This window comes from Rhipicephalus microplus, chromosome 7, assembly GCF_043290135.1.
Source record: "Rhipicephalus microplus isolate Deutch F79 chromosome 7, USDA_Rmic, whole genome shotgun sequence".
Lineage (NCBI taxonomy): Eukaryota > Metazoa > Arthropoda > Arachnida > Ixodida > Ixodidae > Rhipicephalus > Rhipicephalus microplus.
Window position 1 is genome coordinate 78,128,374 of NC_134706.1, and position 72,089 is coordinate 78,200,462.

The window sequence follows — 72,089 nt, forward strand, 5'->3', positions numbered from 1 at the left end:
CCATTGGAGATCACCGCTGCTCGGACTCGTGCCACCAAGGAGAGTTGCGCATCCAAGGTAGAGCAGCCGAGCAGGTACTCCTCCCAAGCCTATCTGGAGGGGATGAGGAAGACGGGTGAAAAAGAGAGTCGAGTAGCAGGACACGAAGCCACAACGTTAAAGGTATCGGCTAACACTTCACAAGCTGGACACGTACCAGAGATATCCGGTACGAAGTGCTGGGCGACCGCTGGACTAAGGAAAGTGTTAGTCTGAAGTCGGCGTAGTAGTCATTCATCCATTTTCGCCAGACGGCATGCGGAGCCAGGGTAGATTCGGCGTGAACTGTGATAACAATTTAGAATATCATGGTAGCATGTAAGACTGCAGCTCCCAGGATCCAACTCAGGACATTAAAGGGCAGCGACCTAGAGAGGAGAAGGAATTTGCCGCTTCGTTGCCAGAAAACACCTGTGGGGCCGGGAGCCTATACTACTTTTACGGAGTGAGGCATAAAGCACCGGGAAGTGGCTTCAAGAAGATGAGCAACTGATAGGGTGATAAAACCCTGGATGTAACGAGAACAGGGTGAGCGTCAGCCTGTTAAGGTAATGTGAACAGTGTGATCGAAAGCAGCCAAAATGATGGCAATCTCCTCTGCGTGAGTTTCACTGTAGACTCTAAAGAAGAGGCCATCGACGTCTTGTCCCTCTGTGATCACAGCTTCCAAGTAATGAGCCAGAGTGGAAAGGGCCGAGACGTCTACATAGAATACGCCGGGGCGATTGAAGTGACGTGCCTCAAGTGCAGCAGTACGCACTTGCATGCGAGCGGAATGTTGTTCGGGGTCCATGTTAGGGTGTTGTAGCTCCGCCATTATCTTCTGGCATTATAGTTGCGGCAATGGGAATGGAGGTACTGGGTCAGCGATTGTGTTGAGACAAAGTCTGTGGAGCAGGTGGCACCCGGAAGGCGTCTTCGATAGACGATTGAGTTGGTTGACGCGATCGGCTGCCCGGAGCTCCACGAAAGAGTTGTGCACTACCAGAGCCACAAAGCGGCTATTAGAAGTGGCGATGGTAAGGTCCAACGCACGTTCATACACGAAGCGTAGAAGAGTATCAACTTGGTGTTGGTGGTGACGACGCACGCGAAGGTAGGGTGAGGAATAGAGGACTCGACTGGTCACAAACGCGTCACCCAGTGGGAGGGAGTGGGTCTCTCGGAGGCCACCACGTTTGGTAGATAGCCGCCAGATCATACGACTCACTTGCTCACTGGTGCGTTCGAGGGAGGATATGGTGTCCTTAGGGTCCAGTGAGGACGATAAGTGCAACCCAAGAATCGGAAGGCCTTGGTCTGACGGGACAGGTCTGGAGAGGAAGGAATATCTGTGGTGGTGGTTGGCATAAGACCGATAGAATGGCCAATCTGGTGGGGAATTAATCCAGGCCGCATAAGATGGCGTAAGTGTTCGCTAGAAGTCTGTTGTAGAGGCTCCTCAAATTGAACTGGAGAGCATGCGCTGGTCCATATTGTTATTTCATCGGCATAGAGACCATGGTGTACCCCTCGACCTCGTTTAAGAGGGAAGGAAGCTTCATCATCGTCAAATTAAACAGGACGGGTGACAAGACTGCAGCTTGAATTTTACCGCGCGTGCCAAGTTAGAACTGGCCCTGTTCAGCATAGTCAAGGCGAAGGAAGACCACGCGATTCGAAAGAAAAAGCGCGAACTTTGTTGAAGGTCATTCGTACACAGCCTAGAGTTGAAAGGTTAGCATGAATGCTACTATATTTAACATTATTGAACGTGCCTCGAAGATCGAGAGCTAGAACGAATTTGTCATTGTGGCGCATATTAGTGGGCTCTGTGATATCGTGTTGGAGCTGGAGCAGGACATCCTGCGCTGACAGAAGTGGGCGAAAGCAACACATCGTATGTCGATCCCAAAACATTGACACCTTTCCAAATCCCTCTCACAATGTCATACCTAGTGTAGTTTGACCGTTCCCTATTTTTGACTACAGCTGCACTCCTGTTACCTTTAGTCATTGCGTAACATTCGTGCTCCCATAGGTACTCAGCCCTGTTATTTATGCATACGCAAAAATACTTCTATTTATCCACTGTTTCTAGCCTGACTTCCTGTACCTTATGCTCACTGCTTCTGTTATAAAAACAATGACTGCCGATTTTCCCTGCTGAACTTCAAATTTACCACAGACGTCTATCCATCCCTGCAGATCTTCCTTGTTGTCAGCTTATATTGCTATGTCATGTACATACATCACTGCTGGTAATGACTGTTGAATGTGTTTTCCTTGCTTGGAAAAAGACAGGCTGAAGACTAGTCGACTTCCCTCTAATCTGGCTTCTAGTTCCTGTAGATACAGCATAAATAACAAAGGTGACAAGGGACATCTCTGTCGAAGCCCACGTTGTATATATATAGGTACAGATTCCTGTTATTCTATTTTATAACTATCTTGTCACTTTTATAGGCGTTCTTTAGAAGATTAGTTATTTCATCTACCACATCTAGTGTGTTAAGTATTCCCCAAAAATCTTCTTGAATCACACTCTCGTAAGCTGTCTTGATACCTGAAAATACCAGCCACAAAGACCCGCGTTCCTTTTCCGCTATTTCAATACACCGCATCAATGAAAACAGATTGTCCTCCAACCTCCTTTGTTTACGGAACACATCTAGCAGTTCTCTCAGCACCCCTTCATTGTTCACCCATTTCTGATGTGTTTCCTGTATTTTCAGCATCACCAGCCTGTAAACTTCTGATGTCACTGTTGTTGGACTGAAGATGTTTATATCGGCTTTGTCTCCATTTCCTTCATATATCATGCTTCTCCTGCTTAGTTTCCACTCGTCAGGGGCTTCACCATCTATAATTGCTTTGTTCGCTGCCTCTTATAATGTTTGCTAGGAGTTTCGTCCTAGTTTCTTTATTAGCAAAACTGGGAAGCCGTCAGGGCCTGTTGATGCGTTATTAGTAATCCTTTTATCTGCCCTTTCCCACTTCCGTTGTCCGAGTAAAGCCACTGCGCTAATTGGTCCATACTCATCTGCTATGATGCATGCAGCGCTTTCTTGGTGTTTAAATTTTTCTGTCATCATGGTTTTTATATATTCCATTGCCTCATCCTCTAATAGTCTGTCCCTTGAACTGTGGTTATGAACCTCTCTTTCATGTTTGTCTTATTACTCAGATAATGGAGATAGTTCTAAAACTTTGCAGCAGCCTTTCTATCCTTTTCGTTTGCTGCCGCCATTCATTGGGCCCCCTTTCTTCTGGTCTTGTCATTGATCGGATCGGCCGCTTCCCTTCTGCAGCTGAAAAGGTTATCCCATTTTCTTATACATCATATTATGATTCACCCCTATGTTTAGCATACCTTACCTGTGTTTTTTGGAGGCTTCCTGACGTCGTCCTGTGGCTCTCTAAACTTCCTCATCCCACCAGCCCTTGCGCTTGTTTCTCCTGTTCCTGGTTCATTTGACTCGTACCTTAGCAAGCTCTAACTAGATGAGTTAGATATGTGTACATCCACTCTGTTTTAGTATCCTCGATGATTACTTTCTCAATCTCTTCAGTTGCTCTTTCATTTGCATTTCTTAGTAGATATTACCATGTGGTTTCTCCTAATGTCTCCTTTTCATTTCCGTTTCCCTTTCCAAAACTCTGCTTGATACGTTTGCGATACCTACCAAAGCTTCTGGACACACATTCATCTGCGTTCATCACACTTAGCAAATCATATATCATATGTGACATCATTGTGTAATCTATCGTCGACTGCAGCCTTCCCACCTCCCCTGTTATAAGCCCTTCCATTTTCTCAGTGCTGTTGCAAATGATTAAATCATGCCTTTCACAGATACACATCAGCGTTCTGCATGTTTGGTCAGTATATATATCCACACCTTCTATGTGTGCATTCTCATCTCCGAATAATATTATCTCGCACTCTTCTCCTAGTTCGTCAATGACATTTTCTATGCCCTGCGCGATTTCTTGGTTTTCCTCTCTGACCCTTGCTTCCGTCCACAAGTATACAAAACCCAAAAGCGTAATCTGTCCTGCCGCTTCTCTTTTAGCAATAAATGTTCCCTGTACTCCTGCTTGACCCTCTGCCAGTCTTTACTTTTATGAAGGAATGCCACAATACCAACCCCTGCCCCGCCACAGTGGTATAGTGGCTAAGGTACTAAGCTGTTGACCCGCAGGCCACGGGATCAAGTCCCGACTGCGGCAGCTGTATTTTCAATGGCAGCGAGAACGTTGTAAGCCCCCGTGCTCTGACTTCGAAGCATGTTGAAGAACCCTAGATGATCGAAATTCTCGGAGCCCTCCACCACGGTGTCTCTCATAATGATGTGGTGGTTTTGGGACGTTACTCCCCACAAATCAATACATACATACCACGCCCCTTTCTACTGCCACCTGTTCTACTATGATATTCCCATTCGCGGTAAGGAATGTTAGGTGGTTGTCCGATGTCCCTAAGATGAGCTTCTACAGACCTATGTACCGTCAGCTTATCGTCCCTTAGCTGTTTTTCTATCTATCCTCACTTCATCTTATTCCTACCACCCTGCATGTTGAATACCCTATGTCTGAACTCGCTTGGTCGGCGTGGCAACGTCAATTTCTGCCCTGGAATCAACGTGTCTTCAATGTTATATTGAGTCATATCTGCCTATACCAGCTGTCTAAGCGTCCTCCTGTTTGCTTGTTTTTTGTTACTAGCTATGCTCGACCCCGTAGGGCCCGCGTGCCCCTGAAAAACTATTGCACGTCCTGCTTGTCACCAACCTTTATTATGACCAATCCTTCCATCGAAGTGAATTCAGTTTCGTTGAAAACATTCCACCTATGCACCACACCACCTAGCGGTGCGAGTGCCACAACGCCATCTAGTGAGCGCTCCGAGTACTAGCGGTGGGTACTACGACACTGGATTAGCCCACGTCTTGAGGAGCTTCGACCACGAAAGAAGTCATTCGACAGTGTAAGCACAGTTTACCTCAAGCCTAATTCAAAAAGTGCTGCGAGACTTCTTAAAAAGGAGCGCAAAAAACACCTTAAGGCAAATAAGCAGTGTGATGCGGTGGCCGCAGCAAGGTCCTTGGACCACATGGCCACTTAGGATGTTGAGTGAATGCCGTGACGTCATTCTCCGAATTTCCCGCTATTTACAACACCAGCACTGCTAAAGCGTAGGGTCCTCAGTTTCATTATGTTGTGGTTTGTCAGAATGAGGTCACAGAGGCCATGGTTGAAGATGCGATATGTGCTCGTTCACCTTGAACTCGGCGCTATGTTGTAACAGCAGATATCGACAATCAGCAGAAACAAATAGAAAAATTTATTACTACGAAAACGGTGGCTTGTAGACAATTATACCTTAAGTTGGGATGGAGTTTAATTTGGGAGTTACTGGAAACGTATCCTACCCCGAACAAAAGGGGCGACACATTGTTGAAGCCTTGAAAGGCAGAAACTAAATATTGTAAGATGGCATCCAGTACCCTCAAGACTCTTGTTTATTGTCTCGAGTATGTGCCCCACAACCTAAACAGGAGTGGTGACGATGAGTATGTACAGATGAAAAGATGGAGCGAGTAATGATGCTCACACTTATTTTCCCCGCGCACTAGATAGGCCGACCCAGCTGAGACTTAGGCGGGAAAGGTACGGTGAACAAAAGGTTTAAGGCGTGAAACGTGAACTATCTCGGATGCACGGTAACGACGGTCCGAGGAACCCTCGACGGGAGTGACAAGGTAATTGACAGGAGATGTTCGTTCACTAACAACGTAAGGTCCAAGAAAGCGTGACTGAAACTTTTCCCACCATCCGGGTATATAAACAGACGTCCAAAGTAGTACTTCATCTCCAGGACGGAAGGTGACATCTCGACGAAAGCTGTCATATCGTGGCTTGCGGTCTAGTTGACTGGCCTTCGTGTTGAGTTGAGCACGTTGCCGTGCGTCAGCGAGCTTGGAGACGAAATTTTCTGGCGTAGTCGTGGACGTTTTTGTCGTTACATTGAAGAAAGAGGCGTCAATAGTGAATGTCGGCGCACGACCATAGACGAGGAAGAAAGGTGAATACCCGGTGGTTCATTGAACAGCGGTATTGTGTGCAAACGTTACGAACGGCAAGATTTTGTCCCAGTTATCGTGGTTCTGTCCGATGTACATGGATATCATGTCGATTAGAGTCCGGTGGAATCACTCTGTCATGCCATTTGTCTGCGGGTGGTAAGCGGATGTGGTCTTATGAACTGTGCCACAAGTTTTTAGAATTTCGTCAAGAATTGTCGACATGAAGGCATTGCCCCGGTCACTCAACAACGTGCGAGGTGCACCATGACGCAACATAATGGTTTCTAAAAAGAAGGCGGCAACGTCTGAGGCGGAGCTAGTGCGTAGAGGAGTGGTCTCTGCGTATCGTGTGAGGTGGTCGACGGCTGGGACGATCCAGCGGTGGCCCGCTGGCGTTACGGGAAGTGGTCCGACGAGGTCTATTCCGACAACGACAAAAGGTGTATCGGGACATGGAATGGGTTGTAATAATCCAGCAGGAGCAGAAGTTGGTCGTTTCCGGCGTTGACACAGTGCACAAGAAGCGACATAATTAGCCACAAAGGTAGAAAGACCAGGCCAGAAGAAACGGCTGCTCACGCGGTTGTAGGTCTTCTGAAATCCCAAGTGTCCAGCTGATGGATCGTCGTGGAGTGCTTCGAGAACTTGTTTTCGCAGTGAACGGGGAAGTAATGGCACCCGCCATTGCCCATCCGCATTGTAAGTATAGCGCTGCAGGACATTGTTGTCTAGCTTGAACTGCCGTAGCTGACGACGTAGTCTGGCATTAGGTGGAGAAGGCGAGTCATTCAAGTACCCGATGATGTGGTTACTGTATGGGTCGTCACGTTGGAACGTGGCAAACTGAGCGCTGCTGTTTAAAATAGAGGCCAAGAAACTGCCAGGGGTGATAACGTGAGTGCAGAGGAAGCCGATTGACCACCTGAGGGGCATCGAGGATGCGTTGTTGTAGATGAAAGTGGCAAAGGGCAGCGATAATTTTTGGCAGCGATAATTGATAATTTTTTGCGATGTCAAAAGTGTTTGACAATGCGTCTGGCTGTCCGTGCATGTGTGTTTTCTGCATATATTTGCGGGCGAAGCCTCAAATTCAGTTAGGTAAAAGTAGCGCCATTCCTGTCTCTCTCGTTCTTCTAAGTGCTTTGTTTTTGTGCTAAAAATGTTTCATAAATGTTTTTTTCTCATTAGTTATGTCACTCATATTTTGCCTATCAAAAGGCAGCATTCTGAGACCGCGATATCGGCAATGCTGATGCAATTAGTTTTGTATAGGGGGAAATGGGAAAGGAAATAGTCTATATCACGTCCTTAGCGCCTGAAATTAATCGCCATTACTTTTTAAAAATTTCGTTCCTGTTGTTCCGAGCGAGATTCATCAGGCGCCTCACATTATTTGTATGATGTAGTCAATCTAAACGCGCGATTCTATGGGGCCGAAAGCGAACATGCCAGTACTTGATACAACAACAAACTGAAGTGTATAAAGCAAGACATACCTTAAACGTACTCTGCAACACTTTTACAAATCACATCGAATGTTTTCATGGTTGTGGCTTGTTGCCTTGTGAACAGACCACCGAACACTTTTCTGACTCCTAGAAGCACGAGCCTAATTAGAGACTTGTCGCATGCTGTAATTGCTTTCTATTTGCTCTCATTCCGATCCAAGCACTGAAAGCTAAACGGGAAGGGATGAAACGAGGTAAAGAAGCAGCCTAAAGAGCGCGTCCTGGCCTTAAGCACTTTTTACTATATTTCTTTTCCCTTCGAGTACATGAGTTTCACTGTTATCACGAATGTGCTTGCGCTCATAAAGTTGGCTTTCCACGGTGGTCCCAATTAGGGTCCCCTCGTAAAACAAGTTTTTTTTTTCATGTAGGGACATGTAGGGACAGGAGGGCATGATTTGTAGATCGCTTTGAAAAATAATTTTAAACTCCACGACATAGGCCGCGCCTTGCTGTATGGCTCGCACCTTCTCGGGAGCCTCGTTCAGCGAGCAGCAACGTTTTTTAATCATGCTGAAAAAATGCAGCCGGGCTCTTTTATGCTCCGGTGTGTATTCCCGGAGCGTTGATAAAAATAGTTGTACATTTTATTTTAACAATCGGTTAATATTACATTTGCTTTTTGTCGAAATGCCTTTCTCCTGACTGCCTCAGTCAATGCGTACAGTGTGTTAGCATTGTTCCCAACGTGCATTTTGGCTTAACCAATTACGCAACTTTGGGTTTTTATCAACTTTGAAGCTCACCAAATATTCATAGAACATACCCTATCTCTTGAAACATGCGCAAAATTTTTACCAGTGCATTTTCCGAAAGAATATTTTCTGTCATTAACGCTATTTGGTTAAAAATTCAGTAAAAAGTAGAATGATTATTGTATGCGCAAACCACTTTTTTTACCAAAACACATTCAGAAGCCGAATTCTCAGCATTATACCGTGAAAATCGTATTTATAGCCTTTGCATCAGCAATGGGGTTTTCTGTGGTGTTGTTTGAATATGCCCTGTTGGGTGAACTGACACCGCCTTATGCGCGCAGTTGGCTAAAGAATGCAGCATACAGTCCAAACAGATTTTCGCCAGTTTATGCGTTCCAATGCTAACCATAGTTAGTTAAGGATACAGAAATGCTGACCACGGCCGTCTTAAGTCCATTCGAAGTTCTCACGTATAGCCAAAAAATTTGACAGCTCCAAGTGGGCCACATCGGAGATAAGCGCGACGCAGGCTACACCTCTGAGCGATCTGAGCAGCCAAGCGGAATGCTCAGATAGCTCGGATTTTACGGGCATATTCGTCTGCGAACAAACAGAGGCTCCTTTACGAAAAAGTAAGCTATACATTTGACTTATCACAAGTTTGCGCAGTAAATACAGTCGCATGAACAGCAGTGTTGTTTGCTTTTCCCAGCTTTCTGTTGTCGACGCTAGGCCTCGTCATGTCGAAGAGACGTCATTCAGCTGTGTCACATTACAAGGTCGGCTGTGGTGCAATGCCCACTTTGAAGCTGTTAGCAAGGGTGGTCGATGATGCTGCCCAAAGTCAGCAAAGCGCCATGTTTATTGAAATGTACTAGGTGTTGGTCATCTGAGAACCAAAGCGCTCGAACTTCGACCGATTATTGCGAAACAAAGTAATCATACAGGTCATGCTGTACAGATTCAGCGAGGTCATCTTCGGTAGTCTCACAGGGTTCGTCTGCTCAGCACAAGGCTTGCATCTTCCCAGCGAGAACCATGCACTTTTTCTTTCTTAGCGTAAAGAAGCAGCGTCTCTCACAATCGTCACAAGCTACATTTTAAATTGAAGTCTTTTGGAAGTCCCATAGTTTGCCATTCTTGTAACAACCACCAGATGTTGAATAATCAATCATTGTAACAACAAAACGGACTAGCAGCGCGTTCTTGTCCATGACAAGCACGTCCTCAGTTGCCCTTTTCTACCCACAGAAAACTGAAGCCAAATACATATGTAGCCGCAAATAAAACATTTGATGGAAAGAAATTACTTCGTATTAGTTGGCATAGTGTATAGCTTACCTAAAGAATCTGGTTAAAGCTTAAAACTATGCAAACAAGATTATTTACACTTGGTATTTCTATTTTTTTCTGTATGAAGCGAACCCAACACGACGTGTGCGTCGTATTGCTAACGCAGTAAGAGTGTGTGTTGACTGTGCCTGTTGCATTATTCGTCCGAACCCGTCACTACTGCAATTACTCACACTACCGCAAGAAAACGTTACCTTGTGTGTGGTACAAATTCTGCGGCTAGAACCAGAGCTAGGTTCAAAATCATCCGTTCTTACAGGGGACCATTTTTCTCTAAACATCAGTCTCACTCTGAGATATCAGCCGGGCCTATAGGGGACCACTTTCCTCTAAACATCAGTCTCACTCTGAATGAGATATTAGCCGACAACCTAAAGAAGATACACATCAATCGATAAGATTAGGAATGTTTAATTCTAGCGAATTTCAATAAATAGGAGTAAAATCTAGGCTCTGTGATACATGATACATCTATGAAAACACATCGTCAAGTTTTAAAAAAGTGTGATTAACACATAGCTATGGTTGGGTTGGCAGCATCAAGAGCCTTGCGGACTGGGTCGAAGGTACTCTCGGAAGTGCTCGGCTGCTTTGTTCACAGGCTCTGAGCAGACACCGGCCACCAGAAGCCCCCACTTTTTCATTAACTCCACGCAATCTGCCTTATCCAATGGACAGTTGTCCGGTGCCACCGAGGCGAATCGTTTGAAGCTTTCGATGACCTTCCAGTGCGGCTTGAAGCTCATTTGCGGATCGGTAAACTTTATCAACTCCTTAAGGTATAGGAAGTGAGCATTCGTAATACGTGTAGGCTTCACCGTGAGGTATGAGGCCGGAGAAAGCCGTTGTCATCATGGCAGCTGGGTAGCTAGGCACTATGGTATTCATCCTGCTGTGGGGCACAGGAAGACTGTCTTTCCACTTGATGGCTTTGGTAACAGTCAAGCCACTGAACGTGAGGCTGACTCTCGCTAGCGTGAGCCCATTATTGGGCAAGTTGCCAGACCGCAGATCGTACATCGCTATCAGGTCGTCGAAGAGGGCCTTGCCAGTACCACACATCTTTGCACGTATCGTGCTGAGATTGGTGCCGCGAAAGAGGTACATGCTGATTATAGCACTCAGGTCATTCATAAACCCCCTTGCTTTTCGCCCATTTTGCGTCGCAATTTCGGTAGCGATCTTGCAGCACTGCTTAGTGTCAAATCCTTCGTAACCATACAAGCTCGCAGACGCAGAAATTTCTGGAGTGACTCGGTCAAAGTCAAAGTTTACTGCAGAAGTGCCAGTATACCACGCTTCGAAGGCAGTCGGAATTGATTCCATGGCTGAGATTCTGGGAGCGTGGCGGTCGAGACCTGCATAAAGGGCAAAGTTCGCTAGAGACGACGCGCAGTTTTTCTATGCCAAGATTTATGTTTGCCCTACAGCAAGATAAGGCCTAAGATAAACTTTAGAATGCGACCGACAGCAAAAATAAATATGTTGACATCCACTTTTAAAATCTGTTATTGCTTACAGCGCACTCTGAGACACGGGTGAGGATGGACACACGAAGAGAAGGGCTGACAAACCACTGATTTGTACTTGGTATTACGTGGTTTCATTGTCAAAGGACGTTACCGACAGCATACTTTCGCGCATGTGCTACTACGAATGTTTACACTCATGTGTTCCTTCGAATTAAAATTCTGTTGTTATTTAGCGCTTCTCTTGCATCTCAGGGTGCACTGCAAGCTATTTTGGATCTTCGCCAACTAGCCAGGTAAAAATACTTAGTTAGAATTCACGTTTAGGTCATCGCAGGCAAATGAATAATGATACGTGTAGCGTTTCCAGCAAGGACATATCCTTGGGATGCCTAGAATTTTATTACGTCTGATTTACACCTTTAGGACACTGAAAAAAAATGGCAGCATTTCCACGGAGTGATTAATGGAGAGTCGGGCGAAGCATTCGTCCGTCTATGCGTCCGTCTGTGTGACTGTCCATGCGTCTGTTCGTGCGCCCGTCCCTGCGTTGGTTCATGCATCCGCCCCTGCGTTTGTTTATGCGTCCATTCATGCATCTGTCTTTGCGTCCGTTCGTCCATCTATTCAACACTCCAAGTCCCACCATCTCGCATCTTTTTATCATATATTCCCCATATAGAAGCACCACCATTCAGTGGACATTCCAAGGACTAAATGAGAGGTGGCACAAGCACACTTTCTTACGGCTTGCGTTTTGGGTCTACATCCCACCTTCAACCACCTTGAGTTCATGGTATATACTAGTTCACTGTATTCATGGCACTGCGGCCCAATGCTCGCTAAATCTTTCTGAAACCAAGGAGGTTACGCCCAGCGAGTATAACGTAGCAACCTTTTCCTGTCAGATAGTGCTCAATGTACATGCCAGTGGCTGCTAATGTGAAATGAGAGACAAGAGGATTCAGCTTTTAATTTCTTACGGCTTGCGCTTCGTATCTGCTTCCCCCTTTAACCACCTCGAATTCATTCATGGTATATACTAGTTCATTGTATTCATGGTCTGCGGCTCAACGCTCACTAAACCTTTCTAAAACTAAGAAGGTTAGACCCAGCGAGTATAATGTTGCAACCCTTTCTAGTCCGATAGTGCACAAAGTACATGCCAATGGCTGCTAATGGGGATCGCAGCGAGCGCGTTGACTAAAAGCCATGTGCTCCTGTCTCTCATTCGCCATTAGCAGCCATTGGCATGTACATTGAGCACTATTTTTTATTATTAAACAACGCACAGAAGAAATCTCTCATCGATACCACCTTGGAGGTCAAATGTTATACCTATTTCGAGTATGTGCCACTGGTGGTTACGTACTACGAGGGACGCACAAGCCACGCCATAAGGAGCTTCACCCCTAAAAAGGGAAGCTATGAAGGGTGTGTAGCGAGAGAGTAAAACGGGACGGCGGCCGACGTCGTCGTGTCGTTCTCTCGCCACTTTATTATCCTGGTTGGTTTGCCGAAGCGGAGCGGCGGCGGCTGCCACGTCCTAACCATCAGGCCAGGAGCTCGTTCTCTACTCCTCGCGCAGCTCGAGCTCGCATCAGCTGCGCGAGAGGTGCGGCGCGGTGATTGAGAAATCATGATGATGATCATGCACTACAGGTGTTTGAAATATAACCGCTTATTCTATACTGGAATGAAGGAAGACAACAAAGACAAGGCCCTTGGCTTTCAGGGTGCCTGTTTAAGCTATGTACTTCAATTTTAATTATAATAAATCACCAACAGGTTTAATAAACAATTGGCTGAATTTATTGCACGGTGCGTCGGTATACGTTCTTGTCAATGTGCCCTCGATCTGTAGGTCAGCCTTTTTTTTTATATAACAGGTAATAAAAAAGACAACCACGGTACTTTCGTCATCAGAGTGCTGATTCAACTGCCATCACTGGTATGTGGGAGCAATATTTCACAAAGCCCATGGCTTGTAGTGCTAAAGTTTTCTTGTAAGCAGTTAATCTATACGACGATCTGGCTTCTCTCAACCAGGCCGGTATCAATGTAGTCGAGCGGGCGATGCTACATGTCTTCTTAAATGATGCATAGGAGCGCTCGTGCTTATTTCCAGTCGCTCACAATAAAGAGCGTCATGAATCGTTCCGCCCAGCTATGTCCTTATCGTTCTTGCGCTCGTACTCTTCACCACTTGCTTAGCCTGACGGCCATGCGTACAAGACGCGATATTTGTCCATGTGACTTCCGGTAAGAGAAACCAGTGTGGCAACTGCATACAGTCTAATTACTCTACGCACAAAATAGTGCTCACAATCACTGCGACAGTGTCTCTTTGACACAGTTCTTTTAGATTCTCGACGTACTGTTTTACGCTATAGCTGTTGTGGCAAAACTCAATTCATACTAAACTCTCTTCGGCATTCTAATTGTCAGGCATTGCCTATTATTTAGTACAACAGAAACACCCCCTGAATAAATATGGTAACAAAGAAACTTTAAAACAAATCTTTACAGAGTGATCAAGCATAGTCATCGGCATATGAGGCGCCGTCATATAGCGGTTGCGATTGAGAAACTGTTGGTTTGATCGAGTTTAAATGGCATGAATGAAGATTGAGGGAGATCTACACGAATTGGCTGAAGTACACTTTCAAAAAATCAATGCAAGCACGTAAATGCTGAAGGAAGGATGACGTAGTGATGAACAGAACGCAAAAAAGCACGCGCACGAAGACTTTACTACTTGCCTCTTACGCGAAAGAACGTTTTACAGGCACTTTACGGGCTTTGTTTCTGAGTAATAAATAAATGGTCCTATGTTTCCAGATGTACGTGGTCTCTTCTTTAGACGGTATGTGTAATTTCTCTCAACATCGCCTTTCTTCATCACTTGCAGAGCTGCTCGGTTACAACCTAGCTGCAATCTCTTTTAAAAGTCTGTAATCACGCTTGGGTTACTTCAAAAAAGGCAGAAATAAAAGGGTAAAAGTAAACAAACAAAAAAACAATGAAATAAAGAAGTATAGAACGAAAGAATGAAAGGAAAAGAAAGAGAAGCAGTGATTCAGCTGATTCAGGCTAGGTCAAGCGGACACTTCATTTCTCCAACTGTTACAATGGAACGTTCACATCTGTAGATATGACGCATCGGTATTTAAAAATTGAGTCTCTTTGCGCATTTAGGCATAATCTATTTGACTTTTGCAGACTATAGTGCGTAAGCAACATGGGCGTTACTCATAAAATATTGTTTTATCTCATGGCGGATGTATTATCTCAACACCATGAAATGCTTTTTAGAAAGTTCCAGTACAAAAAGTATGTAATTTTTGTATTCAGGGGCATGGAAAAATGCGCTCGCATAGTTCGACACTGACAATACGCCACCTCCCATGTTTCGGTATTCCTACTCACATGCATTGAGGCTGGAGTTTAATTTTTTGCTGTGCGCTGATTTGTGAACTGCATTTCATCATTGGGGAGTGTGTTGAGTAGAGTGTCCAACACGCAACAGGACGATGCGGACAACTTTTCACGCCGAGTGTTTGCCTCGGTACCCGAAACCACTTGCACGCCTCGCTAGCCACGTCTTCTCAATGAAAAACCGGGACGATGACTGGGGTAATTGTGCGCACTCGATTCTCGTGAAGGAGTATTCCTCGTGGAATATTTTACAGAGCAACGGGTTACAGAAAAAAGAAGGGACACAGTGCTGCGTCCCTTCTCTGTCTGTATCTAACCTGTTGCGCTGTAAAATATTCTACGATGAACATGCACCAACCCGCACAGCTCGCGATACTGCTTCAGAATGAGTATACCTGCGGCCTGGTTTATTTTGGAAACATGCAATGCCGTTTACTCCTTTTATCTGCGAGTCGATCGCCAAGCTCTCTATCGCACTACAATTCGCATGCCTGCATACGTTACACGTACCGCTCCATTTATCAGACCATAAGGTGAAGTTTGCGGACGTAGTATCCGCAAACGTTTTCATTTGAATACCTCACTTTTTGCTGACTATGTGCAAGGAGTAATACGCATAGCGTAATGTAATCATTGAATTATATATAAATGCCATAATTTTTACATAAATAGGTGTCATTTATTCTTGTTAGAGCTGAAGCAAACAATAAATGCGCATTTTAAAGAACATTCTGCGGGTGTGTTGAACAGATAACTAATGCTGCAAATATAGGACTTAAGAAGGTTTTACTTCAACCCATCTGCAGAAAAACGCCAGAAGTGCTAAATAAATGTTGCATGAATAAGCCTCTAACTCAAACTAAGGTAAACTAAACGGTGGTACGCTATTGTGTTTAGTCATAAGCCGATATTAGTTTATCTGGAGTTGCTTGAAGCGCACTCGTCAGAGACTCGTCGACTCACCTTAGCGCAAGTACTTAGAAGTAAGTAGCGCAAGTACAAGTAAAACTATTTTTAGATGTCTCTACTATTCATGAGGTGGTTTTCGGACTTTCAACCCCATATATCAATCGAGGCTATCGTTAGAACAAATTTCGTGCTAGTGCCAACAAATTTACGTCACGTTTTTGACGAATATTGCGTCATACCTGTATTGTTGTTTGTTCAGCCAGAAGCGTTTTCTCCTCACACAGATGGCGCTAAGCCTCATGAGCTGCCAAAGAACCACTATTCTCTGAACTTTGTAACGTCCCTGAAAACTTCGCGACCAGTTACAGTTACTTTTGAGGTAATGCATACCCCTGCATAACCCAATGCAACCACCCGTAGTAGACTAACTCGTACGCTTGAATGTTTGTACTTTCGCGGGCGCCGAGTTCTTTGCGAACGATGGCACTACCAGCATATACAGCTCATAAAGTCTCTTTTAGCAAAACAGTACGCGCCAAAATATTGAAGACGCCACCCCCGCACGTGCGCGTTTGGTGCCTTCACAATATTTAAAACGCCACTGATCAGAGAAAAGAGGTGTTTTTGCGAGTTTGAAAAAGCGTTCACAAGAATGGATTCATAACATGAACTGCTTGACATTCGAACGATAGCATGTGTGAAAACCCCCACCATTTTCATCGTGTGAACCTACACCTACCGTGAATTCAGAACACCTAAAGTTTGAACGTCAACCAGTGCTTATGCTTTCTAATAGATAACACTAGTCGCATAGCCACTTACGCATGTGGAATAACGTGAATGAAGGCAGGAATCACGTAGCCGTAGTTGACAAGCCGAGTGGTCTAGAACGAGCAACATCAGCACTGCTAGACTGGCAGCCACAACAGCTTACTTCGATGACCCCTACAGAATGTTTACTGTGATGAAGTGGGAGATTTGGAAAGGAGGCACGCTATCACACGCAATTGTTTCGCAGTGCTTTAACATAATCACCCCCCTTCCCAAGATTGTCTCTTGCAGTGGTCCTATAACCAAAGGCTCTGACTGCGCAGGTGGGCGGACTTTAGAGACAAGCTATGTGCCTGGCAGTAAATGTCGCTACAGCATAACGCGTTAGAGTTTTCCTTGAAAGTCCTGTCTTCTTTGGTGGGTTGCGCCAGTCTTCTAAGAATCGATCAAGAAACCAACCAAGGTGATGTAATCAAGGTAAATGCGCATGTGTTAACATAGTTGGTTTATCATGCGAAGTATCACACACGACTGATCGCGGAAAGGTGAAACACGCACTCACGCAAACAGCGACGATTATCAAACGAAAACGTTTATTTTCAGTTGAAATAGAGAGCTTTGTGCGTGTATGTCTGTGTGCTACTCGGTCGCGTGCTGTCACGCTGTTCAGACGTCTCTATGCTTGTAATTGACAACGCAATGGAGCTACCAACAAAACCGGCCTCAAACACCGATCTCACGTGACACACACACACGTATATGTGTGTCTCTGTGTGTGCAATTGTATAACCAAATACAGAAGAACCTGCCTGCTCATCAGAATTTATGACGATAAAGTAGTGTGACATCAAAGGGCATCCATGCGTGTTCTATACCAGCTATTCTCAGGCCCACTCCATGGGGGCCCGCTAATGTGCCTCCTGAAATCACGCGGTTCGGCGCTGAAACAATCTAAGCAATTCGCGACTATCTGAAGCGGCAGTGGTTCCAAGCACTTTGCAGTTGACGAGAAGATTGCCGCTTACTCCAGAGAAATATTTTTAGCGACTAAAACCTTGGTCACCGTCTGCTGTCCATTCATCTGGCTTCACTGATCTCTGCAAAAATGAACGCTCCTATTATGCGTGTGCTTCGTAGAATATGAACAGCGATGACTGTGCAAGTTGCGTGGTAGATGGTGTCATACGTCATCGAAAGTCAAATTTGGCGGCGTTTGCAAATGGGGGCAAAAAACAACAACAGCGAAAAAGAAGACGAAACACAAGCGAAGAAACACACAAGACGAGTGATATTCCGTGTGTTCCTTCACTTGTGCTACGTCCCTGTTCGCGCCATTTTTCCACATTTACTTATGCGTGACCAGCTATCTCGAATTACCACACTTCTGCTATTCAGTACAGATCTGTCCTCACGGTGCCTGGACAACGTATGTTTTTCTTCGAGGCGCCCTACTGAAACGTTCCGTATGAAATCTTACGGAAAATATATGGACTCCGTAACATTTCCTTATGCTACATACGGAAAAAATATAGAGTTTTATGGAAATATACGGAAGTTGTATGACATTTACGGAACGCTTCTTATGGAGTATAAGGAAGGATAAGGAAATTGTATGGCGTATACGGAAGGCTTTTTATGGAGTATACGGAAAGATAAGGAAAATGTATGGCATATATGGAACGCTTTTTATGGAGTATATGGAAGGATAACGAAAGATAAGGAAACTTATGGAGCATACGGAGAGTTCATGATGGAAGATATGGAAGGATAAGGAAAGTGTATGGAGTGTGCAGAAGCTTTCATAAGGAAAATGCAGAATGTAAGGTCTTACGGAAATATACAGATTTTGTAAGGTGCTTACGAAAATGTGCAATAGTGTATGAAAGGCATGTGGATTGTTGCAAAAATGTGGAAACTCTACAGTTGTTGTCACATTTTCAGCAGGAAATCCGAGCTCTATGAAGTTATAAATGAATGCACAGTGACATATATAGTACAAAAGAATAACGCAGGCTAGTCTGTGTTGTCAGTCACCGCTGTTCGCCCTTTTCCAGAATGAATACAACTTCTGCCGATGACCGGGTGCTAAAGTCTGTCAAACGGAAAATGTGGCATTCACAAGGAATGACAATAACTGTCATTTTACTTGCATGCTGTCACACGAAAACAAATCAAGCAAAAAAGCATAACTTCAAGGGCTCGTTTTTTGGTAGAAACAATAATAATGAGAACTAAATTCAATGTGAATGAACTTGTCAATAATAATGAAATTGTTCTCCTTAACATTGGCAAAGAGAAATGTCATTTTAAAATATCGACCATGAGCTTAGCTCTCCTGAGCACCGACAAACGAAATGAAAATCTATGAAAACTAATTGCATGTAGCCTAAAAATAATTTTTATTGATAGTATGTGCTCCTACAATATAAATACAGCCATACACAACTTGCCACAGCTTCACGACAGAAACGAGGTAGGGGCAGAGGGAGTGGTCAGAAAAATAATTAACTATGAGAGCACAACTGACATGTACAAACACAATGGTGCTTATCATTGATGCACGGATGGTCGTGCATAGAGCCGGGTCGTTTTGAGATTTTCAAAAGCATTGTTTCAGACCACCATGCAGATTACGCTTCAATTGTAGTGCTACATAAGACACAACTTATGGGCCAGCTTTAATGAATAACAAGATTATAGGTTAAACAAATGCTTTAAAATATATCATATCATGGCTGCATGGACGCATACAAGCTATGTAAATCGCAATAAAGTGAGGACGCATGAGCTTCTCTTGATGCTTCAGCTCTACATAGATGCTTCAACTGTGCTGCAAAGAAATTTAACCAATGTCTGCGTGTGCAACATTGTCCATTTTAAACTATCTATATGTATATATAAAATTCCTACTGCGAGTTAAGCTACGTAGCACTCCATAACTCTTCCTTTTATTAAGGGCAATTTTTCAAACAATCAACATTATTCATTTTCTGTCTCATGAATTCGTGCCCGCAATTCTTGGTTTGGCTCGATCACAATTGTGCAGCCCTTATTTTGGAGGAGTCAAAAAACATCAACCAAAATATATTTTGGAACTGCTTCTCGGTGATATTGCTTTCCCTCAACTGCCACAGCTTCAGATGAATCATATAGCAAGTCTCGCGCATACCTAGGGCCTACCCTTGAAGAAACTGGTCTGGCTGTGAAATGCTCAGTTTTTTTTTCAAATAAACTTTTTGGTTTGAGTTTTCTCACTTCTCGAGTCCCTTCACAATCAAGCAGACCCAATGTTCCCCTTAGTCCTTAATTTTGTTTTATTATGAAATAAATAAAAATTTAATAATGAAAATAACAATACTAATAACTGTTGCGCAAAAAACACAGTACCACATACGTACTTGAATGCAATATTGCTTTCATTTTGTTTTAGAACCTAAGGCATTAGAAAAGATAGCAGTACAATAAAAACGTTGAGAAAAAAACAAAAAAATTAAACTTGGCGGGACTCGAACCTGCGCCGCTCAGTTAAGCTCGCGTAGGTGAACTGAGTGCGTTAGCTTGCTAAGCTATTCGCGCTGAAGGTAACACGCGAGTTTAAGTTATGTATATAAATTTGCTTTTTACACGCTATGTGTTGGCATATTTATGTACGATATGCGATCATATCTATTGTTGTGTGCATATGTTTTGGGATTGTATATACGTCACATGCTTTTCGCATGTCTTTCAACTATAGATTTCTGCCCCGCCGCGGATGAAAACAAGTATTTTTGCACCCACACACAAGCTTGAACAGTTGAAGGTTGTTTCCCGGGGCTCTCTTGCGATTGAGTAGGCCACCACAGGGAATTAGAGTGATACGCCATTAATCCCTGCATCTAGCTGTATTCCACTTAGTAGCTCTATTGCTTGATGACAAACCGAGCGCGGGGCGCGACGCTATTGCGCACGACCATGCCTCGCCTAGTGGCGACATCAGCTGATTGCGCCGGCCGGCTTGCTTCGATTTGCTTCAGAGCAAAGAAATGTCATGCCTTGAAAGATTACGTACTGCACTATGTCAAAATGTTACTGCTTTGTTGCCATCCTATGATTCATTGAGAATTGATAACTCTGATATCACTACTGTGGAGCTTTGCGTCGGCGACACGCACCGAACGTGAAACCGCACTACGTCTGTCGTAGAAGCAGTAGGAGGCTGTCGTCTGCTAGAACAAAAACAAAACAAAGACCTGCGAAAATATTCGTAAGTTGTAACTTGTTTTTTGAATAACCGTTTATCACTTTTAAAGTTATTTTGCCAGATAACATACATTTTTTTTTCAGTTTCTAGCAGCGACAGATGTTTTTTTTTTTTATTTTCCTCCCACAGATATCCAAGTCAAATCCATTCACAGCTAAAGCCACATGTTGTTTGTCTTTGTTTTTGTGGGCATGCCGTTTGGGTGCGTCTCTCATGTGTTCGCGCTGCTACACACGAGAGCACGAAATGTTAAATTTACGCAAGGATGCGCCGTTCCTCGTTTGTGTGATGTGCTAAGATTGCGCCCTATTCTCGCGGTTGTTCGAGTGCGGATCAAGTGCGAGTCGTCCAAGGAATCGGCGGGTTGGGCGGGCGCTCGGAAGACTCCGAGGTGACGGCTGACGCCTGTGGTCGCTTCCCTCAGGACAGTGTGAAAGAAACTAAAAGTAAGGGGGACACTTTTTTATGTAGACCAAGTATGCCACTCAGTGCAAGTGTGTGTTGCTGCACTCGAACGAGGCGTCGTGAAACGGCAACCTCACGCGCCTTTGCGAGTGTGGTTGCCGATTCGCTTTGACAACGCTAACGCCAGCAGAGCCATGGCGCATCGGCGTGGCCTTACTGGAGGTAATTCGAGACAACTGCGTCAACATGCATGTGTATGGTGATCGATTTTTTCATATGTTCAATGTAGTGAGGAAGACGCACACGGCGCTTGCTACGTTGTTGATTACACGAAGCCTGCAGTGCCATTTGATGCAAAGCAGCATTTTGTTTACGTTCGCGGGCGATACAATTTGTAACTTGGCTCGATTCACCTAGCCAACCGCCTAAGTGGGTTGATTAGCATACGTTCACGGTAGAGCGTTATTATGCCCCTAAACAGTGGCGTGTGCTTGTTGAAAGATATGATGTGTGTGCCTAGTGTAGAGGGAGAGAGAGAGGTGTTCGTGCAATCTGCATGTGTACCTGCAAGACGCCTTTGCTTGTAACTAATAATGTACCGGCCAGCACCTACATTGTACGCCTGACTTTGAAGAAAACTTGCATGCACAATGTGAGATTTTGTATTCTGCCAGAGTTGCTTTTTATAAAGTAATACACTGCCAGCATGTTCAAAATATGTTTCGCTGCTGTGTGGCAGGGGTGCGGTTATCACGCTGTTGTGTAGTTGCTGATGCAAGCACTTATAGTTTTGATGCGTTAATATTGTTACGTGAGTAACGAGACAAAGTATTGCGAATATATTCGAAAAATATATTTGCAAGAGCGGTTGCAGCACTGGCCAGTCTGGCTCCGAGCTCGAGCAGCCAGCGAGCCTCATCTTCTTCGTCGGGCGCACACGCGCATTCGCACTATGGTTTGTGGCAGCCTACAGGTAGCATATAACCCCCGTCGGCAAAGGCGCCGTCTCGGCGCATCTAGATGTCAAGATCATTGGGCGAGTGGTACTGCTTCAGGCGTGCGACGTGTACGATGTCGCTGGCCCTAGGGGTGGATGAAGACGGCGAGGCAGCAGGAGTGATTTCATAAGTGACGGGAGTCACCTCACGAAGCACTCTGTAGGGCCCTGTGTACCGAGAGAGCAGCTTGTCAGACAGGCCAACGTGCCTGGTCGGAGACCACAGCAGAACCAACGAACCGGGCGAAAAGTGCACATCGCGGTGTCGTTGGTCGTACCGACGCCGTTGGTTTGCTTGGGAGGTCAGAAGGCGAGCACGAGCGGTTTCGCGTGCGTGGGCGGCCCGGCTGATGGCGTCCAGAGCATATTGTGAAGTTGGAGCTGCTGGTAACGGAATCGTCGTATCGAGGGGTAATGTGGGTTCGCGGCCGAACAGCAAGAAAAAAGGGGAGTAACCAGCCGTGTCGTGGCGCGAAGAATTGTAGGCAAATGTCACGTATGGTAAAGCGATGTCCCAGTCAGAGTGATCTGAGGAAACGTACTTTGCAAGCATGTCAGTTAGGGTTCGGTTCAGGCGTTCTGTGAGGCCATTTGTTTGCGGATGGTACGACGTAGTGAGCTTGTGGCGTGTTGCACAAGAGCGTAGAATGTCCGCTATGACTTTCGATAGAAATGTGCGGCCTCGGTCCGTGAGCAGCTGGCGTGGAGCACCATGTTGCAAGATCACGTCGTGTAGAAGAAAATCGGCGACGTCAGTGGCGCAACTTGTTGGAAGGGCGCGTGTGATTGCGTAGCGTGTGGCGTAGTCTGTGGCCACAGCTATCCACCTGTTGCCAGCAGAAGACAGAGGAAAAGGGCCGAGTAAGTCCAAGCCGACGCGAAAGAAAGGTTCAGTAGAAATATCGAGTGGTTGAAGGCGCCCAGCCGGAAGCGTCGATGGTGTTTTGCGGCGCTGACATTCCTCACACGCCGCGACGTATCTTCTGACGGACCGTGCCAGACCTGGCCAATAGAAGCGACGGCGAATCCGGTCGTATGTGCGGGACACACCCAGGTGACCGGCAGTAGGAACGTCATGAAGTTCGTGGAGTACAGCCAAGCGGAGGTGTTTGGGTATGGCAAGCAGCAGAGATGGGCCGTCTGGATGGAAGTTATGCCGGTATAATGTGCCATTCTGGAGTACGAACGAGCGATAGGATCGGTTCGATGGGGAGGAGTCGAGGCGCTCAATGATAGCTCGTAGGGCTGCATCACGGCGTTGCTCGTCGGCTATGTGGTTCAGTTGAGAAACGGAGCACACGCAGGCGTCGTTGTCAGGTATGGTGGCCGATGGGTCAACTGGATAGCGAGAAAGGCAATCGGCGTCCTGGTGCAGGCGTCCAGACTTGTATATCACAGAAAAGGTGTATTCTTGCAGTCGCAGAGCCCAGCGACCAAGTCGACCTGTAGGATCTCTTAAGGATGAAAGCCAGCAGAGCGCGTGGTGGTCGGTGACGACGGAAAAGTGAGTGCCATATAAATATGGACGGAATTTTGAGACCGCCCAGACAAGAGCAAGGCATTCTCGCTCTGTGATCGAATAGTTACGCTCTGCAGGTGTAAGGAGGCGGCTAGCATACGCGATAACGCGGTCGTGTCCCTGTTGGCATTGGGCGAGAACGGCTCCGATACCGTGACCACTGGCATCAGTTCGGACCTCAGTTCGGGCAGATGGGTCAAAGTGGGCGAGGATAGGGGGCGTCGTCAAAAGTGTTATGAGGTGAGAGAAGGCGGCAGCTTGAGTGGACCCCCACGAAAATGGAACGCCTTTCTTCAAAAGATCGGTAAGTGGTTGGGCGATTGCCGCAAAATCTTTCACGAACCGCCTAAAGTAGGAGCAAAGTCCCACAAAGCTCCGGACATCTTTGGCGGATTGGGGTACTGGGAAATTCGTGACGGCACGAATTTTCTCAGGGTCCGGTCTCACACCAGAAGCATCGACAAGGTGGCCCAGTACGGTAATCTGTCGGCGGCCGAAGTGACACTTCGAGGAGTTCAACTGGAGGCCAGCTTTGCGGAAGACGTCGAGAATGGCCGACAGACGCTCAAGGTGGGTCTCAAACGTAGGTGCAAATACGAGGACGTCGTCTAGGTAACACAGGCATGTTGACCATTTGAACCCGTGTAGCAGAGAGTCCATCATACGTTCGAACGTGGCGGGGGCATTGCATAGGCCGAAGGGCATAACCTTGAATTGGTATAGGCCATCTGGAGTGATGAAGGCGGTCTTTTCTTGGTCTTTCTCGTCTACGGCAATCTGCCAATAACCAGAACGAAGGTCAATGGATGAAAAGTAGCGTGCGCCGTGGAGACAATCGAGGGCGTCATCAATACGTGGTAAAGGATACACGTCCTTTTTGGTGATTCGATTTAGATGCCGGTAATCGATGCAAAAACGCCATGTGTTGTCCTTCTTTTTAACCAGGACGACGGGTGACGCCCATGGGCTTGATGAGGGCTCAATAATGCCTTTAGTTAACATCTTATTCACTTCAGCTTGAATAATCTGGCGCTCCGACGTGGACACGCGATACGGTCGACGGTGAATGGGAGCAGCATCACCGGTGTTGATGCGGTGCTTTACAAGAGAAGTTTGGCCGAGTGGGCGGTCGTCAAGGTCGAAGATGTCACGGTAGGAAGCTAGAAGGCGTGCGAGAGCGGCTGATTGCGCTGGGGGAAGGTCAGGGTCGATCATGGGACGTATTGACATGTCGAGGCATGTGGCATCGAGTGGGCGACAAGGAAAATTGGGGCATGCGTCGGCTGCGAAAGTGGTGACGTGATCATCGGCTAAGGACCGCAACGTGGCAATTAGGATGCCTTCAGGGAGGACTTGCTTTGTGAAGCCGAAATTTATGACGGGTAGACGGGTCCGGTTGGAGGCTACAGTTACGATGCAGTGAGGGACGGTGACGTCACGTGCCAGTAGGACATCAGGAATCGGCGTGACGATGTAATTCCCATCCAATACGGGTGAGGTCGTGGCGAATTCGGTGAATGTGAGGGCTTTAGGCGGTAAGCGGAGAAAGTCTGTGGCAGAAAGGCCGTGTTGAGGTTCAGGGTGAATATCCGGCTGAAGAGGAAGGTCTAAGCAAAGAGTACCAGCGGAACAGTCGATCAGAGCAGAATGGGTCGACAGGAAGTCCATCCCTAAGATGAGGTTATGAGGACAGTTCTGGAGCACCGTGAATAGAACAGGGATGTAACGGTCGGCGATGCGTATGCGAGCCGTACACATGCCAATGACAGGAACAGTGCCGCCATCGGCCACACGTACAGCTTCGGTAGCAGGGGGCGTGAGTACTTTTCTTAAGCGGCGACAAAGATGAACGCTGATTATGGATACATGAGCGCCAGTATCGACTAGTGCCGACAGAGAAATACCGTCCACGTGTACATCGACAAGATTTTTGTTCGTATGAAGCGTCAATGGAGGGTTTGGTTCAGACAGGGATGATGCAGCACTACCTCCAGGGGCTGCACTGTCTAGTTTTCCGTCGGGTACGATGAAAAGTTAGGCGGCGAGTGATGGCGGCGTGGCTGGGGCGACGGGGAACGACGGCGTTGAGGGGACGGAGAACGAGCAGGAAGGCGGCTGTTAGACGTGTCGAAAGCAGGGGCGGTACGGCTGGACGAATACCGGCGAAGATCTTCATATGGGCTATAAGGTGCGAAAAACTGGCTCCTATGTGGCGGCGTCCAGGAGGCACGGCAGTAGCGGGAGACATGTCCAACGCGGTGGCACCGGAAGCAGATCGGTTTGTCGTCAGGAGTTCGCCATTCCGCCGGGTTGCGAGATCGTGGAGCAACAAATGGGTCACGTCGAGGTGCATTAATGGGAATTGGTCTGGAGGAGGGGCAAGAGATGGGGCAAGCATCAGGGAACCCGCGGTTGGCGAATTCTTGTCGTACGACCGCCTGAATAACGGAGATCGCGGGGGTTGTCGGTATCGTATGTTCGAAAGAAGTGGGCTGAAGCGGCGCTGGACTTGCTGCTTCAAGTTCCCGTCGAACGATACGCGTTACACTCTGCTCAAAGGGCGGTGTGACGGTAGAATCGGAGCAGGTGGACGTAGCCGCCGTGTTTGGCAACCGAGAAAAAGGAGGGCGCACCCGACGGCTTTTTGCTGTTTCGAAACGGCGGCATTCTTGAATTACACGGTCGATGGTCGAGACGTTAGTGTACACCAGCAAATTGAAGGCGTCGTCCGCGATCCCCTTCAAAACGTGTCCAACCTTTTCAGCCTCAGACATCGCCTCGTCCACTTTTCGGCAAAGAGCGAGAACTTCTTGGATGTATGACACATACGATTCAGTTGGCGACTGGACACGGGTAGCCAGCTCCTGTCGTGCAGCTGCGTGGCGACCGGTCGGGTCCCCAAAGATGTCACGTAGCTTCTCCTTGAACGTGTCCCAGCTGGTGAGTTCGGACTCATTTGTCTCGTACCAGACACGCGGGGTTCCGTCCAAGTAGAAGAGAACATTAGCGAGCATCATGGTAGGGTCCCAACGGTGAGTTTGACTGACCCGTTCATAAAGGCGAAGCCATTTGTCGACGTCGAGGCCAGGTTGCGCAGAAAATGTCCCGGGATCACGTGGTGTTTGGACGGCGACAAAGGTTGTCGGAGAAGCCGCAGATGATGAAGCGGACGCGTTGTCACTGGAAGCCATGGCGGGAAGCTGGAGGATACGGCCACTGCGGAGCTGCGTGGTGAGGACGGGGATCGTTCCACCTCCACCAAATATGTTACGTGAGTAACGAGACAAAGTATTGCGAATATATTCGAAAAATATATTTGCAAGAGCGGTTGCAGCACTGGCCAGTCTGGCTCCGAGCTCGAGCAGCCAGCGAGCCTCATCTTCTTCGTCGGGCGCACACGCGCATTCGCACTATGGTTTGTGGCAGCCTACAGGTAGCAATATTTCTCATCTAACTCATCAGGTGTTTGGCTGTTTCAGCACAAACAAGGCAAAAAGAGAAGGAAGACGGGTAATGACAGGACCAGTGCCGACTTTTGTTTGCAGGAGAATACCCATGTTGGTGTATTTATTGTGACAGCCTTTCTGTGTTGCTTTTTGCCCAATTTTCAACAACACAGTTGTCAGCAATATGAGAGAAAACACTGAAATTAGCTTTTAAAGATCATGGTGACTAAATGCCTAGTAACTCACAGCACAAAGTAACAACAAAAGACATCAGTATGATCAATGTGGATGAGTACAGTCTTGCATCTAAAAAATATATTGTGCAAAATGTTGCCTAAGTAAGAAACCTCTCTATGTTTTCAAATAGTGTGACGTCACTTCGAGCACCGTGCCAGCCATTCCCTCCCTCTGTGCAAGGGCTGGTTGGCAAGGAAGTTGTTTGTGACATTCCTGATAGACCACTGAGATGTATGCGATTCTAAACCTGTAGCCTAATATATACGTAATCTTTTGTGCAGTTACATCGCTGCATCTGACACCTACAACTTATTTGCATATTTACATTGCTCCCTTAGGACCTAACACACAAACCCCTATCGGAAAAATTGCCATGGTGGATACTGGAAAACATGGTGGGAGTAGTGGAAATAATAGTGGGCATGGTGGAAATAATACTGGGCATGGTGGAAATAATACTGGGCATGGTGGAAATTATGATGGCTATAGTGGGACGTAGTGGAAAATATGGTGATTATGCTGGGACATACTGGGTGGTATGGTGTACAGATGATGGGTAAAGTGCAAATGATGGTGGAAAGCAGAGGCTAGATAGTGGGCAATAATGGGACACTCTGCCCACCATTGCGATAATGCTGGGAAGCCCTAAGCATATGGTGGGTGGTGCTTATTATGGTGGGCTACATGGTGTACCAAGTTGAGAAACTCTTCCCAGCATTGCGATAATGCTGGGAACTAAGCAGATGATGGGTGCTGCTTGTTATGGTGGGCCACATGGTGTACCAATCTGAGAAGCTCGGCCCACCATCGCGATAATGCTGGGAAGCAGTAAGCAGATGATGGGTGGGCTTATAATGGCGTGCAATTTATACTGTGTACAAAGCTAAGATCTGTACACTACATGTTCTACTACCATGATTTCCACCAAAGGTTAGGCCTACTGACCGAGCCCGTACAATTGTGTTATCCGTGCTTCCGGGTTTCAGAATACGTGATTACGACGATTAAGTATGACAATACTGCGCAGCCATGTGGCATCAATTAACCTAAATGAAGCATTTTTCATTGTGTATGGTGTCCGCTCAAGAAGCAACAAACATCGATGCGACGCAACTAAAGCACTCCTAGAGAACGTATTTAAGTGTCTTCTCACCGACAGCCGCCGGTCACACTCGCCGGCACTTCTCTAGCTTTTGTACGAGAACTCAGACGTGACGATTCGTGTGCTTGGTGAACCAATATAATAGCGTAATGTTTCCGGCACACTGCATTCGTTTTGGCCAAGCCGTTATGTAGTTGTTGCTTTAGCGAAAGAGCTACAGCATTGCGCTGGCGCGACCGCCCTCCACATTGCGCGAAAAGCAACCCGATACTCAATCAAGTAAATTAGGCGGGCGTATCTATGGAATGAGCCTAGAAGTGTCATAAAGCGTGAGCAGATGTCGCCCTTTAGAACGAGCGCGAAACGGATATTAAACTTGGCAGACCCCGCCGGTAAACTGTCACTGCTCCCCAGTCCACTTGGTTTTTTTTTCTTGAAGTTGTGAATTGCAAAAACTAGCACTAGTGTCATTAACATAGTGGCAATCGTTACAGGCCGCCGTTGCTTGTGTTTAATAAATGTGCAATATTTAGTAGCAGGTGGAGATCTTGTCTATGTTGTGTCCACGACAAACATAACTAAGTTGAACCTTAAGTTTGTATGCCAACTAAGTATTTAACACGCATTCAACGTCATGTTGGTGTGGCGCAGTGGTTAGTGTCTTCGAATGGGAATCCGTAGGTTGCACGTTCGATCCTTCGTGGCGGCTTGTTTTTTTTTTACGAGACGGGTGTTTTTTATACCGTTTTTATAGAATTCTTTTTTATTTTTTGTGGCAGCTCGTCACGGTGATTATGACGTCATTTCGCGCTCAAGTGTTGCCGGCACTGCAGCACCCACCATACCCACCATGCGCCATGGTGGACGTTTTCCACCATTCACCCACTACATTAATCCACTATAATGGTGGGTGGTGGTTTCCACCATGCCCACCATTCGTTTTTTTCCGATAGGGACTTGTTGTTTGCATTGTCACTTCATGAATATCGAGCGGTAAAGGTACTGAGTATATGTGAAACAAGAATCTCTGCTTATTACATGAAGAAATATGAGGCCTTCGATAAAACGAGTTATACCTTTATTGAGCTTGCGTACTCATCGGGGCGATTCATACATGCAGCTTCAGCAAATGGTATCTTCCAGCCCGGTGACCTTGCAATTTTTTTCTGCACACAGCGCAAACACCGAGATGTACCCACTCGCAGATGGTCGTGTCAAGTGCATATTTACCTTGACTAAAATGTCGAATCAAGTTTTTTCATCGACCGGTCCCTGCCATGAGTGCTAACGTCTTCGCAAACAAGACACATTGTTATTGACACTGCACACACCACACACAGTATTCTCAGTTGAACCGATATTCTCAATACCTTTCAATGCACACTACATGCCGCAATCAACAGTGCACATTTTTGAAGACTATGCCGCTATTGCTCGCACAGGCCACCACGTGTGTTCACTTCTTCAAGATAAACAGACAGCGTGGCAAATATTTTACCACACAGTTTACCACACAGCTGGATGTTTGCTGACACATACTACAGCTAATATCGACATTGTAACGTGAAGTGTAAGCTTTGAAAAATTAAAACTTGCCCCAAACACCGCACGACTGTACCGGGCTAAGCCACCAGCGGGAGTGTTTTTCCAGCCACACCTTTTACATGTGCCAGTGACATCATGCTGTGACGTACCTCGGTAGGGGCCTATCGCTGCATACTTTATGTGAATGAGGGTCCTGTTAGTGAAAGCAGGCATTGTTGATTTCGTAACTTGTTCATGCCCAACTGGACCTTCATTTGCACAAGTTGTCTGACTGATACTCAGGCGAACTTTTGTGTAATAAATTATACAGTTGGCAGTCTGTGCTTGCCCCATACTGTTGTTACTTTGCACTGCTCATTACTACTCACCTACAGAAACTAGCCTATCTTGCCGCTGTTTTGGACAAGATGCAGCTGGCAAGTGCGATAGTGTTCATAACTCTAAATTCTCGAGCAAAAATTATCGTTTCATATTCAGTTAGTTGCATTCATATCAGTACATTATAGGAAATCATTGATTAAACATGAATTGTGTTCCTTTACATAATGCTCACAACTTTTATATAAAAATTAATGGTGTTTATAAAAAACATGGGTTTTAGCTAAACTTCATGTTCTTTTCTCGAAGAGCTGACAAAACGCTATTGCATGCTTACTTGCCATGAATTGGACTGTGTTCGAAGTACATTGCAATTCTTCACCGGACTGCCAGTAAACTTCACATTGGGGGAACATTTATTAACTATTGATTGATTAATTAAGAATGGAAAGAAAGAAGCGGCAGGCCGAGATACTTGATATTGGCATTCGTTTTGCTACCCAGCGCATTATCATGCAAACTTCCTATAGAGTGGTTATGCGTCTTGCATGTGTGTCTGTAAACCAAGAACTTTGGGTAGAACTATATTTATCTTACAAATGGTTGCAGGACTGTGGAGGCTGTAGGGCTGCTTAGGAATGGTGGAATCCCTGGACATGTGTTCAACCTTGCTGCATCACCTCCTTGGTGTTTTCACGGCATCTTTACAGATGTGTTGGGTGAGTAAAGCAAGCAGGTTTCAACACAAGGAAAAGTATAATATGGCAGCACCTCTTGTGCGTGCCTTACATCCCGAATATATCAAATATTTATCCTGCATTGTGGCCTGTAATTTTTAAAGAGACACTTATTTTTGCTTTATATTTGAGTCTTGATGCTTCGACAGCAATGTATTTGTGTTTGACAGCAAGTGTTCTTGAACAAATAACTGATCTCAATAATGACAAAACACCCTTCATACTTGGTCCTTAGCATAAGCTAGCACTTATCTGTAGCAGATTCAATGATTCATTTTTTGCTGGGATGATAATGGGCAAGTAGCAAAGGCAAGTTCAGATTGGAGTGGGCGGTGACGTCTGTTTAGGCTCTGCCATATTGCTTTGCAACCAGAGTTACTTGTGGCCACATACACAATGAAGCCACATGACGTGCATTCTAAATGAGATTACCATATCACATTTCACTGCATCTTAGTATGTGCCAAACAAATGCAGATATCATTACCTTGCCACTATAAAGGGATCCTAAACCAACACAAGGTTGAAATTTAGTCGTGGTGTTGCAGCTGTGTATGACTCTACAATGGATGCATAGCCGTGATAATTTGTCTATATGTTGTCGCAATAGTAATGTTACACACCTTGTACGGTACAAAAGAGGTCCTCGCTTATTTCGCTTTTTTTCGCTATGCTTCTTTCTTGTCTCTTCTTGCCATGTGCTCCTCCTCACTGTACAAGGAGCAAGAGCAGTGGGCACACAAACACGTATTTAAAAAAAAATGTTGTAAGGTGAGCACTGAGAAGCTGAACACTTCCAAAAGGCTCAAAGAGGTAAAGGTATTGTTTCTAGCTACTTTTTGGCACCCATAGCTAGTTGTGCTGCTGCAGTTAAAAAATAAGTTAAATGTTAAAAATTTGTTGGAGATGGTTTGGCACCCATAATTGCAGTTACATACAGAACTAGGTTTCAATGCGTAACCAAAATCTGTTCACTCTAAATCAATCCTTATGATATCTGAAATTCAGGAAATATTCACAGAAAAGCTCAGGAAAAGGCTAAGTAGTTGCCCCTTGAATGTGAAGGAGATACCCTTCTTCTAAAAGGTCAATATACAGTCTAGTAGTCTCGATATTACATGTACTATAAAATATTCTGGTGTGGTGCTTTCCATGCATGTTATAATGAGAGGGGTTTTTATTAGAACTGTTGTCACTTTGCCCTGCATTGCTCAAATTGTTCACATAGTTATAATACATGAATCACTTTATGCCTTTTGATTTTATGCAAATGGTTTGCTTACCCAGTCGGTTTAACTTGATTTAGATAAAATAATAAATGCTCTAAATTTTTTTTACTATACAGCAGGTTTATTTTTAAAATACGCGACCATTGATGTGAACGCAGTTGGTGGCGTGCTTGATTAATCCTTCACTATCACCACTCTAACTACACCTGCTACAGTGCATAGTGTGACAAAAGTAATGGTACTTAACAATACTGGCAGCATACACTTTTATGTCTCGAAATAGGTTAAAAAGCCTGGTAAAAATGTGTGTACGTTTTTTTTCGCTCCAACTAAATATTCTGGTCTACTCAAAGTAGCTCCCGCTCTTTTAAGTTCCTCAAACTTTTAGGTGTTCAAAAGAAGTATCAATGCCATATACTTTCTTTGTCCGCCTACTCACCACTCTAATAAAGGGAATTACCCGACAAGATTACCCAGTAAAATAAAGGGATGTTATAAAAAGTAATGTCAATTCCATTGTCAAAAAACGTTGCCAATTTACGTTTTTGTTCACTTTTCTTTTCACAATTTATTAAAGTTACTCTTGATAACATCCCCTATAGTTTGTTTGGCAACATTTTCTGCTAGTTCTCATTATAATGTGTTCAACAAAGACAAAAAACCCTTAAATTTATAGTTCTTTCCTATACTCATGAATCTGAAACAGTCAATCTCAGTAATCTTAGCGGTGTGTGACTTGTTTTTTTTTTTATCAGTTGTGCATGTGTTCAAGTACATGCATTTAGGTGGGAGGGCGAACTATTGCCTCCTCCTGTGACTAGCAGATTTTCTGAGAACTGACAGATGCATAATGCTGCCAAAGAAGTATAGGAATATTGGAAGTAATCGAAACGTAATTGCAATCGTAATGTAATTGCCGGTAGGCAAAAAAAAGGTGTCCCACACTCGCCATAATGGTAACAGGCAGCGCTGACTGACTCTTCCATGTGTAAATGCACATATATACCGTACAAAATGGAGGAGGGATAGCCTACATGGTAGCTCAGTTGATAGAGCATCGCACATGTTATTCGAAGTTCGCAGGCTCGGTCCCTGTACAGGGCAGGTTATCTTTTTTTCCTTCTACTTTTCTTTCTTCACAATTACAACACTTCTATTCTTCTTGAAGATTTTCTGGTGTAAAAAAGGTACCTTATAATCTGAAGAGGCAAACAGAATGTGCCAGTGTACGAGTTAGCTCTTGTAGTGGTTAAAAGTAAGATATGTTTTGAAGAATCAATCATTCTGCCACTTGCCTAAAGAATGGCTACAGGACATGGCGCTGGAGGCACTTTGTTATTGTTGAATCAAACTATCTTGTATTCTATTTTTATAAATACATGGAATACACATGACGGTATCACACACTTTAGCGCCACAAAGATTATGCAGCGAACAATGTTATAAATGCGATATTGCATAAGGATAAGGTGAAAACTGCACCCTCAACGAGAATGTACAGAAAGCACAGGGTGCAGGCGTCATTTCTTCTGCCCGTGCTTTTCAAGTGCGAGCTGTTTTCACCTTGTTCTGACCAACTAACTAGATTGATATGTGTTGTTATAGTGCAAGAGGATGCTCCACGGGAAACTAGGTTTGTCTCAAAGTCTGTGTGTGTCTTTCAACCTATATGGTGCCCGGTTCAAGAGTTCATGCAGACCGTATCGTGTAAAACAGGACCGTGTAAAATGGACCGTGTAAATAAATTAAAATGGACCATGTAAATAAACAGGATCGTGTAAAATGTCGTTTTCATGTGCAGCTGTAGTTGTGGTTGTGCTGAATGACCTTTCTTTATATACACTACATAACAAACTTGCTCCTTTAGAGTCGAGTGCATCTTCGGATCGATTGTAAATATTTGCATATGCGAGGCCTTAAGTTTTATAAAAAATTCCTCAGTGTGCCACGAGGAAATGTGTGTTCAGCGAAAATTTGTATATCATTATATACAACTCTTAAAGCCACGTCTACAACTTTATGCAGGTTGACCTTTAGCAGAAAACGAGGAGCGGCAGCAGCCCCCAGAAAAGAGCAAGTACCCTCCAAGCTCCCGAAGCTCTCTTCGACAGGAACAGCAAGGTCACTGTGTGGCATTGAAAACCATTGCAAGGAGTGCCTTATCAGTACACTGTCCTGCTCTTTCATCGCAGAAGACGAAGTTGACCACTCCAGAGGAACTTCACGCTGTGTATTGTGACTGCTTCAGTGATTTTGTTTTTGTCCAGCCAGCAGTTAAGAAATCATGTGTCAGATTCAGCCAGGATGGCTAGAGGGAGTCGGGCAGGCATGTTTGGACATTTGTCTAGCCAAGTAGTGCCAATTTTTGCACTGTTCCTGTTGGAGTTACTGCCACAATCACAAAAGCTACGTCACCTCTCTAAATGTACAGATGTGTCGGGGAAGATTAGCTGCATTAGGTTTTTCTATAACTGATAGCTGCCAACATTCTTCATTATACAGGAGTTTTGTTCCTCACTTATTGGTGTAAAGCCCTCTACAGAAAAAATGCAACACGTCTACTTCCAGAAGACTCCAAGACCCTACTTGTAGGTTTTTTCGGCTTGTATCATAAGCACCTCGTTTTGGGTACATGAACATTTTATAAACATGTACAGCGAAAATTTTGGGTGGCTGGTCGTTTTGTCGTTATCTTGTTCCTCGCCGTATTCTTAAGCATGTTGTGCATTACGTTGTCAATCTGGTTCATGTGCATAGAAGACATTACTAAGTTTCAGGCTACAGTATAAAAGCCTGGAAGCAAGCTATCAATACTTTTTAACAGAGTTGCTTAATCTGATACATGATACATTACTAAACTTTCGTGCGTATTCGTCAATGTAAGCTCGTCTTAGTGTTATCCAAAATGAAGATGTAAGTCGACAGATGGAAACATCTAGTGGGGTAATCAAGGCGAACAGTAGAAGTGCTTCAGACAGGCTGGCCGATGTTGCGATAGGAGGACCTATTTTTTAGAAGTCACCTTGTCATCCTTGGCGTGTTAGTTTAAATGGGGTCAGCAATGACATCATCTTTTGGTGTAGGCGTGTGTGCCTGTTGGAAATGTTTGTCTGAAAAAAAAAACCTATAACGCAGAAGAGTGCAGCCCTTGCTTCTTTTCAAGTTAGGTTGCGCTGATACAAAGTGTTCTCCTGTCGGAGGTTGGGGGTAAGGGAAGCAAAAAAAAGATAAATGATAGAAAAGAAGAAAAAAGAAGAAAGAAAAGGGGAATGCAAAGTAAAATAGTGCTACACTGCTCCTACTTTGCATCCCCCCTTTTCTTCTTTTTTACCCTTGTTTTCTTTTTTCACCTTTTTGTTACATTTGCATTGTCCCATCTAGTTCATGAATCAATGACACATGGCTTTGCTATAGCAAAGATGCCTATGTGGTGTTGGATTGAACAGTGCATTGTACTTCATTTAGTTAATTACAGACTGATCAGTCTTGCAATAAGTGCTTCCTGTCTATCACCACACATGTTCAAATGAAAAGTTTGTGCTTGGCTCTTAGTATGCTGGTATATAGCTTGTGTCTTGGACTACTCAAAATGAATGTTATTTTGCTGCTGTTTATGGTAATGAATTTATTCAACATGAAAATATCTTGCCTTGTGAACTTTGTCGGACCTGCCTTTCTTTTTCTTTCCTATGCAGGCATTGTATGTGAGGGAGGCAGTAACAGAGAGGTGATAGCTTGAGCTTCGGAAGAATAAATGCTCGCAGTGAGGCAATTACGCATCAAACATCCCAGCCGTTTCGCCAACCGTCCTAAATGTGTTTTGAAAAAAAATATTGTGCTCGTTTACTGTATTTTTCTGAAAACAGCAAAATGCTAAAATATATCGCAGAGAACAAAATATTAGGCCACGTTGGTGCCTTCTGGACTTCACAGGATGTCGTCTGGGTGTTGTTTGTAAAAAGTAAAAAGTGTTTTGAAAATACTGCCTCTTCTACACAAAATTCGGTCTAGGTAATAAGTAAAGGTGATTGTGTGTAGTGCATGAAGCTCAGTAATATTAGTGCAATTTTTTCGCCACATCAAAAGCAAGGAAGCAGTTCTCTTTATATGGCAAGTTATATGATTACACTTTGTCTTAAAGTAGAAATGAATTTTCGAAGTTTTCTTATGATGGCTGTTTTCTGCATTTGATATACGACAGCTTCCGTTCCGAAGTTCCCCATGGCCCTCAATAGGAGACTTCAAAAATCATTTTTCTCATTTAAACAAAAATTGTAATGATAACGCTTGACATGTAACAAGAACTGTTTATTTGCTTTCAACTTACACATAAAAGTAATTTTCAATTAGACAAACACACAGCTCAAATTGCATCTAAATGTGGACAAAAACGATTATATAGTGATATTTGTAATCTGGACCTAACCTTATTTTTTTTCGTGAAATAGAACTTCTGTGCAGTGAGTATTTGTGGCTCAAAGATTCATACAAAATGCAATATTGCCATACAAGAAATGCAAACGATAAACAGTTTGGCTGAATTCTTCAAAGCCTATGAAGCGGAAAAATTGCACTAATGTTACTTGGCTTTAAATACTTTAAGAAGCATCTTTACCTAATATGTAGATCAAATTTGATATGGCAAGAAAAAGCGGTACTTTGAAATTTTTCTCACAAATAACACCCGCACGACATTCTGCGAAATTCTGAAAGTACCCACGTGACCACTACTTTTTTCTCTTTAGAACATTTCTGCAAATAACTATTTTCAGAAGAGTAAATTACCATCATTTTTTAAACTATACATCTGTGATGGTCGCCAGGCAGTATGGTTTGTATGTTTGGTGTAGAATAGCCCAGTGCGAAAAACAAAAAATGGCTGAGCATCCTTTGACGCTCGGGCAATTTCGAAAGCATTTGTTTGTTAGCAGCAATTCAGTTAAGCCCTTGTCTTTATGCTTAGGCCCAGAAACTAAACACAAGTAACCAAAGTAGCCCTAAGAGTCATGTAGTCTCGCTGTTCCAAGGCTTGTGGAGCCTAATTTAGTGCAAGCTTCACCATTTTTTAAAAATTCAGATTCAACCAACAGATTTTGGAGGCACAGTGCATTTTCAGCTAACTTGTTTCACACCAGTTACTTAGATAAAAAGCGGAAAGTAGAGGTAAAAATACCATTTTAAAGGCATTGTAGGTAATAAAAAAAAGGACTGCTTTCTTTTTTTGTGTGGTGCTTTGCCTGAACGCTGTGCTTTTTGTGGTATAGTTCATTGTCTAGTGAACATAGGCCTTAAAAACTAACATTAGCCATGTTGAGGTCGATTTCTTGGTTATATTCATAGTAGCCATATTAAAAATTATGACTTCAAACTTGATTCTTCTTTTGAAGTTTTTTTCCTTGCATAATGATATTTGAGAGTCTTAGTCAATTTTGTTATAAGAAAACGTGATGTCATAATAGGGTCACTTTTTGTAGAGTCGTTCAGTTCTACCTTACCTTTTACAATTCTAATAGACCAGTTATTTTCAATATCGGTACTTAAAATGGAATGAGCATGCTGTATGTAGTAAGGTGTAAGCACTTACAGATAGCACATGCACCCAACTTTTCTGTTGGCAGTTTATTTCTGTTATTCTTGATTTATATGTGGGGTTTCATGTCCGAAAACCACTATATGATTATGAGAGACGCCGTAGTGGAGGGCACTGGAAACTTCGACCACTTGGGGTTCTTTAACGTACACCCAAATCTGAGCACACGTGCCTACAGCATTTCTGCCTCCATCGGACATGGAGCCGGGGTTTGATACCGCGACATGCGGGTCAGCAGCCGAATTTCTGTTACTCTTGCTCCCCTATATGTGTGCAGTTCTGTTATAGTTATCTGGCTTCCACAGATTTTTAATGGCACCTGCCTGGTCCTGCTTGCTTTGATTGTGATTTTAACCTTCATAAGTTGCATAGGTTTAACTCTCAAAATTGTTCAAGATGCCAATTTTGTGCACAAACTGTATAGTATAAAGGCAGCAGATGTACATGCACACACTATTAAATATACATTGAGAGCTTTCACTGGCAGTTCCTAAAGTTTTACTGTGCAGGAAGCATTTAAATCATAATTTCATAAGGACATATAATCGATTATCTCTACCATTGAAAATCGTGACAACCTAGTTATTTTCACTGTGACAAGCATGCTGTTTTTTTGATGTGGCAGAACTAATTTACACACTCATTCCTTCTATTATTCACATATGCATAACATGAAGGATTGTGTGCCTTAAATTTTCAGTTTCATTCTGTGTGTTATATTTCTTGTGCATGTAAACTATTGTGCTAACATGTGTCTCTGACATTATTTGTGCCAATTATTTTCATTTCCAGGTGCCTATGAAGGACACATAAGTTCTATGGCAGTGACCTTCGAAATTTACAGTGGTGCCGGAGCCTCAAGCAGCATTTCGCCGATCTCCACAAGGCATTCATGAGATAAACACAGCGCCACACTTTCACAGTGCTATGATTATTATTTATGTTTAAACAATTCGTTCTAAAATTGCTGTTACATTGTGCCACCATTCTGTGGCTTAGGTGGAGCTCGTGAAATTACGGTGCAGTCACCTCATTTGTGTACAATCAACACTGCAATGTCACTATTCACAGCTGGAGCATACAGAAATATAAAAAATATATTGATTGTAGCAGGGCTTATGTGTATATTCATGCTTCTCTATTGATAATCTTAACTTTATAAGTTCTTTAAGTCTTGCATAGAACACTGCATTATGTGTTGCAATGTAACCACCATTTATGATCGCTAGCATTATAATTTAGTAGTTTTGTTGTGTACTTTATTTAAAAGGTAATTTTGCTTCCACATCACGACAATTAGAAAGATGCCGATGATTCAATCCCTCATCATGCACATTTAAGAAATATTGTGATTTGTACACAGTATTGCATGTACTCAAGATGTGGACGTCTATTCAATTTACACATTATATTGCTTTGCACTAGATTCAGACGTAACATGCACACATTTCAGTAATCTCCGCATGATACGTCTTTCCATAAGATGCGGAGTCCGCATCATACGTCTTATGCGGAGTCCGCATCATCATCATCATCATCATCATCAGCCTGACTACGTCCACTGCAGGACAAAGGCCTCTCCCATGTTCCGCCAGTTAACCCGGTCCTGTGCTTGCTACTGCCAATTTATACCCGCAAACTTCCTAATCTCATCTGCCCACCTAATCTTCTGTCTCCCCCTAACCCGCTTCCCCTCTCTAGGAATCCAGTCAGTTACCCTTAATGACCAGCGGTTATCCTGTCTACGCGCTACATGCCCTGCCCATGTCCATTTCTTCTTCTTGATTTCAGCTATGATATCCTTAACCCCCGCATCATACGTCTTCCATATTCCAATAATTCCGTACTTGAGGTCTCCGCATCTTACGGAACGTTTCAGTAGGGCAGTGGCGCAGCCAAGGGTGGTACATCGAGCCACTGCTCTCCTAATCTCTGTTACGAAAGACGGCGACGCCAACACGGTCCCGAAGGCGCCACTGCTCCGATCTCCACCGACACGGTCGCCAGCCGTTTGGTAGCGTAGGTTTCTCAGCTCGCGACTGCTTCTGCGCAGAGCCGATAGACGAGCGGACGGGACGACAGTGAGTTAAAGCAAGGTTTATGTACAGCATAGAAATAGAGGCGTTAGAAATTTGGCACTGGGGCCGACAGTTTAGAGACTCGAATAGCCTAGCTCTCTTCCCTGACACATAGGTCTACTGCTCGAGACGCACCGCAGGGCTTTTTTTTTATAGGCACCGGGTGAATTCTTTGAGTAACCAAATGTCCTACCAGAAGCACCGCTGGCCCTGAGGTCAGAATCCTCAAAGGGGGCTCGCCGCTGGGCCGTGTCATTCTCATTGAATCCGGAGCCGCTGCGCGTGGTTACAGCCAAGGACGAGTGACGTTGCCACGCATTGCGTAAGACTCGCCAGACAGGAAGGCGCCGATTGCTTCGACGGGCTCGTGGGCGGAGGGGCTCGCTGTGCTTTCCGCGACAGAAAGGTGGCGCCGCGTGATCACGCCGTTGAGTTGTTCGCGTCCAGCGGGCTTGCTCTGGCTTTGGCACAGATTGCCTTTTTCAGAGGCATGCTCGTCTGGTGTGGACGTGCAGGCATAACACCCCACGAATTTTTTTCGCCGTGTGATAGTGCCAAAAATAACGCTCGCTACACTTACCTTACTGGAGCCACTCGGTCCACCCAAAAACTTTCTGCCTACGTCAAATTTACGAGATGAACCTTGTGGCATACTTTAACCGAACCAATTTTATTCACAAGTAAAACTTGCGTGTCTGTAACAAAGTTGTTCTCGTACTAAGCGAAGAACCGTCGATAAACTGCAGACCACCTTCGCCCATGTTCGTACCAGTTGCCATAACGACCATCAGCGAGAGCTACTGCACATGCGCCCGGTTGTGGACATGCTTTATAACCGGGGTCTTGTACCTCTGCTTCAGTTACGGAAAAGTTGCTGATGAATGAAAAAAAAACCTGCGTGTGATAATTGCCTCCTCCTTTCTTCTGTTGAATTGTGACAAAGCCTTCTGTAGGTGGCGTCACTACAAGCGGTCGGGGCTGTTCTTCAAACAGTGCTTCTTTGCTCGTTGTTGACCACTCGGCTTGCCATCGCCAGCCGCTCAACTTCTGCATCTGTTGTTGTTCTCCCATATCCGTGAGTGGCTCTGCGACTAGCGTTACACATCAGGAAGCAGAACCGTTGTCTGACGTTTTGATTTGGGGTGTTGTGAATAACGCGAGCAGAAACCTGGAGGATTACAAAAAGGGTTCATCATAAGTCGAGAACGATGCAACGAGCAATGGTAAGAAAAATGATAGTTTTAACTCTAAGAGACAAAACGAGAGCAGGACGGGTAAAGGAACAAACTTGGGTTAAAGGTACCGTAGTTGCGCATTTTCGATAGAGGTGGAAATACTGGAGGCCCGTGTGCTTGGATTTAGGTGCGCGTTAAACAAGCCCAGGCGGTCGTATTTTCGGAACCATCCACTACGACGTCTCTCATAGTCATATGAGGGTTTTGGGACGTTAAACCCCAACAAATAAATTTTTACTAAAGGCACCATAGTTGAAATCGAGAAGAAGAAATGGACATGGGCCGGGCACGCAACGTGTAGGCAGTATAACCGCAGGACATTAAGAGCAATTGCCTGGATTCCATGACAAGGCAAGCGGGTGAGGGGTAGACAGATTTTTAGGTGGTTGAATGAGATTGGAGAGCTTGCGGGGATAAAGTGGCAGCAGCGAGCACGGGACAGAGTTGACTGGGAGAACATTAGAGAGCCCTTGGTGCTGTAGCGGGCGTAGTAAAGCTGATAGTGATGACGATGATGAGTATGCCGTAAGTTCAGCGATGTACTTTGAACTGATGGAGCTTGATTTAAGTGTTATTTTAGTGCCACTAACTTTATTGTGCTCTTTTTTTGTGTGGAAACTTCCTCAATCTATTTCTAATATCTGTGGTCTTTTGAACAATTTGAAAGCAGCTATGGCGTTCTTGTGCGGAGCTTGCTATCCTTGCACCTTATTTCTAAGATTAGCTGCACAAGTTGCGAATTTAGTTGCTGGCATTGCTACCGAAAAACTCGGCGCCAGTGACATTTAAGAAATTGAGTGCCAAAGTACGACCATTACAAACACAGAAGACACTAAAAAAAGGGGGGGGGGAGTATTCGGGGAGCACTTTTCTTTAAAACCTGGCTCTGGTCAGCTTTCTGTCGACAGTTGAATGTCACACTGATAACGCGTTCGCAGTTTTTGACCGCCAACTACTAAAATTGTGGGGATAACGCGAGCGAAGCACTCGAAATAGATTGCGATTATTGTTGTGTGGAAGAAACACTACCCAACCACTCAAGTTTCTTACAGTGCATGCACTTCAGCAGCAGATGATCGGGGTATGGGCATGCACTATCTTTGCATCGGTACGCACCTACACCTGCTTTTCACCCATTGCTACGCGTGAGGCTGCCGCATGGAGCGTCCAGATCTATGCGCTCACCTGCCCTTTTCAAGAGGGGACCAACCTGTGTAGTCTGTTTAGCACTAATGGGAAATCTAGGAGCACATGGCATCGCGAGGCGGCCAGCGCTGCAGTCACGAGTGGGCAGCAGCTCGCTCGCGTGCATACGCTCGAGGTGCTCAGTGTTGAACTGCGCTATCTCTCGTGGCGGCACGCACTGGCTGCATTGCCCGCATACGGCAGATCGATTTCTCAGTAGTGAAATTCAGCTAAATGAATATGATTTGCGAAAGCGGACTAAGTTTTGAAATGTTTTCGACACATCTATGCTCTGCAACACTGGCGTAGCCTATGTGTGTCGTCCAAAAATCACACATCAATATCTTCAGCGGTGAAAAACGTTAGTGGTGTTTGCGGCACTGCGAAGGCAAAATTGTCATGCGGGAAACGAGTAGATTAGAAAACTCTAATATTTCTGGAACACGCCCACGCTGGGGGATGGGCCAAGATCCAGGCCGTTCTAAAGAAATACTCAAATTTTGTTAACTTACGTCTGTTGAAGATGACTCGTGATGAAATAAAAAAAATCACCACAATATCGACAAAGTGAATGATTTTTAGAGGAGCTTGCTCGTGGAGAGGCACGGGGCCTTTCTTGGCAAGATCATTTCTGTAGAAAGGCTTGTCAATGAGGCGGCGCACAATGGGCACATCGAAGGCAGCGTTATCGGGCACGTTCAGCGACCAGCGCTAAAAAGTTTTGGCCATGTCAATCGGCACGTTAACCCAGTGCTTTCTGGTACACTGACGCTGCCGTAAGTCAAATGCCTAACGCTGTTAAGTGGCAAACGTGGAGGTATCAGGCGTTATTCAATAGGACTGAGAGCAGCCAGGTGAGGAGAAAAAGAGAGAAAAAACGTTTATTAGGTGGCCAATGACTGAATCTGGGAGGGCCCCTTTTTCCAGCCCAGAGGGTTTCTGGCAGGTGAGGAGACTTGCGAAGATATCTGTACAATTGCGTGACACTCGTCGTAAGATCTTTTACGTGCTGCGGTGCATACGAAGCGATAAGTACGAAGTGGACATAGACGCGAGGAGGCAAGCACGTAGGACATCCAAAAATGACGACTTGAGCGGCGGCGTGCCATCTAGTGAGCATTGCGGCATCACCGGAGAGGTGACCAGGGCGGTGACCTTGAACGACGACTGGAGTAGAGTACACTGGCAACACTGGTGTACACATCGGCGGCCGACGGACAAAGCATGGAAAAAGCAAGTTCCTAATAAATAGTTTAAATTGCTAAACACATTACGCATATACAAAAAGAAACAAACGACGAAAAGAAGCCTTCCCCTCCCCTCACTTGTTTGTTTCGTTATTTTTGCTAATTTAAGTTTCACGTTCATGCGCATACATTTGTATTGGTTCCAGAAAAACAGGGAAACATGTCTCAACGCCAGTCCTGTTTTGCGCCTTGTTAAAAAATAGTGCTCTTGTCTTTTCTTTCTGTGAGGTACTGCATGTACATTTACTGTTTTTAAATTATTAAAGAGATGTCCCGTCGGGATATAATAGCATGTTTTGAGACACGAAAGTCACCGAAATAAGCTGTTCAACAGCAGACAAAAGAAACGAAGACTCTTGAGTCAGCTTTGCCTGTCCTTTGATAAGGCACGTTGCAGGGCTAGTTGGTTGAGGTTCATCATTTATATGGGTATAGCGCACTACAAGTACACAAAAACAGACACATTGGCGCCAGTTAAAATGAATCACAGGCATTTTTCAAAAAGATTTTTATTTCATAATGTTTAATATGTGTCTGTTGCATACAATGCTGTTCTGTATGCGATTGTATATCCCGGGTTTACTTAAGTTCAACCCAAGCTATTTCCTTGAGTGGCTTGAAGATCCCCCCATCAAGAGTCCACTGTACTGCGAAAAAGATTGTTTTATGCTTGTTCGGGTGCCTGATTAAAGGTGAATGGCGGTACTGTGCACTCTGAGACTCACTGCCACACGCGCGTCATTCGGCTGTGAAATTGGCGCCTCACTGACATGACATTTTGTCCCCGGAAAGAAAACTCCCTGACGGCTCTCGTACTTTTCTATCGAAGGCCATTAGGCACAAACGAGTTGCACGCTCAGTGACGCGTAGTACAGGTACTTTATTAATGAAGGAATTGAGCCTAAATTGGTAAACAGAAAAAGTATCGGACATGCATAAAAAGCGTAGCAAGCATCAGGCCGCGCGACGGTCCTCGTCACTATGACGAAGCGGCGGGTGTGACTCTGATGCCTTGTTGAGCGAGGGTTCAAACATCGAGGCCCCCCTCCCGAAGGCAGGGTGATCGGTCGGGTGTGGCCAGTGGCCGCCGGAGTCGCCCTCTGTTGGGCCCCCTCTTCCTCGAAAAGAATTTTCACCTGCGTCGGTTTGCGACAGATAAACAACCAGCGGAATCGCGAGGAACGAAGTGATTGCGAGAGTGTTATTACGTGGAAGAAAGAAAACCAAACTTACTCGGAACAAGATTATTTTGGTAATAATATTAATAATAATAATAATTTAATGGTTTTTGCGAAGGTTGTACTTTAGGTTTGTTGGTGCGGCATACTTGAATTATTTACCAGTGTGAGCAACACGCACGAGATCAAAATAACACAGAAAGCACTGAACATTCAATTGGAATCATATACCTGCTGGTAGCTATATAAATTCGCTTGTCACCACGAAAGCAGGTGATAACCCAGCGTAATACACTGGGCTGCCATCAGTGGATGAGAAAACACTGTTGCCATTTTATCACGTTCCTCACTCTAAAGAGCAGGGAAGCTGGATTGCCAGACTTGTTAAAACGTACGAAAATTTCTTGGTCTTTGTTTAGTTCACGCACAATCCTATCTTTGTTTCTCGTAGTACACTGGCACAACCACAAACTCGTCGGCATAAGTTTGTGAATTTTACGTGCGGAAACCATGACATGATTATTAGGCACGCAGTAGTGTATGGCCCTAAAATTTCTACTATGTGGGGGTCGTCAATATTCAGCAACATCGCTTAGCACACGGGCGCCTAGCTATACCATTTCGTCTCCATCAAAATGCGACCACCGTGGCTGGGTTTGAAGGTGCGACGTTCACATGAGCAGCTGATTATGACACTGTCCACTCAAACGGACAGGTAATTGCTGTCTTGGCGGAAAGAAACGTGCTAATTACAGACTGGAGGCCTGGCCACACGTACCCGTCGCAGCGCGCCAGCGCGTTGCTTTTTGACGCGTCTCCACACGCTCTTCCTTTGGGAAGAGAGGACGAGTGGTTGTGGGAAGTGCGCGCCCTATCCCTCGCCCTCTCCCTCCATAAGGGAAAGGCACGGCGCCACGGCAAAAAGCAACGCGCCGACGCAATGCAAAGGGTACGTGTGGCCAGGCTTTGACTGGTACCAGGGCTTTCATTACCACAATCTTCAGTTCTCCACATGTAGGCGTAAGTATGATTCTAGCACGTACACCAGATCCAGTACTCATTGCCTCCAGTAGCATATTTCGTGGCGACTTGTTATGGTTATATTAAGCAGATTTTAGGTGTGCTGCCTCCGAAAATGAAAGGTGTAGGGACATTCTGCCACGTCGTTTCAAGACAATCGCGCTTGGAGAAGTGCGTTGTGCCAAGAAACGATAAAGAAGTGAGATTCTGCGCATAATGCATGGTACTAAACGCGTTGACATTAAATTTTCTGTGAAAAACATATCTATACAATGTGCGCAAACATCCTTTGGCCGATATTAAATAGAAGCTTTCATGCGGTTTCAACACTGCATCTTCGCCATCATGTAAGATCAACCTATAGTCACATCCGTCAGCAGTATCACCGACAGTAATATTCATTTTGCTCCTCTGTGCTTTCCGGCAGGGTTCGCTTGCAATTCACCATTCGGTATTCAAATCCTGAGACTCCGCTTTGGCCTCGCGGCAAAATATTGATGCTATGTAAAGACCACTTACTTTTGCTTTAAATGCAATTGTGAGAGTAAACTTTTCTCTAGTGTAGATAGCTAAGCTTACCAAACACAAAGTTTGTGCTGTAATAATTTAACCATCATGATGAAACTGGCGACAAATATTGAAATGTAACCCTCTTGAGTATCTTGGGTAAGCACTGCGCTTGTTTCAAATGATTTTTGTTGATTTTATCGAAACTTATATTTCTGGTATTTTTTCGTACGTGGGCAGTCGTAACTGTTTTGCTATTTAACTTTTTCAATAAAACTTGATGCAACTCTTTATCGCAATAGATGGAGCGCAATGAACCTGACTGAGCAGAATCATGCTGAAAGATTTAACATGGCGGCCTGTTATACAAAGTTCTTTGTGCTAGTGCATACTAATTTGGTTTTTTTGAATACTGCAAATTGACTTTTCATCAGATATCATTTATTTTAGTTCATCGCGCAGTCTAGAATTTTTAAGGGCCTGTAAAAAATAAGTTTTCAATAAGCGGATTATTAATTAAGCTTTCACGCAAAACGCACTTTCAATAAAAATTCTATTTTGAAAAATATTAAAAAGTAGGCTTCCCTAATAACGTTCACCTAAAAAGATGTACTTTATATTTCAGACTGACTGTTTTAGCGGCAATTGTCTTTTTTACATTTTTTTTACTTGGCCTCATACCCCAAAGGTACATATCGTTTATTCGAAATCTCCTAATATCAGACAACTTTTTAATCAACGAGTCTCAGTTATTATCTGAAATGTCATTGTATGGGTCCGAGATGTTTCACTTACTCTTACATGCTCAGCCACTGAAAGGTGTTGAGCTAAAACATTATCTCTTATAGGCAACTTCCGGAATGAAAACAGCCTTAGAGCCTTATTTTTTTCAATTTATGTTTAGGCGAAACAGTGTCTTGCTTTCTGAAAACCTTCCTAATTGTGCCAAAAGGGTTAACAGTGTATACAATAAATGTACGTGCCTATAGCCTTGGTGCCTTCAGCATCAGGCGCACTTCTTTTTTCGTTAGCAGTTGTGTTTCGGCTTTTGTTTCGAAGATAAGAATAGTCATTGTGAGCCTCGTACGTTTATTTGAGTAGGTGGGCACGAAACAAGAAACGTTTACAAAGTGAGACTCCTATTCTTTAGCTGAAATTTGTCTTGCGAAAGAAATTGGCGCCCACATCTTCCCACGGGGGGAAGTCGAGTAACTGCATCGCAGAGTGAATGGGTATCTTGTGAATGTTGCGTATTTGGGTTGGGAACGCTTAATTTTACTTCTTCTTTATTATTCCTATTTGTTGAATTTGGAGAAGCAAAGGAAAGGAGTGTAAAGTTAAAGTGTGTCTTTATTGATTGGTGGCGTCGTTTTATTGAATGAAAAGGAGACGCCCTTGACTGAATTCCGAACGTGCACTCCACCACTTCGATCCACACCGCCCGCGTTCGAAAGAGACAAGACGAGATGAGGGACGAGGCACTAGACGAGCCGGGCATGTGCAGTGGGGGTGTGGACAGCGCCGATGCCGAAACGCGAAATCACGTGACTTAGAAATTCTCTGGATTCAAAAGTGGCTTGTGGCTACACGGAAGCAGACGGAGCCAAACGAACGATGTTTAGGCATATCTTCGCCCTACCGATCATCGCCTTTCTGGCTCAAGCTCCACGTGTTGCATTTTACACTGAAACTGGAGTCCGATTCTGTTCTGGTGTTATATACACACAATGAAACTCTACAGTAAGCAGGGGCCTAAGGAGCTTGGTCCACGTTGGCTGTAAATATAACATGCAAGCCCGTTTTCAGCCAATGAACGCTGCAGACGCTCGAGCTTTGAGACGCTCACAGCAACACATCGATCGGGACAGTTCTGTGTGCGAGTTCTCGCGAGTAGTGGCTCAGAGGCTCACCTGCCAAAGCGTAGGCAAACATGACGATCACAGTGAAGATGACCAGGAAGCCAAGCACAACCACGCCATACACCATGAAGTTCGCGAAGGGCTGGTTTCTGTGAGAAAAAAAAGTATTGTTCCAGCCATAACAATACAAAGCAAACGAGATGAGAGCGATGACCTGAGATACGCTTAGCTATTCAATAAAAACACACTATTAAATTCAAAAACAATCGTGAACAAAGAAAGTCCGACCACACATGCTTATATATGTTGTATTAGAGAAGCGACTTATCGTAGGTTAGAAGATGTATGGAGTACGTACGTATATTCTTGTATACCTGTAACTACACAGTACCTGCATGTACTAACGTATATATGCAGTACTCATGTCAGCATGTGGCATAGCTCTTGTACTGATTTAGGTTTCACTTGCTTACTCGCCAAATATTAGAAACTCTCTCAAGCACAGTCTCGGTTGTTTCGCAACAGTCAACGTGTTTAAATTCCCGATAAAAACAATTAAAAACTCGTACGTGTACACTCTAGGGGTGAGCACTTGTAGAAAACATCTCTGTAAACTAGCGGCTCTCTAAAGCACTGAAATCTTCTACTGGTGCACTAAGAACAAAAATCTCCTAAATATACCTTTTCATTGCTTCACTTTTTACAAACCAGTATGGTTACATATTTTTCATCTACGCAAGCTTTAGAAACAGTACAGTTTATATTGCTCTGCAACTAGATTGCCTACTTTGCAGAGTCATGGTGCCTAGGATATGCTTTGATCTTGGCACCACTACAGTGACTTCGACATTGCACTTTCGGCACATTCATTTTTTCACCTGTTAGTTAACCTGCCGCCGGAACTTGTCACTGACTTCCTGTTCTATACTTGGCTGTTTTATGCCGATTGTAGACGTCGCTCTTTGTGGGCCATTATAAACATTAAAAAATTGGTTCTACCAAGTTCACATTACTGGACCATATTGGTGATCGGTAACAACTAATCACCAATCTGTCAAAACGTGCTCGGTGAAAACTTTTTCTATATTTTGATTTTTTCGGCCGTCTAGCGATGTTACCATGCCTGCGGTTTCATGTTCCAAGTCTCATTTCGTATGCATCGTAAACATAAAACAGTCAAAGAAACCCGTACTTCTTTTAATAGAGAAGTAAAGTGAAGTCAGGGAGTGAGTGTGTGAGTGAGTGAGTGAGCTTCATTACAAGATCCAGCTGGTTTGGGTCCCAGGCTTAACCCCCTCAGGTAAACTGGATAAGACTGTGTCTACGCACGGAGCTTTGATCTGCAACCTCCGAGCTGAGCTGCTTCATGCGTTACCACTGCTGGAGGTTCTGGGGAGAACATGTTCATTTGTGTATTTTTTCCAACAGAATATGAATCCTTTTCTGCTTAGCTAATCTCAATTCATCGTCCGAATATACGTGTGGAAATGAGCACATAGTTTGTGTAGGAGTTTGTAAACATTGGTAATCCATCTCTTGTTTTCTCTCTCTCCTGTAGGTTACGGGAAAAACACGTCATTTATAATTTATTTATTCATTTATTATTACTGTAAGGCCGGTACAGGGTGGAGTACTGAAATACTCATCACACATTATTCAAAAGCACAAGCACTACACAGTGAAATCAAGACAGGCAACGTATCTGACAGCTTTCAACAAAACTACACCATACAGACCATACAAATCGTAATGTAAACAAAAACCAACTCTTACCAGAAGTACGTACAACGCCCAAAAATATTCAAGTTTTACACAGTAGTGACCAACATTGAGCAGAAAGCAACGCAATCACAGACAACACACTCAAGATACACTGTTTTTGATGCTTGAAAATTATAATACTCCAAAGTCAGGAACTTTATCAGTATCTATAGTTATTCGAACTGAATTCCAAGCATACAAGCCGCCTTTCACTGGAAAAAAAGGAAGGTAATAATGCGTACATATGGTTACCTGGCGAATAATAGGCCAGTACAGGTTTTTCGAATTCCTCTAAATAGTTAATTTTGGTAATCTTATGCGGTAGCACCTTCCACTCTTCAATCGTTTTCAGGAAGAGGGTATATTTTAAGGTGTCAATCTTTGCGGGTATGGGCATAAAGTGATCCGGATTGCTCAGTCTGACAGATTGTGAAATACAAGACATTCTGTTTTGTATGTATTTGTGAAAGTTAAAGTTGAAGCAACCATATTTTATTGAGTAAATGAATTTTAATCTTGCCACTTTCCGCTGCAATGAAAGCTCAGGCAAGTTTAGTTGATTGAGCATTTCGGTCAGTGATTCTGTGTACCTATATTCCGACATAATCAATAATGCTGCCCATCTCTGCATTTTTTTCAATTTTTTATTTCGTTCTTTCTATGTCGGTTCCCTATTATGCTACCGTATTCAAGTGCGGGTCGTATTGAAGTCGTGTATGCAATAAGTTTAACATCTCGGGAGGCAAATTTTAGTTTACTTCGTAGTGTCCAAAGTATATCTTCTGCGATATTACATAAATTAGAAATATGCTTTTTCCAAGATACGTCATCAGATATTGTAATGCCTAAATAATTGAAGTGCCTCACTTGTGTTAACGAATTATCAACTAGCATATAATTTTATATTAAAACATTTTTTTGTTTTGCTAGTTATGCTTGCATATACTGTTTTCTCATGGTTTATTTTCATTTTCGATTGTGTGCACAAATTACTAATCGATTGTGCTGCTGAAGCTAACTCTAACTGTTCTTCATTACATGACATTTTAGAATATATCAGGCAATCGTCACCAAACAGGCGAACAGTGATTTTGCTGCTAAGGTCATTTGTAATGTCTATAATATAAGAAAGAAATAAAACAGGCCCTAATACCGAACCTTGAGGGACGCCGGATGTTCAATTTATTGTTTTCGATTTTTTCTCTTTGATCCCCACTTATTGCGTCCTATTCGTTAGACATTATTGAATCCACTTACCTATATTTTAATTAACTCCGAGGAAAAATAGTTTACCAAGCAAACATGAGCGCGAGACGCGGTAGAAAGCTTTCGATAAGATTAAGCAAATTTCATAGATCTGACCGGTTTGATTATTTACTTAAGCAAAATTGTGCACTGTTTCTGCAAGTTGGGTGATTGTGGATAAGCGGCTCCTAAATTTATGCTGGTTAGGATTAAACTGGCGTGAGCTTTCAAGATGCTTAAACAAGCTTTTTATAGTATATGCTCTAATATTTTGCAGCATGCACATGTAATGGATATTGCTCAATAATTTGTTGCTGTAAGGCAGCCCGTAAGCCTACCTGAGTGGTATATTGGCGGTGCCAGGGTTGCCTATCATTGAGACGTGCTTTTGATTTGTGTGGTAGGTTATTTCTCGTGAAATCTGGTGCGCCATATCGTACAGGTTCGAAGTATCAGTCTCTGTGTGCACCGGATACAAAATTCGTTATCTGTTCTGATATCGTTTGGTTAGCTCCCGGCTATTAAGGAGGAGTTTGAGGGCTTGTTTTAAAATCCAGCCTCGCGGGATTTTTGTTATGGTTACTTGCGAGTCAATCAATAGGCTGTTGCATTATGGGTTATAGGTATGGCTACGGCTACCTCCTGAGCCTCCGCTACTTTCTTGATTCACACTGTTCATGTGTGTCTGTCATGTCGATTGCGACTGCAGTGTGCGCCTTGCATTCAGGAGATCAGCTAGCATTTCCGAATGCAGGTTTACTACAAGTACGAATCCGTCGATTAGGGTTTTGGATCTGTGTCACTACAGTGCGCGTTGGCAACGGGGGTGTTTTTTCATTATCAGGTTGGTGGCCATGTTATTCAGATCGCACTGAATATGTCATCTTTAGTGTTGTGCATGGTGATTTAGAAAAAGTTGTTAACAATTGCGAGTACTAGGTACTCGACTATGGGAGAGCATAAAGCCGTCCCTGCTAAAACCAATGGTTTTTTGTATGGTTGTAATGTTGCTTCGCGTGTATTGCTGTAGGTAGTCTTAAAAATTACGATACGGACTGACCTTCCGCCCCGCCGCGGTGGTCTAGTGGCTAAGGTACTCGGCTGCTGACCCGCAGGGCGCGGGTTCGAATCCCGGCTGCGGCGGCTGCATTTTAGATGGAGGCGGAAATGTTGTAGGCCCGTGTGCTCAGATTTGGGTGCACGTAAAGAACCCCAGGTGGTCTAAATTTCCGGAGCCCTCCACTACGGCGTCTCTCATAATCATATAGTGGTTTTGGGACGTTAAACCCCACATATCAATCAATCAATACGGACTGACCTTCCTATATATTCAAGTGCTTGCTCTGTTTATAACTGAAGAAGTCGTTCTGTGGCCCCATACTTTGTCTTCCTGCCACTTCTTTGTAGGCTTTTCAGCTGGGGGCAAAGAGTTTTTAGTCTCGGTTTTTTGGAAAATGCGGTATGCTGCCACGTACGTCATGTTACTTATGACTAAGAGCTGTATCAAGCGGATTACGTGGGCTTCTTTGCGCTTGAGTGTCATGGTGCTCCAACTGTGGCATTTAGCCTGTGTGTAGTCTGGTGGTTGCAATTTTCGTCGATGAATAACCCGAGTACACGAGCTTTTGGGAATACCATTGCGGTTGTGCTTTCTTGTGTATGTATTCTTACTTCCTCGTTTCGCCACTACTTTTTCTGTAAGTAAACTAAAAAATCAGAAATTGATTTTGCTGAAATGGAATTTCCGCGTCTTTATGTATGGCCATAACACAACTTAAGACCGCAAAAGCGCGAGGTTTTTTAAGTATAGCTCTTACAAATGAGTGGGTAGTGTGGTTTAGTTCTCAGTATTTCTGTTGCTAATAAAAATATGGCTGCTATGGTTTGATAGAAATGCCGGTGTACTTACGTGTCACTTGAGGGGCGGTCTGCAAAACGACAATACCAATAAACAATTCATGTCGTCATGCTGAGCACGACAACGTGACTAGAGTTTAGAGCCATTAATTACGCATGATTAGAGCAGAAAATGTCATTGTAAGGCGTACGGAAAGTGTGGATTTGAGGGCTCGTTCCCTTTGTTAAGCGCAATAATATTTAGAGCTAGCAGGCAATCATCTCTGCCATTGTCTGTTAGTTCTGACCAATACTGTAAGACGTAACAGATTTATTCCCGACTGCAACACAGGATTCCTTAAAGCCGAGTCACATGTGGTGAATTAAATCATTCTGTACAAAAGGCGTAGTGTTGTAAAATTCAAAATTCATGTAAAGACTTTGCCCGTTGCTGCTAAGGAGCGCAATTCTTTTTTTTTTTTGCCGAATCGTGTGACGCGATTGTGGTTTGATTTTTGTTCGACATGACCATTTTGCTTTGTTTTTTATACTACCCACTTCTGCTTAAAGCATTATCTGGAGGTTCACACTACTGTACAAAATAACTGTATAAAATAAATAACTGTACCAAGGAATACAGGGATGATAATCTACGGTCGCAGCACATTCAGCATCAAATGGGCAGGTTTATTTGCAGGCTGCCGACTTTTAGAACCATTTTAGAGCTACTGAATGTATCTGGACCATTTACTACAGCACTTAACGCCGAGGAGGAACTTCAATATTCAGGTGAGGCACCCGTTTCATTAGGATAACGCGCGCCATGGTGGCTTAGAGCCAATATAGAAGCCGAACTGCAACCCCGCCTTAGGCGTATGGCCTCCCGCCAGTTTCGCCAGTAAAAGAATGGTTAAAAGACATGATCTTGGAGGCCAAGAGGCCTTTCCTGATTCTTTTTTTAAAGCGAAAGCATTAAATGCCTCATCAAATTCGAAATGAAAAAGGATTACAGGGGGACGTTACTTGATAGTGCGAATTAATGACTTCGTCACCTCAATATTGGGTGATCACCAGTTGAGGCGCACCAGATGACGTACACCGGGTGAGGTGTAAATACCTTGCAATAATCACCTCCCCTGCACGATCATTACTGCCAAGGACCACTCAAAGTTTCGCCAGGCTATTTCGGGCATCATCACTCGCTGGCTTAATTGGCCAAATTTTCTTTGTGTTAACTCACCATATTTACTGCCTTAGGTTGTTTCGCTTTCCTGTATATTATTAACCACTTTTTCATGCAATACTTTGTCTTGAGGGTAAAAACATTCTATGAAATTAAATGCATTTGAGCCCAAAGGCTCCGCCAAACATTATGTTTGGCGGAGCCTTTGCTGAAAGCTGGCGTCAATGTGGCAGGTGCATTGCATCGCCTCAGAACACCAAGACGACGGCTTTCATCTTCGTGTTGTTTCAGGCCACTGCATGAAAAAAGCTGCTTGTTGTTTTAGTGTTTTTTTGTGAGCGTGCTGCGAACCTCATTGTCATACCGAGAAAACGTTTCCACTGGCTCAGTTCTTTACGACTTTCATGAATGCAGATCGTTTTGAAACACACATAAAAATGATTCGGTGATTCATTACAAACTTAGTAATGCAAGTTTTAAACAAAATGCAGCGAATTCCTCGTCCCACATCACTCAATAAAGCTATTTATTCGGACCACTCACCTTGAGTTTTACCGGTGCGACTTTTTCTCAAGGTATTGTAGGGAGCTGGCTGGAGAAGAGGCGGAAGCTCTTGAGGAGGAAGAGGAGGTGGAAGTGGAGGAGGAGGGTAGTAGCCGTAGGGCACGTAGTTGCCCCAGTCGTCTGGAGCGACGGACGGGGGCGAAAAGTATCTCGCAAAGGCAGTCTCATCTGCGAGATGGGAATAGTCAGAGAAAATAAAACCGCGCGATCTGACCCTTATGTAATTATCTCAATCATTAATATATGCCTAACTAGATTAGAGTTTATACTCGCGTGTATTCAGCGTATTCCAAAACAGTTATCCTTATTCGCAATTTTATTATTTATTTGGGACGTATAACTCCAGCCATTCTTATCTATATTTATTTATGAGAGGCGCGAAGAATGGTGGGCGGGGATGCTTTGACATTGCCCCCCTCCCCTCACACCAACTTCTCAAGAGAAGCTCTTAATAAATATGTTTTATGTAGTCATAGCTTCAAATAAAACTTGCCTACCAGGCTTGCGAGCACTCATAACTGGTATTCAAAGGTACTCTATCAAACGGGGTCAAGAAAAAAGCACCGATTACGTGGAATATTGTGTTAAAGAGCATTGACATCTCAATAGAGAAATTTAATTTCAGGCGAATGTACTCGTCAGTCGACTCAGAAGTCAGATCTATCTGTAATTCTTAGTCTCAGCGAGCCCGGGTGAGTAATATTTTGATGAGTTTCAGTCCGAGTTAGCCTGGCTGAAGAAAAGTTTGGCGAATACGAGTGCTAGTGAGCTGGAAGCTCCAAATGTATTACATGAAAGAGTCTCAGTGAGCTCCACAGGTTTTTCTGACCTATGTGCAAAGTTAATGTCACTTTGTTTTGAGTGTTTCGCAAGATAGAACTACATCATCCCAAAATCGCTCCCAGCTAAGCAAAATACACAAAGTATAGTTTGATAGCAGCGAGCGCAGGATGCTAGTTTTTCAGTGGAACTGTGTAAAACGTGGTCATTGTGGATTCCCCGAACAGCGACCCTCACTGCAGAAAACCCTATACCGCATGTGCCACAGAACTTGTGGTAACAATCTAACCACCACTCGTCCGCTCAAAATGAAGTTGTCCTAGGCAACCGCACGTTTCACATTTAGCAGGAGGCGTCGTTTGTGGTCGAAGAAAAGCAAGGCGAAACAGCTTTACTTGAACAGACACACGGAGACGCTCGTGCCAGCGAAGCCCTGGATCGAAGACCCGATCATACCTGCCCGAATTTTCGCGTATGAAAGCATACGCTAAATTCAACATTCAGCGTATGCCCTCATAAAAATTTCCTGACTGACTGAGCCAATGATCACCGAAATTCTGTGTCAACTGTTTGTCGTGTATTGAATAACTTCGCTCATAATTCGCTTTGACCAAGTGAAATGGCTTTTCATTTTCTTCTTTTTAGGATAAGAAGTGAAATTTAGTTTCTTTTTCTGAAATATCTCTTGCATTGGCAAACTGGCCTCGGTTAGCAATATCCAACAGCAGGCTTCTCTAAAATGTGGTTCTCTAATCAGTGTGGGCTGACTGGTTTTTCGTAACTATGGACGCTGATCCACTGGTAACTCACACTTGGTATTCATTTATGAGTGAACACGTACACTTGTGCCTAATAATTGGTGTTGGCAAAAGTACATTCAGCCCTACGGTCATTCGGAGCACGATCTTGTTATAATCAATGACGCACCAGACTGTGAGGGTCTCTTTACCGTATGAGGGCCAGAGTAGCCTCCTCCACCACATATCCTGGATACATTGATGCTGTATTGATGTTTCCCGCGTTAACGAATCTTGTATTGAATCTTCATTCTTTTCCGTGTTTGGCTGCATCGGCAATGTTAACGACAGCCGTGTGTAGACTGTACGGTGGCCAGAGATCCAATGATTCAATAGCGGGTCAAACCGCAGGTAGGATTAGCATATCTCTATTGTAGTTACCTTTTCACGTCGACAATATTTTTTTTTCCTTACCGCGATGACTACCGCACCACGCTAGGGCCGACGGGCTGCCTCATTCGCAAGACTGCCTTATTAGAAACATTTCACTACATTAAACAGAATTAGGCCTCACTCTAGGTCTACCAGCAAGAAATTCTCGCCAACCGAGCCTAAAATATAAAGAGCCCAATCCATTATTCTCAGACTTTCGCAGACAGGCAGTTATCTTGTGCCGAGAGGTTTCTATTGCACAAGTCGGCGATTTGCAACCAGTCGCGTTGCGAATAGCTTGATTTTGTAAACGGTACTGAAGGAGGGTGTGTACGAGCATTAATTGATTACTGACCGATGCAATGGTTCAGCGTACAGAGGTCAACAAGACTATACTATTGGATGTAAAGTGTGAATTCCACTCACACTCTAGTGGTAAAAGTAAACAGACAAGCTACAAACTTTTAATACACCTCTTTAGCCTGGCTTTATGCCTTTCACGTTACCGTTTTACCGTAACATTGGATGAGTACTGTTTTATAAATATTATTTGTTGGAGTTTTATGGGAGATAAGTAACATGGTGCTATGAGACACTCTGTAGTGGGGAACTACGTATTAGGTTTAGCAAACTTGAGTTCGCTGTCGCGCCACTGTATGGACATACATATTGGCAAGAAAACTAATCACAGGAAAGTAGTATCACTTTATAAAGAGGAGAAAAATAACCAGAACTATGAGAGCAAGCCATTTTGAAAATGGTTTTCAGGGAAATGTTAAAACACAATATTAGTGAATTGTTTACACCACTCAGTGGCTGCAGAGGGCAAGGAGCATAAGGTGAAGAAATTGTAATATATGGTAAAGATACTGCGTTATCAAACGGAATTTAGTTCCCGTTTTATAACTGAAATTATTTTCAAGAAGCCAACATCCGCGTAGAAATATTTGCGTATGCTCCCGTGACGAAAACACCTTACCTGGCAAAGGTTTATTCGGTGGGTGTGGCCCTGCAGGAAAGTACAGGAAAGAAAATGCAGTGCCATTACGACATAATAGCAATAAACTATCGTCATGAACAGAGTGTTCTACTAGTCAACTTTTTTTTGACTTTTGAAAACTTCATGCGCAGTGAAATCACCTTAGATACACACGCATGCGAAACATCGCTGAGGCTTCTTAAATAAATAAGCTTTATTATACTGCACACCAACCCGTCGCACTCAAAGACACGCAAATAAAAGGAAACAGAAGCACCAGCAGAAAAAAAAGCTTGGACGAAGTTCATTTGCTTCATCTAATAACAGACAGTGCCACAAGCCGACACGAAAAAAACAAAAGCACCTGCAGGACGAGTTCTCACAACTAAAACTGATGCCGAAGAACACACCATGTACTGAAAGCTGAAATGCAGTGTGGACTGGCTCCTACTCAGAGCGAAAAGTTGCGCTTTTCACGACAGCTTCAAACACAGGAATCCGTTACTAAGCATGAAATTCGAGTTCTCGGCGATGCGTGCTTCTAAGAGTTTACCGATGTGGACCGCTTCGAAAGCTCTCTGTTGTATGTATGCACTCCAAAGTGACACCACCATAGGTCGACGTTAGCACATCGGGGCCTACAGAAGTGGTGTGGCTGTTTCATGCTGTAACTAAGTTGTCCAGATAACTTTAATAATTTTAGGCGCACATTACTTCGCAGGATCCCGTCCGTATGCACCATAAGGATTGTTTTATGGTGGTTTGTTTCCTCGTGCTCTTCGTTACCCCAAAAAATGTTTTGAGTTACCTTACTGGCCTCTCACATTATCCAGGGTCTTTTCTTCACAGATACATTTTTAAAGACGATGGTCTTTTTTGGGGACCTTCGTGGCAAAAATTTGGGTCTGTCTGTCTCTAGACTTGTCTGTTTGTCTGCTCTTAACGGTACCCTAAATGGTACCAAAGTGGCCAAACAAACTCCAAAATGCCAGCCCCATCCGCAGCACCCACCAATATTGCTCAAAGCTCAGCGTTCATACTTGTGGGATTGTCAATTAAAAAGCAATTATTGCGCATATCTGAGGCATCATAACTGCACGTCAATATTATGCATGTGTAGTTTTTACTAGAAAAGGCATACATAAGTAATGTTAAGGATCGTAGCCTTTATAACGCTGCGCTGGCCGTGCAACGCTTGCACGAAACGGCAAGTGTTTCCAACGCTTTGCTAATGCGACACGGTGGTAAAATCTACCGGTTGCCTTGCGTTCTTCACCTTAGCACCTCAGAGACAGGCGCGCTCGCCGCGCGCTCCATTTTCCTGGATAACTGCCATATAGCGCGAATGTCTCACGTTAACGTGACTTGATGCACTCGTTCGCCTCCACGGCATGCTCGAGGCACTCTATAACACGGCGTCTCCAGAATATCATTCACCGATTTTTACGCGCAGAACTTCAAATGACTGCTTTGGTAACTCTGTCCAGACGCAAGGCTATCGTCTTTCGACGACATTTGCAGTGTAACATGCTGATATGGGGCCAATTTTCGTTTTTATATTTGTATGACAGTAAGACTCCTATCGTTTCCCCAGAAAACGTGCAGTTCACGTGCGGAAACGCTAGGAGCCATACTCTCATACACTTACTGCAATACCCTATGAGCATCAACATGTTCTTATATATTTCTCTGTTCGTACCAATACCTAATTATACATTGCTAGTTTGGGGTGCTACAACAAAAACCCTAACCTAACCTAACCTAACCTAACCTAACCTAACCTAACCTAACTCTATAAGGCACAGCATTATCCTGACAAATTCAATCTTTAACTATATTCTATGTCGGCAGTATAAATCTAGCTTAATGAAAAAAATTAGTACTCTACAAATGCTAGCAGGACTACAGGCTACCTTACTGAAGTATAATATACACAAACCTGAAGAATGGCAAATCAAAAGTTGTCGCATGAACTGTGGTCAACATATCTTTCCGTTAACGGTCCCAGCTTTATTAAATATAATCCGTAAAGAGCAGTTTTTTTAACATTCGGGAAACCTCATTTAAAGAGCTACGGAGAATTTTCACCACAATATTTATCATTAATATCCCGCATAAGTAACACCGTCTTTTTTTCGTACTTCGCTTTTTGTGAAAGGAAAAAATCATTTTTATTTTGTTTTCTTTTATATGCCTATAAAATAACGTTTTTTTTGCCTGAATGATAGTCTTGTACAATTTATTATGCGTACATATTTTTTTGCATGAATGATATTTATGTAGAGTATATTGTGTGTACATCTCATTTTACTGTTCTTCATTTTTGTTTTTTGTTCGTTACCACCTTTTACTCTGTAGCACGTGTAGGGTGGCCAAGACACCCTCAAGCCGAATGTACCAGCTTTTTTTGCCTGGTTATTCACAAGATGTTGTTGTGTATAAGTAAATAAATAAATAAATAGTAGTTCTACAAAAATGTGTTGTTTAAAAAAGCACCCTGTACATATTATAGCAAACTTTAGGAGCACATCAAACGCGAAAATCAAGTGACATAATGAACATCTGTGATGCGAAAAATTATCATCACGTGACGAACGAATTCACTATGATGTTAGATAACACTAAAATATAAGTCGTCCTTGAGACATCACAATGGCGTCCGAAAACTCGTCATAACATGACTGGCGTCATCACACGAAGACGTCGCTTGGTCAGAGATGGGTCGATACGAAGGCATGCATTGCATTTCCAGTGGACGCGCCTTAAATTCTGGTGGCAGCGTCTTAAATCCTGGAGGCAGTGCGAAACCACGATAGGCACAGAAAGCTTTTGGAGTGCGCAGTGGACGGTCTGTATATCGACTTAGAAGGAAAAGAAGATAGTTTTATCTTTCGAGTGGATCTAGGCAATTGCATAAGAAACTTCGGGAGAGTTTTTTTTTTCAATTTGACTAATACAATACTAAGAATCTGGAATTTGTTTGTCATCGTGTCGCAGCGCTAAACTGGGCCAGAGTAAACAAAAATAGACTAAGAACTGCAACATTCGTTAATTTGAAAATTTACAGGTGTAAGACGGTGTTAATACTGGAAGGGAAGTAAATAGACTGTTGGTGACGCAACGTCGACAATTATGCCTGAATGTCATTCAATCACACAAATATCAGCCCCACACAATAAATCCTTGCAAAGACGGGGCATTACCCAACACATAACTCATCATTGCGCAAAACCGCGTCAATACCATCACCTCACCCTTGATGGGGGAACGCTTTGATGAAAAAATCATGCACGTTTAAAAGTAGCAATTTCGTTTGAAGAATATTCTTTGAGACAAATACTTCAAATGGAACATACAGTGACTGAGTTGGCTTTGCTAAATTGTATACAAAGAGCAACACTATGACATCGTACATTTACTAAGGCCATGCCAAGGAAGCCTTTCCAGAAAAAGCAAGATGACCCTAAACTAATTGTATCAAGTGTCATTTTCGGCCGTAAAATAACGATGCTTCAATGACATGCATCACCGCTTGAGCTTTGTTTGTGTACACACCATCTTTATTGTTGCCATGAACGTTTTTCATTTTTTTTAGTTCCGTTCAAGTTAACTTTATATTCATGCAATACTGGTCTAGTAAATTTTCATCGAATGCATGGCAGAAATAGTACTTACGAAGAGATGCCTGATAAATCTCACTCAATTCAGCTGGAATAAATATTGCAAGAGTTAGTGTCCATTTTAGTCAGATACTCAGCAAATAACATTTTCTCCCTAGCCAGCGCCCACTGTCGTTCCACATAACTTCAAACGTCTTACCATCATCAGGGTTCGATCTTGGGGAGATGACAAGCTTTTAGTGGCGAGATATCGGATAACTACTAGACCACCACAGGAGGTGTGAACGCCCTCACAGACATCATAATTCTGAAGATTTCGAGCAAACAGATGAGTGTCAAGCTGCTAAAATGCTAAAGCATCTCAATGAGGAGAACGTAGATTATCGCCGTTCGATGTGCGTGGACAGATGTGCACCGAGTGAGGGTACCGCCGATGCTTTGGCCTTAAAAGGTATCGCGAAACAAGAGAGCGAGAAGACGTGGCGCAAATCGTCACGTTTGGAAACAGTTACGCTGCCGACACTAAACGCACCGCTACTCACCCATGGTTCTCAGCCAAGTAATGCCACAGATGGCAGAGAGCTTCTTCTTCATCTTCTTCCACTGAGAGTCGGCCATTTGCACGAGGATTTACTATGCAATTGTTTGTTTGCTTTTTGCCTAAAACAACTTGGCTCACACACACATGGAAGATTGGCCACACTGTACCTTATTAAGAAAATTCAAATAAATACTTTCAGCTCCTGAAGACGAAGCTCAAGAGACCGCCAAGTTTTTACTTCGTTGTTAAAATAGGTTTTGGTCTAAATTAGTAAATTGCAATAATCAATTCTTACCAATGGCTTATTTTTCTCATAATGCAAACAAACTTTCTGCATGCAGTTATTTTTGACTATGTGCTTTATGACTGAACTACCAAAGTCGGTGTAAGCTAATTATGTTGAGTTCAAGTTTTAGTATTAGCGTTCCTTCCTTTCAACTATTACTTATTAACCAACATTATTCATTAGTAACTTTATTTTTATCCACTCTTAAATTCTCTAGATGACTGAATATTTAATTTTTCTTCTTCAAAATTTACGAATTATTTTCCCCATTACAATACCCACTGGTTTAATGGCCAATCCCCCATAGTGGGTAAGAGCCAAAGCACATTGGAAGAAGCAAGCAAGCAAGCGTCTTGAATTGGTTTAGTTGGTGTGTATTGATTTTGAATGAAGAAACAGCGCTGCAACAGAACGGAAGAAGTCGAAGATAGTGAAATACTAGGTGTTTATGCATAGCAACGCAATGTGATATTTTTGGAGCTTTTTGCACCCAGAAACGCGCAAAAAGTTGGGTCAGGGTAGCGTTAATATCGCATCGCAAAATTCAAATGTCGAATATTTCGAAAACACAGTTTCACATTCTTACACCAATATCTTGTTTCTATAGATGTGTAATGACTGGGTTGTTTTTATAAACGTATAATGAGGTGCAAAACAATGATACATGGTCGTAGAGCAGTGCTTGTATGCTCTCCTATTCGTCCTTTCCTAGCGCAGTTTCTTCAATGAAAAAATAACATCGGAGCGAGAATAAAGGGAGTTCTATTCTGTATTTAGCGTTTGAGTCGTCAAAAAAAAAAATCTTTGAACAGCAGTTCTAATCGCTCCTTTTGCTGTGAACAACAGCCCCTGCATGCGCTTTAGAGTATTCAAACTTGAGGAGGTAAATCAAATCCATTTATTTGAAATGTTGCATTGTTGTATTTCTCATTTATTGCAGTAAATCTTCGACAAGAAGCCCGAAAACCTCGCGTCTCGTAGTGTTTCCTAAAATAACAATAAAACAAGGAAAACACTGCCTCCACTCTAGAAATACAATTTCAGAGGTGGCATATGTAGCCGCATAGCCCAGTATTTGGGATTTCAAGATTTCATTTGGCACAATATATAATTAGCTGTGGTGACCATAGAAGATTACCACCTACCTCAGATATTTTTATGCATAGTGCACGTCACAACGACATCTTTATTCTTTATTCTTTATTCAAAAAAAACCTTACAGGCCCCAGAACAGGGCATTGGGTAAGGGGGGGAGGAATCGGAATGGTACAGACAGGTAACGTTTACAGGCAGGATCAGTGCAAAAACAACGAAAAACTATACATATATATAAATGAGATCACATTTTAGGCTATACAGGGCGAGGTAAATTTGAGGGAATACAGCACTTGTTGATATGAACATGGCGACAGAGGGATACATTTTAAAATAAAAGACAAGGGGAATATAAAGCACCGTTACGCAATGCACTCAGAATACAAAACCAGGGTCACATGGTGAACGGAGTGAGTAGCTGACGGCGAAATGTATTGGGATTAGATATGGAGGCTATGCAATCAGGGAGGTCATTCCAAAGACGAACGGCCCGAGGCAGTGGTGATGAATTGAATGCATTAGTTGACCCGTATATGCGCATGAGGCTGAACTGATTATGCAATCTGCGTGAAAAAGAGTGAGGTGTTTGAAGCTGAAGCCGCGTTCGTTTATTAGAGGTAATATATTTCTGGAACAGACAGAGAAGAGCAATACTGCGACGGCTATCCAATGACGGCAGCTGAAGGTCTGATTTAATTTGCGTTATGTTTGACGTGATGTCGTAGTTTCGTGATATGAAGCGGGCACCTCTATTTTGAATCCTTTCTACCATAATAATCAAGTAGTTTTGATGAGGAGACCAAATTGCTGAGGCGAATTCTAATATTGGCAGAATAAAGGTAAGAAAAGCTAGTTTTCGAATATTAGTAGGGGAATTTCTCAAGTTGCGGCGTAGGTAGCCCAGTGAACGTGATGCTTTGGCACAGGTAGACTCGATATGTGAGGCCCATGAAAGATTCTCTGTGAGAAGAACACCTAGGTATTTGTAGGAAGAAGTGTGGGAAAGCATGGTATTGTTCAAGTAATAGGAGAATTCAGAGTTTATGTGTTTACGGGTGAAAGACATTACCTCGCATTTTGTTAAGTTCCGTTTCATAAGCCACTTGTCGCACCAGTTACAAATATGGTTGAGATCTGCTTGAATGGTTAAGTGGTCATTACTGGAGTTTATAGAACGGTATAATATACAATCATCGGCAAATAGACGCATGCAAGAAGTAATCTCGGAAGGTAAGTCATTAATGTAGATTAAAAATAGTAAGGGCCCAAGGACGCTGCCTTGCGGTACGCCCGAACTAACAGAAGAAAAAGGGGACGCAAGATTGTTAACAACAGTGAACTGCTGTCGAAAAGAAATGAAGTTTCGAATCCAGGTTAATGTTAAAGAATCAAGTCGTAGAGCAGATAGCTTAGAGATTAGTCGGCAATGGGGCACACGATCAAAGGCTTTAGAAAAGTCAAGAAAGATACAGTCCGTTTGAAGGTTGCTGTTCATGTTTGAGTGTAAATCGGTGGTGAATTCAAACAGTTGTGTGTCACACGAAAATCCCTTTCTAAAACCATGCTGATTAGGAAAGAAAAAATTGTTCGTCTCGAGGTGATTGTACACGTGTGAACTGATTATGTGCTCAAGCATTTTGCAGCATATGCAAGTTAAAGATATGGGTCGGTAGTTGTCAGGCGAGTGAACATCTCCAGTTTTGTGAATTGGTTTTATCTTTCCTATTAACCAGTCGTCCGGTAGCATGCCAGATGTTAGAGATTGGTCAAAAATTTGGCATAATATTTTGCTTGATATGGGGAGGGTGTTCTTTAGTATCTTGGAATTAATGTTGTCAATACCGGCTGATGTGGATAATTTTAGGTTGTTAATGAGTGATCCAATGCCTCCAACAGTGACAGTAATGGGTTCCATATAGGCGGCGTCAAGTTCAGGAAAAGTAGGCACATTGGAAGAATCTTCCTGAGTGAAAACAGATGAGAAGAACCTGTTGAAAACAGAGGGACAATCGGCGATAGGAATAGGTATTTTGTCAGTTCCATGTAAAGTAATAGTGTTAGTATCTCTGACCGGAGATATAGTTCGCCAAAATTTTTTGGGATTAGACTGAAGCAGGGAAGGTAGGTCTTGCGAGTAATATTTATCTTTAGCTGAGGTTATTGCTGAGCAGTAGGTTTTCAAACTGTGTCTGTATGCCTGCCATGCCCCATCAGTGCGCAAGCGTTTAGCCCTGTTGTACAACCGTTTCTTCTTGTTTCGCAGTTTGCTAAGGGACTTGCTGAACCAGGGGCTTAATTTATCGTTGGTTATGGACACTAAGGGAACATTCTGATCGACTAGCGCTGTTAATTTATCTCTGTAGAGTACCCAGTTTTCATTTACGGATCGACAAATGAAAGTAGGTAGTATCTCTTTAAAAAAAATGTTCTAGTTCTGTGTTAATGGCAGCGTAATTTCCTCTATTGTAATCGCGAATTCGTTTTGTTGTTTTGCCAGACACGGGCTTCGGGATGCTTAAATTAAGTTGGAGGAGGTTATGGTCACTAAAACCGCTCACATTTGAAATTGAAAGTATTGTGTCAGGAGCGTTGGTGAATACCAAGTCCAGGATATTGGAAGCACGGGTGGGTTCTTTGACAACGTGGAACAGGTTGAAATCCAACGTTAGATTTATTAGTTCTAAAGACGCTTGACATGAGGATGACATGTGTTCCCAGTCGATAAGAGGAAAATTAAAGTCGCCAAGAAGATATACATGGTTAGATGGGCATGACTGAATGGCATGAGAGATGCTATTACGCAAGTCCCCCAAAAAGGAATGATCAGAATCTGGTGCACGGTAACAAGCCCCAATTAATACCACACTAGATGACATAGACAAAGCTGCCCATACAATTTCGACGGAAGATTTCGAATCAATCCAATGCGAATGAAGCGTTTTCTTAATAGCAAGGAGTACGCCGCCACCGCGCCTATTTACGCGGTCGTTCCTTTAAATTTTGTAAAGGTCGTTGTGAGGTAGTACTTCGTTATCTCTTATATCTGGATTCAACCATGTCTCCGTTAGTACTACTATATCTGAATCGCTATCATCAAGAAAAGAACAAAACGTGTCACGTTTGTGTAACAAGCTTCGGATGTTCGTGTACGCGACCGAGAGTGGAAAGGCTGCTTGGGGCACGAGATGCGGCGCGTGTGAGTTTAGGCTTACATCTAGCTATCTGGAAGATTGAGCAACTGTGTCATTAACGGCATCATACACATATACCTTCTTATCCAAGTGAAGCTTGTCAAGGACCAACTTGTACGGCTTGTCGAATGATCTGGCAAAAGCGACCAACTTTCTTCTGGCCACACGTGTTGATGGCGCAAAGTCCTCCCCAATCGAAAAAGTTGTCCCCTTAAGCTTACGAGCTGCAGACAAGATGCTCTGTTTGTCCCTGAATGAAGATAATTTTGCTATAATGGGCCGTTTTTTTCCAATGGAAAATTTGCCCAGGCGGTGTACACGTTCATACTGCACACTTGTAGTGGCAAGTTCGAGTTTTTCTGCGCAGAATTTGATGACCTTTTCTTCGGACGCTGCCCAATTTTCTTTTTCGTCATCCTCTAAACCGAAAAATATCACGTTGGAACGTCTTAATCTGTTTTCTGCATCGTCGCATCTGGAAGTTATTTGTTGTAGCTGACTTGAGATATCATGCAAGGCATTTTGAGAAGGAACTACTTCAGGGGAAGCTGGATCGATTGCACCGGTTTCAAGAGCAGTTACTTTCGCTATAAGATTCTGGATTTTTCCATTAGTAGTTGCTTGTTCCGCCTTAATACCCTGAAGTTAAAGCAAAACAGACTTCAGTTCAGTACGCAGTTTCTCAATTGCCCCCAAAGCCGATTCGAAGGCAACACCCTCTGCCTTACTCATCGGGCCGGGATTCGATTCAACATCGCCCGCCAGCAAGAGCAGCAAGTGAACAAGGGAAGAAGATATGCATAATGAACAACTCAAGATATGCTTTTTAACGCAAGACAACTCTAATGGGCACGACACCGCAATAAGGCAGTAATTGTTCGTTTTGTAACACATGGCATGGTTCAAGTAACTAACCTGGAAGAAGATCATTTGTGAGCAGCGCATGGCGGAAGCAGTGCCGTGCCCGATGGTGTTGGCGGCTGGCTCCAATTTATGCTTTGCTCCGCTTGCGTCACCGGTAAACATGCCCAATCAGGGTTGCCAGGCGTTGGAAGCGGATGCATCCAGACCCGGCGGGGATCCGAGCAGGACCGGACTAAGCGGTGGTGGCTCGTCGAAGTGCAGCGGGAAAAAGCCAGGCAGCCAAGAGTGTACGGTACATAACAGTGTGGCCTGGAAGAAGATCATTTGTTAGCAGCGCATGGCGGAAGCAGTGCCGTGCCCGATGGTGTTGGCGGCTGGCTCCAATTTATGCTTTGCTCCGCTTGCGTCACCGGTAAACATGCCCAAGCCGGGTTGCCAGGCGTTGGAAGCGGATGCATCCAGACCCGGCAGGGATCCGAGCAGGACCGGACTAAGCGGTGGTGGCTCGTCGAAGTGCAGCGGGAAAAAGCCAGGCAGCCAAGAGTGTACGGTCCATAACAGTGTGGCCTGGAAGAAGATCATTTGTGAGCAGCGCATGGCGGAAGCAGTGCCGTGCCCGATGGTGTTGGCGGCTGGCTCCAATTTATGCTTTGCTCCGCTTGCGTCACCGGTAAACATGCCCAAGCCGGGTTGCCAGGCGTTGGAAGCGGATGCATCCAGACCCGGCAGGGATCCGAGCAGGACCGGACTAAGCGGTGGTGGCTCGTCGAAGTGCAGCGGGAAAAAGCCAGGCAGCCAAGAGTGTACGGTACATAACAGTGTGGCCTGGAAGAAGATCATTTGTGAGCAGCGCATGGCGGAAGCAGTGCCGTGCCCGATGGTGTTGGCGGCTGGCTCCAATTTATGCTTTGCTCCGCTTGCGTCACCGGTAAACATGCCCAATCCGGGTTGCCAGGCGTTGGAAGCGGATGCATCCAGACCCGGCAGGGATCCGAGCAGGACCGGACTAAGCGGTGGTGGCTCGTCGAAGTGCAGCGGGAAAAAGCCAGGCAGCCAAGAGTGTACGGTCCATAACAGTGTGGCCTGGAAGAAGATCATTTGTGAGCAGCGCATGGCGGAAGCAGTGCCGTGCCCGATGGTGTTGGCGGCTGGCTCCAATTTATGCTTTGCTCCGCTTGCGTCACCGGTAAACATGCCCAAGCCGGGTTGCCAGGCGTTGGAAGCGGATGCATCCAGACCCGGCGGGGATCCGAGCAGGACCGGACTAAGCGGTGGTGGCTCGTCGAAGTGCAGCGGGAAAAAGCCAGGCAGCCAAGAGTGTACGGTCCATCTCTTGACTATCGTATAGATCTGGTCACTAAGAGAAAAATTACAGAGACACTTAAGTCTCATTACGCTCAATGAACGCAAAGATTTGCCGTGTCTGGGCGTGACAACTGCATCGACGTGGTCACGCCGATGTTTGCAGATCTTACACAGTTGGGACGTTTGGCAACCAGTCAAGCAAACAGGCGTAACATTGCGGAACAGAAGCGTGAATCTCACCCGGCGTCATACCAAGTGCATTTCACAACGAATAACTGGTTTGAAGCTTCTAATCCATTAAAAAAAGCTGAGGTACATAATTCATCGTCAATAACATCGTTCTCAGCCGCTGTATCCAATAAGATTAAAAATACTCACGTGACCTCTCAATATCCGATGACAATGATAGATGAAATAGCCACACCGGAGGGCCTTCGTGCAGTCTGAAGTGATTGCGTAAGGGACCCTGTCAGTCATGTCTTCTAAACACAGTTATTCAAGAGAATATTTTTGAAGACATTTTATAGCACTTGTGTGGATAAGGCATAGAAAACAAAGAACTAAATCCTCCGCTCGTTCTTCTTTTTTCAAGATGATTACACTTTACTTGTCGCAGTACCACGCACGCAGAAAAATAACGAAAAACGTGAAGAAAAGCGCAAGCATTCGCCGCAAGTCGAGGTGGTACAAGCGTCATTTTGCAACCTGCACGTCGTCCTTTTCAACGTGCTTTCGAAAGAGCACTCGCTGAGCGTGGTCAGGCGCCTCAATATCTGCATTCGGGGGACCTGAGGAGAGGAACCGCAAGTGACGGTCTGGAAGCGTGCGGTAGCGAACCAAGTCTACTTCCGTCCGATGCTGCCTCCTTTGCGAACGCCTCCCTGCGTTACCTTAAGAGAAACAGAGAGAGAGAGAGATTTAACTTACTATTTTCCCTCTGGGGGTCAAGAAAGGCAGTGGCCCAGAGGCCATAGCTCTACCGGATCCCCCCCTTCACTCATTGTGCGGCCAGACTGAGTCTATAGGTGAAGTCTTCGGCCAGCCTTAAGAACACTACATGTACTGTAACTCTGTTACATTTTTTTGCGGAGCCTCTAGGCTGTATTGCTGGCACCTTTTGTCAACTTATATGAGGTAGCTTAATGTAATTAGGCTGAGGTATTAGGGGCCAAGAATAAGATTCCATCGTGAGGCACGCTGTTGTGAAACGCTTTAAAAATTTCGGCCTTGTAGTGTTTTTTATCATTCTCCACGGTTTGCGAATGCGAAACCGTGAAGAGCCATAAGAAGAAAGATGGGATGGGGGGAAGACCAAAAGATAGAAGAATATGTGCACGCGACTTTTGCCTTGTTTGTAAGTTATTTCTAAAGGTGTTCACCGACAGGGGAGAAATTGACTTCACGCGACATGACCAAGCCAGTACGAGGCAGTCTGCCCACTGGTCTGGTTATCTGTTTCCACTGCTGTTCCTGTCACCCATGCCGAAAAGAAACAGTTTTAACAGTGCGCCGATGCGACAGTGGACACTTGACTGACTGTTCTAGAGAATAAAAGTCTAGACCATCTTCCGTGAACCTTGCAGCAAGAAAGGACGATCCCACGGTTATGTTCAACTGTCGGCGCCTTTGTTCTATGATAAACAATTACATTTTTATTTTGCTTTCCCTTTGTTACAGGCCACACACGTGTTTGTTTAGAAATGATTTACCTGTAAGTAAAAATTTATAGTACATGCCTTTAGGACGCTGGAGACCTAAAACGTGTTTCCGCCTGCCTCTTTTTGGCGTCTAAGCCGCGCTTTCGCAATGGATGAAAATCCGCCCTCTAGTAGTGGTAGCGAAAAACAGGTGGAAGGTCAAGCGCCGCGTAGAAAACTTCGCAACATTGCATGTAGAGGGCGCGGAGCGTCCATAGACTGTCGCAAAAGCAGACTACCCGCATGATTTGCAGGGGTCAGTTGAGACGTTCCTAGGCTGCAATACAGTGGGTTACTTTCTTGTTGCATTATTAAACACATACTTTATTTCTTTGCGTAAAACTTTGTCCAAAAACTTTACAGAACCCATTCTCACAATATTCAAGAAAAGTAAAGTAAAATGTGAGATTCACTGGTAAACGTTGGTGTAGCGGTGACGTGATGTAAAAGTTGTAGCTGAGTTATCTAGGCTAATCAGGCTTAATCTCCGCGAGCAGGAAAGTGTAGTTTCAAATTTTGATAATTTTCCTAGAAACGAATATTTGATTATCTTTGTTAGTATTGGCTTTCTCTCAATAGTTATGCTTATAACAACGTCCTGCTTGGTCGGTGGAGTGCCCTTTGTGCTGAATAAAAAAACACGCAGTCATTACAATAAACACATGTTATGAGACCAGCTAGCAATGGACACTTGTACCACGCATTACTGGTGCAGTATTTTTGTCGTATTGTGAGGAATGTGTAGAGGAGGCTTGTGTTGGTAAAGCATGTTACTTTCACTGAACTTTCAACCAGAAGAGGTTAACTTTACTCCATTCACAAGGAGACGCGTGGATGTGTGGTACAACATCTGCATTGCACGCAAACGACCCGCGTCCGATTCTCACTTGGCCCCAGGATTGTTTTATCATTTATTTTCCGTCACGCGTAATATGAGCTGCCCGTCATTGTATTTCCTTTCTGCACGAAATAGCGGCGAAAGAACGTACGAAGCAGTGTACGCCTGTTGAAACTTACTTTTCGTTGAATAGGTGGCGCAGAAACAATGTTCCTGCATGTTAATATAAACCTTATTCGATTGCATTAAGGCGAGGTATTGCATTATCTGTTTCTCTATTTTTATTTTTTTCAATGGGAAGTAATCAGTGAATTCTCATTGCCAACCAGATGCAACCTTTCATGTCTGTGCTATGGCTGACTGTCAATTTAGTTCTTCGGTATTTCAAAAAAAAAATTTATGTATGTATGTATGTATGTATGTATGTATGTATGAAATACCATATTGTGACGCATACTTGGTTTGAAGCAATCATCTCGCTTTTATTACCCAACATTGTGAAATAAGATTGTGCAAATATATCTAAAGAAGATACCCTGATAATTCTATTTAAGAGCCGATTCAATGCGTGCTCTAAGCCTTTTTGCACGAATTCCGTTGCCTATCCTTCTTACACTGTTGTACAATGCCTAGTAAGGCGAGATTGAGAAAAGATGTAAAAAAATTGCTTGAGTGTACTCTACTAATCTGACACGGTGTCTCGTAAACGCTTCACGAGGTGGGCACATTTAGCACACTCTTCCAAGATCCCACACGTGCGCCCTAGAGGACAGGTAGATGCCACGACTCACCTGTCACCGCGAAAACAGTTGCAATCAACAGAGTGAAGAGCACCACGCTGACAATAACCAGCGCACCATACAAAAATGTGCTCACAAACGGCTGCTCTCTGAAAAGTGAAAAAAAAAAAGATCAAGGATTTTCAAGCACAGTCAATAAATATGAGCGAAAGATGGGAACTGCAACAAGACATCACTCATAAGCAACACTGGAAACGCGCGTGGAATTAGAAAGTCTGAGGATTGACGTCATAAGATTACAATGCTTGCGAATCAAGTAGCCAGTACGAATTCGCTGTAGTGGCTGGGCGGATACCTCGACCTGCTGTTGATGATGATTGATTGATATATGGCGTTTAACATCCCAAAACAACGATATCATTCTGTGAGACGTCGTAATGGCAGGCTATAAATATTTCTACCTCC

General features: G+C 44.0%; 1 long non-coding RNA gene across 2 annotated transcripts; it reads left to right on the forward strand.

The window, feature by feature from the left end:
• Positions 1-20,680: 20,680 nt before the first annotated feature.
• Positions 20,681-42,947, forward strand: LOC142767513 (uncharacterized). Of its 2 annotated transcripts, XR_012884940.1 has the most exons (4): positions 20,681-20,942; positions 30,675-30,784; positions 34,057-34,266; positions 38,414-42,947. It is a non-coding gene; the product is annotated as an uncharacterized LOC142767513 (long non-coding RNA). The 2 variants fall into 2 exon arrangements; XR_012884939.1 differs by lacking the exon at positions 20,681-20,942 and having other exon boundaries at positions 28,294-30,784.
• Positions 42,948-72,089: the final 29,142 nt, after the last annotated feature.